Source organism: Lentinula edodes (assembly GCF_021015755.1).
Source record: "Lentinula edodes strain Le(Bin) 0899 ss11 chromosome Unknown C8R40scaffold_44, whole genome shotgun sequence".
In the NCBI taxonomy this organism is placed as follows: domain Eukaryota; kingdom Fungi; phylum Basidiomycota; class Agaricomycetes; order Agaricales; family Omphalotaceae; genus Lentinula; species Lentinula edodes.
Window position 1 is genome coordinate 300,088 of NW_025764350.1, and position 66,306 is coordinate 366,393.

The 66,306-nt window shown below is 47.0% G+C and overlaps 17 protein-coding genes and 1 non-coding gene across 18 annotated transcripts; 7 read left to right on the forward strand and 11 right to left on the reverse strand.

Moving 5' to 3' along the window:
* Nucleotides 1-4,235: 4,235 nt before the first annotated feature.
* C8R40DRAFT_1175574 (uncharacterized protein) lies at nt 4,236-5,096 on the reverse strand (the record flags this gene model as incomplete). The annotated part of the gene is made up of 1 exon (XM_046232352.1): nt 4,236-5,096. One exon carries the CDS (start codon nt 5,094-5,096, stop codon nt 4,236-4,238), a length of 861 nt encoding a protein of 286 aa, XP_046081631.1.
* Nucleotides 5,097-5,429: 333 nt separating this feature from the next.
* C8R40DRAFT_1001133 (uncharacterized protein) lies at nt 5,430-5,888 on the reverse strand (the record flags this gene model as incomplete). Its single annotated transcript, XM_046222756.1, has 1 exon — nt 5,430-5,888. A coding segment is annotated over one exon (459 nt), but the record flags the coding sequence as incomplete, so codon positions are not given.
* A 2,340-nt stretch (nt 5,889-8,228) lies between these two features.
* C8R40DRAFT_1056681 (uncharacterized protein) lies at nt 8,229-8,693 on the reverse strand (the record flags this gene model as incomplete). The annotated part of the gene is made up of 1 exon (XM_046225099.1): nt 8,229-8,693. A coding segment is annotated over one exon (465 nt), but the record flags the coding sequence as incomplete, so codon positions are not given.
* A 6,933-nt stretch (nt 8,694-15,626) lies between these two features.
* On the reverse strand, nt 15,627-17,906 carry C8R40DRAFT_1175578 (uncharacterized protein; the record flags this gene model as incomplete). Its single annotated transcript, XM_046232353.1, has 1 exon — nt 15,627-17,906. The coding sequence occupies one exon, from the start codon at nt 17,904-17,906 to the stop codon at nt 15,627-15,629; it is 2,280 nt and encodes a 759-aa protein (XP_046081634.1).
* A 6,873-nt stretch (nt 17,907-24,779) lies between these two features.
* On the forward strand, nt 24,780-25,649 carry C8R40DRAFT_1126204 (uncharacterized protein). Its single transcript, XM_046229014.1, has one exon. The coding sequence runs from the start codon at nt 24,944-24,946 to the stop codon at nt 25,517-25,519; it is 576 nt and encodes a 191-aa protein (XP_046081635.1). The 5' UTR covers nt 24,780-24,943; the 3' UTR covers nt 25,520-25,649.
* Nucleotides 25,650-26,502: 853 nt separating this feature from the next.
* On the forward strand, nt 26,503-27,005 carry C8R40DRAFT_1126206 (uncharacterized protein). The gene has a single exon (XM_046229015.1). It carries the CDS (start codon nt 26,675-26,677, stop codon nt 26,909-26,911), a length of 237 nt encoding a protein of 78 aa, XP_046081636.1. The 5' UTR covers nt 26,503-26,674; the 3' UTR covers nt 26,912-27,005.
* Nucleotides 27,006-36,398: 9,393 nt separating this feature from the next.
* On the reverse strand, nt 36,399-38,206 carry C8R40DRAFT_1126213 (uncharacterized protein). Its single transcript, XM_046229016.1, has 10 exons — nt 38,024-38,206; nt 37,788-37,981; nt 37,518-37,730; nt 37,288-37,446; nt 37,157-37,231; nt 37,016-37,111; nt 36,925-36,966; nt 36,759-36,878; nt 36,663-36,707; nt 36,399-36,609 (listed from the first exon to the last, which is right to left on the reverse strand). The coding sequence occupies exons 2-10, from the start codon at nt 37,834-37,836 to the stop codon at nt 36,509-36,511; spliced, it is 900 nt and encodes a 299-aa protein (XP_046081637.1). The 5' UTR covers nt 37,837-37,981; nt 38,024-38,206; the 3' UTR covers nt 36,399-36,508.
* A 147-nt stretch (nt 38,207-38,353) lies between these two features.
* On the forward strand, nt 38,354-41,713 carry C8R40DRAFT_642928 (uncharacterized protein). The gene is made up of 3 exons (XM_046235751.1): nt 38,354-38,689; nt 38,743-39,492; nt 39,549-41,713. The coding sequence occupies exons 2-3, from the start codon at nt 38,769-38,771 to the stop codon at nt 41,684-41,686; spliced, it is 2,862 nt and encodes a 953-aa protein (XP_046081638.1). The 5' UTR covers nt 38,354-38,689; nt 38,743-38,768; the 3' UTR covers nt 41,687-41,713.
* A 127-nt stretch (nt 41,714-41,840) lies between these two features.
* On the reverse strand, nt 41,841-43,313 carry C8R40DRAFT_1056804 (RTA1 like protein-domain-containing protein; the record flags this gene model as incomplete). Its single annotated transcript, XM_046225107.1, is given in 9 exon segments — nt 41,841-42,037; nt 42,093-42,163; nt 42,236-42,413; nt 42,480-42,519; nt 42,580-42,660; nt 42,728-42,809; nt 42,826-42,903; nt 42,959-43,127; nt 43,187-43,313. 9 exon segments carry the CDS (start codon nt 43,311-43,313, stop codon nt 41,841-41,843), a joined length of 1,023 nt encoding a protein of 340 aa, XP_046081639.1.
* A 58-nt stretch (nt 43,314-43,371) lies between these two features.
* On the reverse strand, nt 43,372-45,152 carry C8R40DRAFT_1126222 (uncharacterized protein). The gene is made up of 5 exons (XM_046229017.1): nt 44,975-45,152; nt 44,423-44,917; nt 44,200-44,357; nt 43,476-44,139; nt 43,372-43,419 (listed from the first exon to the last, which is right to left on the reverse strand). The coding sequence occupies exons 1-4, from the start codon at nt 45,029-45,031 to the stop codon at nt 43,866-43,868; spliced, it is 984 nt and encodes a 327-aa protein (XP_046081640.1). The 5' UTR covers nt 45,032-45,152; the 3' UTR covers nt 43,372-43,419; nt 43,476-43,865.
* Nucleotides 45,153-45,823: 671 nt separating this feature from the next.
* Nucleotides 45,824-46,739, forward strand: C8R40DRAFT_1126226 (uncharacterized protein). The gene is made up of 2 exons (XM_046229018.1): nt 45,824-46,215; nt 46,295-46,739. Exons 1-2 carry the CDS (start codon nt 45,979-45,981, stop codon nt 46,664-46,666), a joined length of 609 nt encoding a protein of 202 aa, XP_046081641.1. The 5' UTR covers nt 45,824-45,978; the 3' UTR covers nt 46,667-46,739.
* An 873-nt stretch (nt 46,740-47,612) lies between these two features.
* Nucleotides 47,613-47,693, forward strand: C8R40DRAFT_t224. Its single transcript has one exon. It is a non-coding gene; the product is annotated as a tRNA-Ala (tRNA).
* A 2,040-nt stretch (nt 47,694-49,733) lies between these two features.
* On the forward strand, nt 49,734-51,307 carry C8R40DRAFT_1056813 (uncharacterized protein; the record flags this gene model as incomplete). Its single annotated transcript, XM_046225108.1, has 8 exons — nt 49,734-49,773; nt 49,823-49,868; nt 49,928-50,087; nt 50,142-50,180; nt 50,239-50,557; nt 50,620-50,705; nt 50,761-51,006; nt 51,074-51,307. The coding sequence occupies 8 exons, from the start codon at nt 49,734-49,736 to the stop codon at nt 51,305-51,307; spliced, it is 1,170 nt and encodes a 389-aa protein (XP_046081642.1).
* A 167-nt stretch (nt 51,308-51,474) lies between these two features.
* On the reverse strand, nt 51,475-52,099 carry C8R40DRAFT_1056823 (uncharacterized protein; the record flags this gene model as incomplete). Its single annotated transcript, XM_046225110.1, has 3 exons — nt 51,475-51,531; nt 51,596-51,717; nt 51,775-52,099. The coding sequence occupies 3 exons, from the start codon at nt 52,097-52,099 to the stop codon at nt 51,475-51,477; spliced, it is 504 nt and encodes a 167-aa protein (XP_046081643.1).
* Nucleotides 52,100-53,082: 983 nt separating this feature from the next.
* C8R40DRAFT_1056877 (uncharacterized protein) lies at nt 53,083-53,544 on the reverse strand (the record flags this gene model as incomplete). The annotated part of the gene is made up of 2 exons (XM_046225113.1): nt 53,083-53,360; nt 53,418-53,544. Coding segments are annotated over 2 exons (405 nt in total), but the record flags the coding sequence as incomplete, so codon positions are not given.
* Nucleotides 53,545-55,321: 1,777 nt separating this feature from the next.
* On the reverse strand, nt 55,322-57,803 carry C8R40DRAFT_644414 (uncharacterized protein). The gene is made up of 15 exons (XM_046235752.1): nt 57,602-57,803; nt 57,447-57,550; nt 57,380-57,389; nt 57,166-57,321; nt 57,060-57,092; nt 56,943-56,960; nt 56,748-56,879; nt 56,592-56,693; nt 56,496-56,537; nt 56,388-56,435; nt 56,305-56,331; nt 56,201-56,241; nt 55,831-56,148; nt 55,499-55,763; nt 55,322-55,438 (listed from the first exon to the last, which is right to left on the reverse strand). Exons 1-14 carry the CDS (start codon nt 57,639-57,641, stop codon nt 55,719-55,721), a joined length of 1,116 nt encoding a protein of 371 aa, XP_046081645.1. The 5' UTR covers nt 57,642-57,803; the 3' UTR covers nt 55,322-55,438; nt 55,499-55,718.
* Nucleotides 57,804-61,658: 3,855 nt separating this feature from the next.
* On the forward strand, nt 61,659-63,366 carry C8R40DRAFT_1073256 (uncharacterized protein; the record flags this gene model as incomplete). The annotated part of the gene is made up of 8 exons (XM_046226540.1): nt 61,659-61,694; nt 61,744-61,754; nt 61,820-61,890; nt 61,945-62,243; nt 62,298-62,655; nt 62,716-62,934; nt 62,991-63,023; nt 63,077-63,366. The coding sequence occupies 8 exons, from the start codon at nt 61,659-61,661 to the stop codon at nt 63,364-63,366; spliced, it is 1,317 nt and encodes a 438-aa protein (XP_046081646.1).
* Nucleotides 63,367-64,253: 887 nt separating this feature from the next.
* C8R40DRAFT_1056644 (concanavalin A-like lectin/glucanase domain-containing protein) lies at nt 64,254-65,891 on the reverse strand (the record flags this gene model as incomplete). The annotated part of the gene is made up of 7 exons (XM_046225096.1): nt 64,254-64,583; nt 64,725-64,773; nt 64,843-65,006; nt 65,080-65,385; nt 65,432-65,512; nt 65,568-65,704; nt 65,753-65,891. The coding sequence occupies 7 exons, from the start codon at nt 65,889-65,891 to the stop codon at nt 64,254-64,256; spliced, it is 1,206 nt and encodes a 401-aa protein (XP_046081647.1).
* Nucleotides 65,892-66,306: the final 415 nt, after the last annotated feature.

A 66,306-nucleotide genomic window follows, 5' to 3' on the forward strand; every position in this document is an offset into this window, starting at 1 on the left:
AAAAGATCCTTCCAATGAACGTTGGAGCTTAGGTAGCGACAAGCTACTACGCCTTGACGACCGTATTTATGTTCCGAATCACGGCGATCTTCGCCTTCAAGTCCTTCGCTATTTCCATGATCATCCACTCTCAGGCCATTTCGGCCAGAACCGCACTCTAGAAGCTGTACGTCGTCAGTACACCTGGCCCAAGGTCAGAGACTTCGTACGTGACTACGTTACATCTTGCACTATCTGTGGTCGCAACAAACCTCGCCGTCACCGGCCTTACGGGTTGTTGAAGCCTCTGCCGGTTCCGGTCCGACCATGGGATTCTATCTCCATGGACTTCATTGAACAACTGCCAATGTCGAATGGTTATACAGCTATCCTAGTCGTCGTGGATCGATCTTCCAAACAAGCTATATTTATTCCAACTCACGACACCATTACTTCCGAACAACTAGCTGAGCTTTTTGTTATTCACGTCTTCTCTAAGCATGGTGTTCCTAATCATGTTACTTCCGATCGTGGTTCCGAATTTGTTTCGGCGTTCTTCCGGGCTCTCGGTAAAGCGCTCTCCATGGAACTTCACTATACCTCTGGATATCATCCGGAAGCCGATGGGCAAACTGAGCGTGTCAATCAGACTCTCGAACAGTACATCAGGATCTATTGTTCCTACCAACAAGATGACTGGTCGCCTCTACTTCCGATCGCCGAGTTCGCCTATAACAACGCTCCCAATGCTTCCACTGGTATTACTCCATTCTTCGCTAACAAAGGATACCACCCAAATATCACCGTTCGACCCGAGGTCGACATGAAGTCTGATCTAGCCAGAGACTTCGTCGTCAATCTCGATGAACTCCACGTCTTCCTTCGAGAGGAAATCCTTTTAGCTCAGTCTCGTTACAAGGAACAAGCTGACAGGAAAAGAATCTCGCACCCGGAGTTCCCGATCGGCTCCGAAGTTTTCGTTCTTGCTAAGCACATTCGTTCTACTCGTCCTACTGAAAAATTCTCAGAAAAATATCTTGGTCCTTTCAAGGTCATCAGTCGACCTGGTACTTTGTCTTACGAGCTCAAGCTCCCAGACTATCTTCGCCGCATTCATCCGGTTTTCCACGTCTCACAGCTGGAGCCGGTTACGCCGAATCCTTTCCCGAATCGTACTCAATCTCCTCCACCTCCAATTGAAGTTGATGGGGAAGAGGAGTACAACGTTGCCGAAATCCTCGACTCCAAGCTGGACAGAAGGTATAAACGTTGTCCTCTACGTTATTACATTCGGTGGGCCGGTTATGAAGGTACCGACGATGAGTTCTCTTGGGTTGCTGCTGATGAATTACATGCTGACGAACTTGTACCGGCGTTCCACGCCCGATACCCTCACAAACCTGGACCTTGATCACAAAAAATCATTTTATTCCATTTCCCTTTTTCGCCGCGCTCCGCCGAAGTTTACTTTGTGCGTTTAGAGGATAAACACGATGATAGCAAATTGAGTGTTTATCTCTTTCTCGTAATTGCTTACATTCTCCTTCAATCTACCATTGCACTTATATTTCATTTACACTTACAACTACTTACACTTCGAACTAATTACTTCTTACGCCGCTTCGCGGCCCATTCGCTTTCCGATTTCAAAAATCGAGTTGACATTTTATATATATACAAAGTCCAAAAAACCAAAAAGAAACAAAAACTATACGAGGGGGGCAGGATTACAAGAAGATTACAAGAAGAGGGCCGAAGGGCCGATGTCCGATGTCCGTAGGTACTCTACTCCGCCCTTTCCTTCCCCTTCTCCGACTGCGCCTTCGCCGGCGCCGGTTCCTCCTCTACCATCTCTTCCTCATCTCCTTCCCCATCTTCCTCCATTCCCTGTTCTTCCACCTCCTTCTCTCTCTCGCGATCTTCTTCTTCATCGCTGTCCATTACCCTTCTCCGCTTCTTCGGCAATTCCGACGGCCCAGCCTGCGGCATTTCCGGAGGTGTTCTCCTCCTCCTCGCGGCATCCGTTACTAGCCAATCCAGCTTCCGATTCATGTGTCGATGGTAGGTGTTGGCCTTCACCTGACCATCCCGGAGTTGTCGGTTATCCGCCAACAACTGCGCTACCTGGCTTTCCAGTACTGCCAGGCGCTCACCGGTCGGATTCGAGCCACCTTCTCGCTTCACCGTGGACGGCCGTCCGGAGTACGAACACCGTACTTTCGCATCATGGCAGGGTTTACAGATGATGGAACTTCTCTTGCCAGCCTGCATCTGGCAAGAGATCTTCTTTGTCCTGCATCGCTCGCAGGGTTCCTTTTCATCGTCGTCGTCGTCGCCATCGTCGCCGTCGTCCGGGTCTTCATCCACGGGCTAGCAGGGAGAGGTCAGACAATTACCGAGTTATAATAAGAGAAAAACGCACCTGGGCCTTAGCCTTGCCTTTTCCCTTACTCTTTTTCGTGATCTCAACCACGGGTCTCCGCGGCGAGACTGACACCTCACTGGGAGAGGTACCCCGTTGACTCCTAGCTGTCGCCGCTGCGGCCAACAGCCTCCTCCTCTCAGTCACCTCCTCCTGCTGTTGCTGCGCCCGGCGGGCCTGCTCTCGCGCCTCCTGCGCCTTCCTCTCTCTCTCCGCTGCCGCCCTTGCAGCCTCCTCCTCAGCTTTCTTCCTTGCGGCCTCCGCCGCCTTCCTCGCTCTCACCCGCTCCACTCGTGCATGCGCCCTCCTGATAATATCGTCCTCGTCTTCGTCCTCGAGGTCCTCCTCCTCTTGAGCGGCGGAGTCGGATGGTGGTGGTGGTGGTGGCGGTGGAACGGGGCGCGACCGCGAAGGGCCGGCAGTAGCAGTAACGGTGGTAGTGGTGGTGCGGCTAGCGGACATCTTTTGACTTAGAAGATTTTGGAAACTTGGGTCTTATCGGCGAAACTCGGGGCCTTTTATACGGCAAAACTGCGCACGGACCAGCGAAAATTTTCCTTCGAATTGTACTTGGTGTACGGTGAACCGAAAATTTTCACTGATGACTAACGCCATTTCCCGGTACTAACGGCTTTTGAAATTTTCCTGCTGACTGATGGGCCAAATCCCCGATCCTAACGGCCTTTAAAATTTTTCCTTGGTGACTAACCAACTACCGGTATTAATGGCTTTCGAGGGCTCAAGCCTAAGAGGGGGATACTGTCAAGTCCATGCCGCGGGCCTCCATTCCGCCGCTCGGTACTCCGAAGATCTGCTCTTATTGTAATCTCTCCCTATTGTTCTTTCTCGCTACACATATCCTTTCGTCCTAGTCTCTCATTATTGTCTTTTACTCTTTCGTTCTAGTCTCTCCTTATTGTCTTTTACTCTACCCTGCAGGTACTACTCGTATAGCTCCTAGTAGTTAGTCTGGCGCTCCGCACCGATGCGCCGTTCCGTAGATATAAATACTGTCTGTACGCTACTGTAGTTCCTCAGTTTAATTATCAACTTAGATCGACTTAGATTCCCTCTTTCACTCTGTGCTCCTCTAAGTCTTCAGGCTTACTGCCTTGAAGCTCTCTCTACTCTACCTTAGGACTTATACGTTCTCTGGTTCGCTCCTCGTCACCGGCGTTATCGCCGCTCCGACTTGGCTGCTACTCAGCTCCTCTCTTCTATACTCTCGACCTCCGGGGACTTACGGCGTAACGGCGGTGTTGTTAATAACTTCACTACTGTCCCATTCGTCTTCCGCACTTAGACACCCTGTGGCCTTGGCACGGTTACACGGTGTACATGATCTTAACACCTACCCAAACACTCCCTCCAATGATCCTGAATCCCGAGCTCGTTGGATAGAGTACCGCGTCGAATAATTGCCATAAATAAATATTGTTGGAACGGAGAGGAAGCAAAACCGAAAACCCGACCGTCGGATCGTGATAAGCTGAATGTGGCGCAGCGCTGCTGACATCGCGTCGAAAGGGAAGAGTGAGAAGTACGAGAGGAATGAGAAGAGGGACGAGAACGAGATGGTGGTGGTTGAAGAAGAAGAAGGAAGGGAATTATGTAATGGTCTGGAATGCAATACAAAGTGAAGTAAGTTTAAAAGTACAAGCAACCGCCGGGATGGCCGAAATAGGATGTATAAGTGAAAGTAGGTATTTTATAGTATATTCTTAAAGGCGTATATTGGGCATAGAAGTATATTGTTAATAAAGTATGTTTGAAAAGGTATAAGAGGTGTGTGGCTACCAACGAGGCAAGCCACACTCCCACAGAGGGGGGTACTTTAGATTCCGTCCTCGGAATCCATAATAGAATCCTCAGGAAGCACCGAAGGCGAAGACGAAAGGTGGACAGGGAATAATGAATGTGTAGAAACCGGAACATAAGCAGGGGGAGGAACAAAAACTGGGATTGGGAGGGGAAAAGTGGAAGTAGAGACAAGGGGAGAAGGAGAGACAGAGTTGAATTGATTAAGAATAGCTGACGCACGCTGATAAGAGTCTAAATGCCAGGCTTTGAGCTCGCTCCTAACCTCAGAAACCAACCGTTCGGCTGTATACAGTGCAAGATCCACTTCCTTTCGAGAAGGAAGCATAACTGTGGCTAACCATTCAAAATCCTCCCAAATTTGGCAAACCTCGAGTCCGTCCCGTAAGAGTTTACCTGTAGCCGAAACCGAAAACTGAGAAACCATATCAAGGAACCATTCACGTGTCATGGGACCGCGTGTCGAACCATCGCCTGCAACTTTGGGAACGTAACGAGCAGGCACCACACCTGAACGTGCACCAGCCAAGATTTCGGTCCATCTAAGCTCAGTGTCACGGCCATACAAAACCTTGATCTCTCCACTGTCGGGATCCCGAAACATCCAACGCAAGCAGAGATCCCGCGGAAATGAGGATACATGACCAGTGACATCTACAAGCGCATCGGTAATTCCAAGATTCAACGTGGAGGAGTGTGTGAAGGGAGTGAAATGAATGTCTTGAAGATGGTATTCGGTCCAGACATGGAAACCTTGAGCATCGGGGCAATTAGAACGTCGAAGGGGAGTCCCAATGCGAGATAAAGAATGATCTGGAACAGGAGATTTAGGAGTGCATGAAGCAAATAAATGAGAGTGAGAGTTGCCGGGACACATAACAAGGAAGTTAGGAAGTTAAAGATAGTGATTAACAAGGTGGAGAAGGGGAAAGAAAAGCGAAATAGGAACTGAAATATATAGTACATGGATAGGGGAATTAGAAATAATAATGAAACGAGGTACTCAGCTGTAATCTTGGCGCTGCTCCGCAGGATAGGAACAGAAATACTCCCTCGATCGTTCCAATGTTGCATCTAATCGGAACGATGTCACGTCCATAGCAATGGTGCTGATTGATTGTCGAGGTTGAGGAATTTTTGCCTTCAAGGTTTGGTGGTCCGGCCTGTAATAGAACAAGCGCAGTCGACGAATGTTAACATGACCAGGGAGAATCGCACCGCTGAGTTCCTTAAGTACAAAAGCATTGTGGTCGCGTTTCTCGTGGATAATATAAGGTCCAGAGTATGTCCACATCCCTTTACCACCCTTGATTTCGTCGATAGCGGACTCGCGCAACCACACATACATACCAACCTCGTAATCCTTGAAGTCCCACTGGAATCCAACTCGTTTAGCCATGTCCTCAATGGCACGACGACGACTCTCTCGCAGTTTTTCATTTGCCTCTTTGAGCTTGGAATCCTTGCGCACAAGTTGCAAAGCTCGTAACGCAATGAGCTCATCGTGAGTCCGAACCATATGCCAATCCAGAGTCTGCCAAGTAACCTCTGTCAGATCGAAAGAAAAAACTGGGTGCGTACCGTATAAAAGGTAGTATGGTGAAAAACCCGTCGCACGTGAAACCGTCACTCGTATTGCGAATAAGACAGCATGCATATAACGAGGCCAGTTCCCTTTTGCATCACCAGTGCACTTGAAGAGAGAATCAACCAGAGGTTGATGTGCACGCTCTACTGGAGCATTTCCTTGAGGATGATAAGGAGTGGAAAAGATCACAGTACATCGGTATTGTGTCTCGAGTAAGTCAGTAACCTCCTTCTTGAACTCTGGACCACCGTCAAATGTAAAGTAAGGAACGCACCCAAAACGACAGATAATATCCTCGTAAATGAACTTTGCCACATTCGCCGCAGTGTTTCCTTTGACTGCACGAGCCTCTGGCCACAAAATCGTCGGTTCAATAGCTTGGATGATATAGTCGCATCCACCAACACCAGTAGGCATCTTGATCGAATCTAAATTAAAATGACGCAGCAGAGGCGCTTGCCAAGATTCATTATACGGAAGAATAGGATTGGACTTAACAGATTTTTGGCACTCAATACATGACCGCACAAAGTAAGTGACCTCGTCGTACATGTTTGGCCAATAAAAACGATCTGCCAAATGTCGATATGTTGCATCTCGACCACGGTGACCACACTCGTTATGAGCACGTGCCATGAGATACTTGCGTTTCTCTGGAAGTTCAATGACAAGACGCGGTAGTCGATCTGACTTCAGCTTTGGGGCTAACCAGAGTCGATCATCTTGAAGAAAAAACCGTTGCGAGCGTTTTCTGAAACGAAGCCTACTCTTGTCGGTTGTCAAATGAACTGGAAACTCACCAGTTTTGAAGAATCTGCGCAATTCTTTCCAATATGGCACATCCTCCAAATCCTTTGTACCATTCTTGTGATCAGTAGTCTCAGCTAACTTCTCAACTGGCAATGGAGGAGTGGCATTCTTGCCAACATGCGCTATAAACTCGAGAGTGACTAGCTCATTACCCAACAAGAATTCAGAAGAACACTTAACTGGCATGGATCGGTAATAAAACTCCGACAAACGACAAGGTGGGTTGGTGTCCAAACTCCGACTAGCGGTAGCAGCAAAGAGAGAATAGGCATCCGATGGATGAACTGGAACAGGAGGTATAGTGCTTGAAAAGTCAGGTAGAACTTCGTTTTGCACAGAGGAGGACAAAAGAGGAACATATTGATGAAAGCCGTTCCATGACTGTACTCGGCGGTTAGAGTAATGAATGTAAAGTTGATCAAAAAGAAACTTAGCAGATTGTGCATGCGAAACAGATAACGCAGCATTCGAAGCATGAATTGAATCATTATACGCATCCAAGAATTCCTCAGAATCGATCTCGTCATAGGGTTGATCATTTGGAGAAGGTTTGCGACGTGAAAGACCATCCTCTAATTTGAAAGCAGTTGCTGGGACATGCTTCATTTCAAAATCGAAAAGTCGAATCCAGGAAATCCAGCGCAACACAGGCGCGTTTGGCACATCATCTACAGTTTTGAGCATTTGAGCGACAGATTGAGCATCATGTTCAAGACGGAAAAGTACTCCCCAAATGCGGTGGCGCAACTCTTTGAATGCACGAAATATCCCATAGACTTCTGTCTTTGGCTGCCCATAATTCTGTTCACGTTCATTGAATGTGCAAGAACCATATAGGGAAATTCGCTTTTGACGATCACGGATTTGATAAACTGCCCAACCTGCACCTAACCAGGCGGAATCAACTCCTACAACAAGCATGCCTTCATCAGAAACTCGGGGCAAAGGCATAATTAACTTAGCTTGTTCATAGTCAACCTTTATAAGTACTGGCGTCCGCGTAATCTTGTACTTGAGCAACTCGAAGGACTCTAAAGCTTCAGTTGACATTTCGAATGGTGCATCAGTAATACGCAAAAGCATAGTCAGAGGCTTAGCTATAAGTGCAAAACCTTTGATCCATCTTCGACCTCCGCCAGCTGTACCAAGGAAACCTCGAACATCTGTCAAATCCTCGGGAATCGGCCAGTCCAAAACTTTCTGAACGACACTCTGCTCGATAATCCAACCCTCTAATGAAACCACCGAACCAACAATCCTGAGCTTGGTTGCTGCCAATATAGCCTTCCTGCCAGAAGCAGTGATACCCACGAGAATCAAAGTACCTAGGAACACATCAAGTCTTTGAGCATACTCGAAAATATACCTCCTGATATTTGAATTTTTAGGAATCGGCTCGTCATTATACCGCGATTCCCCTCCTTTCAATCCACAATCATCAGCAAAGTTGTCAGCTATCTCTGGTGAGATGCGTCGGATACCATGCTTCACGCGTCGCTGGAATTCTTGCATACTATTGGTGAAGCCTTGAACCAGTGTTGTTTGTTGCTTAGGTCCATCCGGCGAATGGAATGCTTGAAGAGGACGTGACCGTTCGCCAACGTAACATGCATCAAAACCTGAATAAAGATCAAAGAGACCATACATAGAATGACCAAGGAAGGACTCAGCAAATTCATTGAGATTGGGAACAAGTGATGAATCCCGAATTGTAACCGCATTGAGAGGTTGCATATCAACGACCAAACGAACTGGCGGGTCAGATCCAGGCTTTTTAGCCACAGCGAAGAGTGAGGAACGATAACTTGAGGTTGTTGGTTCGAAACGTCCAGCCTCTTCATTGTCCTTAATCACAGATATCACATCACCCAGAATAGCCTTAGGAATAGGAATAGGTCGAGATTGCCATGGAATGTGCTCGATAGTCGGAATCTCATAATCAGGATAGTAATCCCTGGAGAAGAAACCTTTCTCAGCCCAATTCCACGCGAAAGCTTTGCCACGGTTGACTACAATAAACGCAATCAAATTAGTTTCATCCTCTGTCAACGTACCCAATGGAATCTTCCGCAACATGTCCTCCAAACGCTCAAGTGTAACGCGGCCGCTAAAATCCAGGTTATGATAGTCCACAGGTCTCACTGGTAGTTTCAATGGAACTGCCGCCGGTATTTCCTTGAACTCCTGTGCTCGAGGATCAGGAAAGTAAGTTGGAACCGGCCGGACTTTCCTGTCCACAGGCTTGTACTTACGCTTGGGAGCCTTCTTTGTGGCAGCTGTATATGAGTCTCTATAATAAAGATTAGTAATCGCACGATCAGTCCATGGTGAATGTAAAATGGTATCAGGGGAAATTCCCATAATAGAAGCATACTCATAAATAAGTGAATCATAATCAGGAGGAGGATTAATGTCCAAAAGAGAATCGAAATCAGAGTACTCAGCGTTACCCATTAACGCCTCGAAAGACCTTCCTAAAACAGGATAGGAAGTGCGGAAGGTCATTATTTCACTCCCTAGTACTGAAAACCCAAATCGGAATCTGAGTCGTAAGTCTCCTCAATATAAGAAGATGTCGGCTTGGCGTCGGAACCTAAGCGAATAGCTGAAGCATTGCGCGGGTCATTGGGATCTGTAACAGAAATCATAAGTGTGGGACGCGTATTGCGATCCCCATCTGCCCATAAGAAAAGTTTGCAATGGTTACCGCGTTCATAATCCAGACGGGCTGAGAACTCTTGAAGGAAAGGCTGTCCTAGAATAATGTCATGTCGCCCAATTGACTGACGAGAAATAAAGATATGATGGTTGAACTTGTGACCACCTGTCATAAAGTACGCAGCCCCTATCATTTTCCTTTTCTCACCGTCTCGACGCCTTTACTTGTACGATACATCATCCCATCACTGTCAAACCCCCATCGATTACTGATCCACCTGACCCATCTTCTCCTTCTATTGGCTTCCGCCACCTTCCTTGTTCCTAAACTGTACAGTATTACATCGTTGTTTCTCGCAGACCGGATTATGTATATATAGCCAACCCTCCACAGCCTGGTCCCTTATCTTGACCTCTCTGTCATTATCTGGGACCAGGTATGTGCTTACTTATTATTACCTATGACTACGATACTCAATATATCTCTGTCATTATCTGGGACCAGCCTGCCGCCGTTCTGCTTAGTCGCTCCGCCTTGTTGCCTTGTCCAGTCGCTCCGCCTCACCGTTCTGCTTAGTCGCTCCGCTTTCCCCGCTCCGTTAGTCACTCCGCCTCTGCCGCTTCGTGACATTAGGTCAAGATCCATTACTGCACTGACAGCCTACCGATAAGGTTGTCCTTGCAGGGTCTATAGACACCACGTCTTCCCCAGTTCCGCCCGACTCTGAAACACCTGTTGCCAGTATAGACTGCTCCGCACTCCCGCACGCACTTGACCCCAGAGACCAAGCTCACGCCCATAACAACGACGATACTTGGCGCGATTGCCAGTCTCAACCTTGCCCCAACGCCCTTTCGAACTCAATCCGAGAGCCACTCACTGTGAGCAATATAACCTTCCTGCCGATTCCCCAGCCCCGATTGCCTACTCCCATCATGTCGACTCCTATCCCGCCTGCCCCAAACACCTCTGCGGAGGATCTCATGGCTCAGCTCATCAGACAAGTAGCTAACCTTGCTACAGCTATGGAGGAACGCTCATCCTCTAAGTCAAGCATGAACAAACCCGAGGTTTTCAAGGGTAAAGATGGCGCTGAAGCCCGTCGCTTCATGGCTCAGTTCCAGAATTGGGCATCAGAACAACCGGATCTCGCCAAAAGCCAAGTAAAACTCATCAAGTCCGCCTTGGGCTTCTTCACAGAAAGTGCCGGAGATTGGGCAACTCCCCATCTGCTACATTTCAATGCGGAAAATCCCCCTTTCGGAGGAAATTGGGAGGCGTTTCTGAAGGAATTTAGCCAACGGTTTGAACCAATGGACCCAGGTATGGAAGCCCGTAGCGAGATCAAGAATCTCAGGCAAAGTAAAGGACAGACAGTTGCGGAATTCGCTCAGAAGTTCAAGGATATCGGAGATCGGACTGAAATGTCTGATATTGACTTGCGGGAACGTTTCTTCACTGCATTACTCCCAGAGATCCGACAACACCTTATCACCGTAAACATTGCCCAAGGAATTGCTCCGACTCTGAAGGAGGCAATCAAACGGGCCATATCGGTGGATGTCTACCTGCACGATCCCACCATGACTGGCCGGAACTCTGGATACCCTCCCACGCATACCGCTCATACTACCCCTGCTGACCCCCACGCTATGGACATTGATGCAACCCACACCAGGAATGGGAATACTAGGGAAGCATTCCTAGCTCGCATGCGAGGACGATGCTTCGGCTGCGGTGCCCAGGGTCATGTCAAGCAAAACTGCCCACACCGAGAAACCACCTGCCGCTACTGTGGACGTCGAGGACATCTGGAAGCAGTCTGCCAAGACAAATTCATGGGACTCGGACGAGACCGAGGCCGACGCCAGCAACCTCGACGCCAACAGATATCCGCTACGGGACCCGCGCCATTCTCCCTATTCCCAAACGAATCCGTCCAAATCGCGTCCTCGACCCCAACATCTGCTTCTGCACCCGTAGCTGCTACTCCGAGCCCCCCTAACCAGGACTTTTCCAATCAGATTGGTCAAATAAGGGAATTACTTGATCGTGCTAACGCTATGTCCTCCTCGTCCTCTGGCTTTCAACAGGGTTTTTAAAGAGGGTACCCGCTTCGGCTGCACCGAGAGTACCCCGTAATCAGTTTGTTATGTTCGCTACTTCCTCGTATGACTCGCACCCATCATGTACAATATCGTCGATCCGGGAATTAAACTCTACTTCCCCACATTTCCGAATTCATGCGAGACTAAGAGGAAGGAATCACAGTATAACAACTGCAGCCATGGTAGACTGTGGAGCTACCGCCCTGTTTTTAAACCAAGACTTTGTCACCCGGAACCATGTAAGATGTGCACCCCTCCATAAACCAATCGACGTTTTTAATATCGATGGAACACCTAACCGAGCTGGACGGATAACCCATTTTGCACGTCTAGCACTCACAGTGGATAATCAAGAGCGATGGATGGACTTTCTGATCACCAACCTAGGAGGTGAAGACATCATCCTTGGACTCCCCTGGCTACGGAAGGTAAATCCGGAGATTGATTGGGAGAAAGGACGACTTTCAGTAAAGCCTCCTCGAGTAACGATAGAAGAAGTCCCAGACGAGGAGATCTTGTACTCTCATCTAGCCGCCACTCACACAGAAACCCCGATCCTCGAACTCCCGGAACTGGAACCTCCCGCAGAAAACCCCCACATTGAGGTGCCACTAGAAGCGACCCTTGAACCGAGTGAATCAGCAGCGGTGGAAGAACCACCAATACACCGAATTCGAGCCAATCATAAAACTCGCCGGGCATGGGTAAAAGCAGGAATCCTAGAGGAACAGACGGAGGAAGTCTGGTGCGCCGCAGGATTCACTTACTCCCAGCAGCTAGCAGAGGAAGCCAACCGAGACAAACCCGTTAAAACCTTCGAAGAAATGGTCCCTGAGCAGTATCGTGATTTCAAGAAGGTTTTCTCAGAATCCGCCTCCGAACGATTACCTGCCCACCAACCTTGGGACCATGCGATTGATCTCGTACCTGGAGCACCGGCAACCATGCGTACCAAGATTTATCCCATGTCCCTAAACGAGCAGGAGGAGTTGGATCGTTTCCTAGAAGAAAACCTACGGAAAGGCTATATCGTCCCCTCAAAATCACCAATTTCATCACCGGTCTTCTTCGTAAAGAAGAAGGATGGGAAACTCCGTTTTGTACAAGACTACCGGAAACTGAACGAGTACACTGTGAAGAACCGATACCCTCTCCCATTAGTTGCTGACATCATTAGTCGACTTCAGGGAGCCAGATACTTCACGAAGTTTGATGTCCGCTGGGGTTACAATAACATACGGATTAAGAAGGGGCATGAATGGAAAGGCGCGTTCGCAACAACCCGAGGCTTGTTCGAGCCTAAGGTCATGTTCTTTGGTCTCACAAATTCCCCGGCCACGTTCCAAGCACTTATGAATGCTATATTTGCTGATCTCATTGCAGCCGGCAAGGTGGCAGTCTACCTAGATGACATCCTTATCTTCAGTAACGATCTCGAGGAACACCGACGAATGGTACGGGAAGTATTAACCCGGTTAGAAAAGCACGACCTCTACCTACGACCAGAAAAATGTGAATTTGAACAACAACAGATTGAATACCTCGGACTCATCATCTCAGAAGGGGAGGTGAGAATGGATCCGGTAAAAGTAGCGGCTGTTCGCGACTGGCCAGTCCCTACTAATCTTCGGGAACTACGAGGGTTCTTGGGATTTGCAAACTTCTACCGACGCTTTATCCGGAATTTTGCCAAAATAGCACGACCTCTGAATGACCTGACGAAGAAAGACACCAGCTTTACCTGGACCGACACTCGACAGAAAGCATTTGATACCCTTCGAGAAGCCTTCATCTCCGCACCGATCCTTGCCCTATGGACACCAGACAGGCCTACTCGAATCGAGGTAGACGCATCAGGCTTTGCCACGGGAGGCGCCCTTATGCAGAAGCAAGACGATGGCCAATGGCATCCGGTAGCCTTCAGATCGGCATCCATGCAGCCAGCGGAACGGAACTACGAAATCTACGATCGAGAAATGCTTGCTATCATTGAAGCACTGAAGGATTGGAGGAACTTTCTAGAAGGACTCCCTCAACCATTCGACATCATTACGGACCATTCGAACCTCGAATTCTGGCGCACTGCACAAGACCTCACCCGCCGACAAGCCCGATGGGCCCTCTATCTGTCACGGTTTGACTTTCATATGATCCACCGCCCTGGTAGAGTAAACACCCAAGCTGATGCTCTCTCCCGCATGGCAGTTCATCATGTATCGGACAGCGATGATAACCGACAACAGACAGTCCTTAAACCTGGCCACTTCGTAAAAATTGCAGCTTCGATCCTACAGAACCCCTTAGAGGATCGTATCCGGAAAGCCTCAGAACGGGAGGCACAGGTATTGGAGGGTCTCAAAACAGTCAAAGAGCACGGACTACAGCGCTTGGCCAATGGGATAGCCGAATGGGAAGAAGACAATGGGTTGGTCTACTACCGAGGTCGAGTATACGTACCAGCAAATGACGACCTACGCACTGAGGTACTCCGTCAATGCCACGACCATCCAACTGCAGGACACCCCGGACTACACGGGACACTCGACTTGGTCAGTACCCATTTCTGGTGGCCTACGTTGCGCTCTTTTGTGGAAAAATACGTTGAGGGATGCGAGGTTTGTGCCCGTAAGAAGATCCAGCGACACCCACGGGCCGTAACTCAACCATTAGATGTACCATCCGGTCTATGGGAAGAGGTAGGGGTTGACCTGATAACACAGCTACCTAACTCCCAAGGCTACGATGCTGTCTTGGTTTGCACAGACCTGTATGGAAAACAAATTCACGCCATTCCTTGCACCAGCTCCATCACAGCCGAAGGCGTTGCCGATATTTACTACCGAGAGATCTTCCGTCTCCATGGTCTTCCTCTTCACTTTAAATCCGACCGTGGACCCCAGTTTGCAGCTAAGCTCATGCGATCCCTTCTCGCTAGGCTAGGAATTAAATCAGATCTAACCTCCGGATACCGTCCTCAGTCTAATGGCCAAACCGAACGAGCAAATCAGGAAGTAGAGAAATACATCCGCCTCTATGTAGGACGACGACAAGACGACTGGGCAGAGCACCTTCCCATGGCGGAGTTTGTGATTAACTCACGGACTCATTCTGCGCTAGGCATGTCCCCGTTCGAGCTAACCTACGGCTATCTTCCCCTGTTCAATATCCCAGTGGGCCAACGCAGCGGTATTCCAGCTGTGGATGACCGTATACGGATTCTCCGAGAAGCGCGACAAGATGCCGGAGCTGCCTTACACCTAGGAAAGAAACAACAGAAGGAGGGATACGAACGCGGGAAGCGGAAAGCTCATCAATTTAAAGTTGGAGACCTAGTCTGGCTCAGTGCAGAGGACATTAACCTTCAACTTTCCAGTGAAAAGTTAGGAGATCGACAGCTTGGCCCTTATCGCATTCTGGAGAAAATTGGCCCTTTAGACTACCGCCTTGACCTTCCCCTATCCCTAGATCGCCTCCATCCCGTCTTCCATGTCGATAAACTATACCCCTGGAAAGGTAACTCCATTAATGGCGAAATACCAACACCACCAGAGCCGGTATACTTAGAGGATGAAGACGAACCGGAATACGAAGTAGAGGAGATCTTAGACAGCCGGGTTCGATGGAAGAAGTTGGAATATTTGGTTAAGTGGAAAGGTTACGACACAGGGCACAACTCTTGGGAACCCGCAGCCAACCTCAGTCGAGCACCAAAAATTGTTCGGGCCTTTCATAAAAAACACCCAACAGCGGCAAAGCCTTGACCATCGAGGGCAATGGTCATAAGGAGGGGGGTAATGTCATAAAGTACGCAGCCCCTATCATTTTCCTTTTCTCACCGTCTCGACGCCTTTACTTGTACGATACATCATCCCATCACTGTCAAACCCCCATCGATTACTGATCCATCGATTACTGATCCACCTGACCCATCTTCTCCTTCTATTGGCTTCCGCCACCTTCCTTGTTCCTAAACTGTACAGTATTACATCGTTGTTTCTCGCAGACCGGATTATGTATATATAGCCAACCCTCCACAGCCTGGTCCCTTATCTTGACCTCTCTGTCATTATCTGGGACCAGGTATGTGCTTACTTATTATTACCTATGACTACGATACTCAATATATCTCTGTCATTATCTGGGACCAGCCTGCCGCCGTTCTGCTTAGTCGCTCCGCCTTGTTGCCTTGTCCAGTCGCTCCGCCTCACCGTTCTGCTTAGTCGCTCCGCTTTCCCCGCTCCGTTAGTCACTCCGCCTCTGCCGCTTCGTGACACCACCGATTACCATTGGTGCATCCACAGCACATCCTCGAAGACGCTCATAATCGCCATTGATGCCTTTGAGAGACCAACGCATCCCATCAAAATCCATAGGAAGACTAGCAGCCTCAGGGAGATGTTTCCCCGCAACATTCATTTCCGAACCGGAATCAATCATTGCTACAAATTCAGAACCGTTAATAGAAACTCGCACGTCTCCAACAGTCATAGCAAAGAAACGGTTTGTAGGGATTTGCGCTACCCCACTTGAACACCGAAATACAAAGTCTTCGAGGACCTCGTCATCCTTGTCCACAAAAACTCGTCGCACGTACGACTCGGGACCACGAGTACCTTCAACAGCAGAGAGAGCTGCACGCTCTTGTTCTCTCGCCTCGTATGGATCATAAGGAGGAATATAAGGAGAAGACTCAGCTTTTCTAGTGTTTCCCTCCTTGGGAACACCATATTCACACTTTGTTCGTGTATTCTCTGACATAAGCTTTGAGAGTTGGGGACTAAGCCCAAGCAACTGGAAGAGCGGTACTTCAACTCGCATGTCACCTATTCTAGAAATCATAGACTGGGGGTCAGCAAAATCTTGAACTTTAGAAGTGAAATGGTACTGGGGATTGTTCGAAGATTTATTCTTGTCCACTTCCTGCATCTCTACATCTCGGTTACCTCCACGCGGAACTCCTGGTCGTGATCCCTTCCATCCTTGGTTCGTATTTATAGGATTTTGCGGAGGAGGAAAGGTTGTCCTCGGATTCGGATTTGGCAGTGCTGGCATAATAGTCGGATTTGGTGCAAACCGTACCTGCTGAGTAGGCTGTTGCATTGGAGGCTGAGGGACTGGAACTGGATTAGTAGGCGGAACAACTTTTGGAGACTCGGCAGGTGTTTGATCGGAACGTTTGTAGCGCTCCGGGCGATTAACCTGTGTCCTAGGATCAAGACGTTTCGAGGTGTCCAGTCCAGAACGTGTAGAGGGGTTAGAAATATACTCATAAGGAAAGGAATCAAGACTGAATCCGTTACCGGATAACACTTCTGAATCATCATACATCAATCCAACCGAGTGAGTAGAACGCATATGCGGAGGCTCATCCCGGCCAGATGATCCAGATGGCGCCGCCGGACCAACTGAAGTACGGAGGTGTCGAAGGTAGGCAGCTACTCCTCCAGACCATCCCTTTGGAACTTGAGGAAGATCACTTCCATCCAGCTGGATATAACGAGATCTCTGCGCATCAAACGTAATAAGGTGGTCAGTAATCAGACTATTCGTTTCAGGACAGAACCTTGGGCCAATAGGATGAACACCATCCTGGCCACAAGGATTACCACAGATGAAACAACGCCTTGTCATATTGCCTTGGCTGTTCCTGCGACTACCTCCATCGCGTTCCTGCATCGTATTAACAGCTAGCGTAAGCGCTTCCAACTTCTTCGCAAGCTCGTCAATATGCGAAGCAGGAACCTGCTTGGGAGGCATTGCACCAGGGGCTTTGTATCCGACTGCCTCGTTGAGGACATTGACCTGAGAAGGGACAGCAACAGTAACTCGATTTCCAAGCTCATCGAAAGTGGACTTAACTTGGTCTGTCTTGTCTATATTCCATTCTTCATAGATGAGGGAATGCTTGTCAAACCTCATCCTCAAGATCTTGAGAGATTCCGCAATACTCGGGGGGTCATCTCGAGTGCGCTTTTGCTCAGGCGCCGAGCTCAAGAACCAGTCCTTCATCGAATGAGGAAGACCTAAAACAAAATAATAGTCATAACGCTTCTCAGTGATAAGTCCGCGTTTCTTGAGCGAAGAAGCAATGGCTACAAAATCACGAAGGTAGCTTTCGACTTCAGACAATTTGACGAAATTAGACTTAGCTGAGCTCTGCTTGCAGAATTCTTTAAGTTCCTCCTCCGAATACTCCTTCGGCTTGTCTGTCGAGCCATAGAGGTTGTACAGAGCAGCTTTCGCATTTATCCACTTGAGGGTCTGGGCTTTGTCCACGTCGAATTCGTCCATGTAAATAATGGTATCCTTTACTTTGTCAGAAGAATAATCGAGGATATACTTGACCATACTATCCAGGTCGGTTTCTCCAGCTTGATTCGCATGTTGAACAATCCGATTGAGGAAATCGTCGATGTACCGCCCATTGAAGAATGGAGCGTTGGCCGTTCGGGGAATCGGCATAGGAACCCGAAGGTTATACATTGTAGCGGCTGTAGTAGTGGCGGGTGTAGTTGTTGACATTGTTTAAAATGCCTATAAAAGTGTGGTGAGAAGTTTACAATTGGGAAGAGGATACTTAGCTTTATGAGCCAAAGGACCTCGGAAAACTGAAACCCTCGCGGTGGGCTCCACTAAAGAAAGGTTAATCGGTCCAAGCGAGGACCTGCGAAGGAATCAGTCGGGTCCAGGTATCAGTTTGGGGGAGAACAGCCTTCGTAGACTTGTAGTGTCTTGAGAATAGCTTAGAGAGGAGAGTAGTTAGTAGTAATAGAAAATAAACACTTAGCTTGGACACGAATCGTTCACACAACGATTTCACAATTCACGATACACACTGGGAGTTACCAAAAAGGGGGATAAGATTCTGTTTTGTAAGTACACCTTGATATTTGACTCGGGCGGCCACGCGTTCTCTTGCGTCGCCCGACGTCGTACATGCCAATCAGAAACATATATATTTGATAAAGAAAAGAGTCCGTCGAAGGTGAAGTAACACTAGCTTCCCAAAGCTTCTAGCGCGTCCGAATGCGACCCGGGTTTACACACAAGACTAGTTGACCGTACCGCTCGCCTACGACCATCAGCGAGGACAACTGGGTGGCTCAAGCCCAATGCCTGGTACGGGTGTGCTCCGAGGAAGCAATTCGGCGGCCTTGGCATTTGGTAGGCGTCGTGATGCGAGAGGGGGAGGAATGATCAAACAAAGTTGAGAGAAAAAAAAAGAAAGTGAAAGCATAAGTATAGTAACGTACTGCAACCCAATGATCCTACCCAAACACTCCCTCCAATGATCCTGAATCCCGAGCTCGTTGGATAGAGTACCGCGTCGAATAATTGCCATAAATAAATATTGTTGGAACGGAGAGGAAGCAAAACCGAAAACCCGACCGTCGGATCGTGATAAGCTGAATGTGGCGCAGCGCTGCTGACATCGCGTCGAAAGGGAAGAGTGAGAAGTACGAGAGGAATGAGAAGAGGGACGAGAACGAGATGGTGGTGGTTGAAGAAGAAGAAGGAAGGGAATTATGTAATGGTCTGGAATGCAATACAAAGTGAAGTAAGTTTAAAAGTACAAGCAACCGCCGGGATGGCCGAAATAGGATGTATAAGTGAAAGTAGGTATTTTATAGTATATTCTTAAAGGCGTATATTGGGCATAGAAGTATATTGTTAATAAAGTATGTTTGAAAAGGTATAAGAGGTGTGTGGCTACCAACGAGGCAAGCCACACTCCCACACCGAGGAAGGTTAAGGACATTCAGTCCTTCTTGGGTTTCGCAAATTTCTATCGTCGTTTTATTTATAATTATAGCGATATCGTTGTGCCGATGACTCGGCTTACCCGAAAAGGCGCTCCCTGGATCTGGGACAGCAGCTGTCAAGAGGCCTTCGAAAACCTCAAAATCGCTTTTACTTCTGCGCCGATACTGGCCCATTGGGAGCCGAATCGCCCACTTATCGTGGAGACCGACGCTTCCGATTACGCCATTGCGGCTATTCTTTCCATCCAATATGCTGACGGTGAAATTCATCCTCTAGCCTTCCTTTCCAGAACGCTTCATGCGGCGGAACTCAACTACGATACACACGACAAAGAGCTACTGGCCATCTTCGAGGCCTTTAAAGCTTGGCGTCATTATCTGGAAGGTTCGGGTGATCCGGTGGACGTCGTCACCGATCACAAGAATCTTGAGTATTTCTCTACTACCAAGGTTCTTACACGCCGACAGGTCCGATGGTCTGAATTTTTACATCAATTTAATATGGTCATTCGCTTCCGACCGGGGAAACTCGGCGAGAAACCTGATTCGATAACTAGACGCTGGGACGTCTACCCTAAAGAGGGGGATATCGGCTACGCCCAAGTGAACCCTCACAACTTTCGTCCTATCTTTACTAACAAACAACTCACTGCGTCTCTTCGAGCTACCTTCCTGGAAGGCCCCGTCTTACGAGCCTCGATTATCATGGATATCGAAGCCCTACACCAAGCAATCATTCTCGCCCTTCCCGCCAATCCGAGCTCCGTCGCTGGTTTGGAACTTGCAAAAGATCCTTCCAATGAACGTTGGAGCTTAGGTAGCGACAAGCTACTACGCCTTGACGACCGTATTTATGTCCCTAATCACGGCGATCTTCGCCTTCAAGTTCTTCGCTATTTTCATGATCATCCACTCTCCGGCCATTTCGGCCAGAACCGCACTCTGGAAGCTGTACGTCGTCAATACACCTGGCCCAAGGTCAGAGACTTTGTTCGTGACTACGTTACCTCCTGCACTATCTGTGGTCGCAATAAGCCCCGCCGTCACCGGCCTTACGGCTTGTTGAAACCTCTGCCGGTTCCGGTCCGACCATGGGATTCCATCTCCATGGACTTCATTGAGCAACTGCCAATGTCGAATGGTTACACAGCTATCCTAGTCGTTGTGGATCGATCTTCCAAACAAGCTATATTTATTCCAACTCACGACACCATTACTTCCGAACAATTAGCTGAGCTTTTTGTTATTCACGTCTTCTCTAAGCATGGTGTTCCTAATCATGTTACTTCCGATCGTGGTTCCGAATTTGTTTCGGCGTTCTTCCGGGCTCTCGGTAAAGCGCTCTCTATGGAACTTCACTATACCTCTGGATACCATCCGGAAGCCAATGGGCAAACTGAGCGTGTCAATCAGACTCTCGAGCAGTACATCAGGATCTACTGTTCCTACCAACAAGATGACTGGTCGCCTCTACTTCCGATCGCCGAGTTCGCCTATAACAACGCTCCCAATGCTTCCACTGGTATTACTCCATTCTTCGCTAACAAAGGATACCACCCAAATATCACCGTTCGGCCCGAGGTCGATATGAAGTCTGATCTAGCTAGAGACTTCGTCGTCAATCTCGATGAACTCCACGTCTTCCTTCGAGAGGAAATCCTTTTAGCTCAGTCTCGTTATAAGGAACAAGCTGACAGGAAAAGAATCTCGCACCCGGAGTTCCCGATCGGCTCCGAAGTATTCGTTCTTGCTAAGCATATTCGCTCCACTCGTCCTACTGAAAAATTCTCTGAAAAATATCTTGGTCCTTTCAAGGTCATCAGTCGACCTGGTACCTTATCTTACGAGCTCAAGCTCCCGGACTACCTTCGCTGAATTCACCCGGTTTTCCACGTCTCACAGCTGGAGCCAGTTACACCGAATCCATTTCCGAATCGTACTCAATCTCCTCCACCTCCAATTGAAGTTGATGGTGAAGAGGAGTACAACATTGCCGAAATCCTGGACTCCAAGCTGGACAGAAGGTATAAACGTTGCCCTCTACGTTATTACATTCGGTGGGCCGGTTACGAAGGTACCGACGATGAGTTTTCTTGGGTTGCTGCTGATGAACTACATGCTGACGAACTTGTACCGGCATTCCACGCCCGATACCCTCACAAGCCTGGACCTTGATCACAAAAACATCCTATTCCTTTTCCCCGTTTTCGCCATGCTCCGCCGAAGTTTACTTCGTGTGTTTAGAGGGTAAACACGATGATAGCAAATTGAGTGTTTACCTCTCTTTCTTAAATTGCTTACTTTGTTTTTTAGTTACTATTTTACTTATTCTTCAATCACACTTAAGCTACTTATACTTCAAAAACTAATTACTTCTTACGCCGCTTCGCGGCCCATTCGCTTTCCGATTTCAAAATCGAGTTAACATTTTTTTTTTATATATACAAAGTCCAAAAAACAAAATTATATAACGAAGGCAGGGCAACAAGAAGAGTACAAGAAGATGGCCGAAGGCCGATGTTCGATGTCCGATGTTACTCTACTCCGCTCTCTCCTTCCCTTTCTCCGACCGGGCCTTCTTCGGCGCCGGTTCTCCCTCTTCCTCTACCTCCTCCTCTCCTTCTCCATCCTCTTCTTCTCCCATCCTCCTATCCTCTTCTTCCTCCTCACTATCCACGACCCTTCTCCTCTTCTTCGGCAGCCGCGAAGGTCCTGGTTCCGGCATCTCCGGTGGCGTTTTCCTCCTTCTCGCGGCGTCCGTCATCAACCAGTCCAACTTGCGGTTGATATGGCGGTTGTAGGTGTTGTCCTTCAACTGGCCCTCTCGAAGCTGCCGGTTGTCTGCCAGCAGCTGAGCCATCTGGCTCTCCAAGATCGCCAGGCGCTCGCCGATCGGTTGTCCTCCCCCCTCTCGCTTCACCGTCGAAGGCCGCCCGGAGTACGAGCATCTGACCTTAGCGTCGTGACAGGGTTTACAAATAATTGAACTCCTCTTGCCAGCCTGCATCTGGCAAGGGATCTTCTTGTTCCTGCATCGTTCGCAGGGAACTCGCTCATCGTCGTCTTCATCGTCATCATCTCCGCCATCGTCCGGATCTCCGCCGCTAGCCTAAAAAACTTAGAGTTAGTAAGTCGGTGAGGATATGGCAGAAATCACTCACCTCCATCCTCTGTTTGCCCTTGGCTTTCCTAACCACCCGAGGAACTTCTACTTCCACTCGACGAGCGGAAGTAGATGCTTCCCCTGGGGAAGGGCCCCGGCGGTTTCGCGCTGCCGCGGCTGCCGCAATCCTCCTTCTCTTCTCCGCTGCCTCTTCCTCCAATCTTCTGGCATTGGCGGCCTGCTCGGCGACCTCTTGCCTCTGCCTCTCCTCCTCTGCTTTCTGTCTAGCTTCTTCCTCCGCCTTCCTTTTTTCCTCCTTCCTCTTCCGGTTCTTCTCCCTGGTGAGTTGCAATTGGAGCTCGAGCTCCCGTTCCTCGTCAGAAGGATCCGGCGTTGAAGGGCGAGTTGGGGCCGGGGGCGAAGTTGGATGGGCGCCGGTGACCGAAATCGAGCCGACGGTAGTGGTGGTTCGGGTGGTGGTGCGACTAGAGGACATGTGTACTTGGAGTTTTGGGAACTTGGCCATAGCGGCAAAACCTGGCCCTTTTTTATAGGGTCAAAACTACGCACGGACCAGCAAGAAATTTTCTTCGAGTTGTACTCAGTTTACGGTGTACCGAAAATTTTCTTGGATGACTAATGATAATCCCCGGTACCAACGGCTTTTGAAAATTTTCCTGCTGACTGACAGGCCAAATTCCCGATGCTGACGGCCTTTAAAATTTTTCCTTGTTGACCAATCAACTCCCGGTATTAATGGCTTTCGAGGGCTCAAGCCTAAGAGGGGGATACTGTCAAGTCCATGCCGCGGGCCTCCATTCCGCCGCTCGGTATTCCGAAGATCTGCTTTTATTGTAATCTCTTCCTATTGTTCTTTCTCGCTACACATATCCTTTCGTCCTAGTCTCTCATTATTGTCTTTTACTCTTTCGTTCTAGTCTCTCCTTATTGTCTTTTACTCTACCCTGCAGGTACTACTCGTATAGCTCCTAGTAGTTAGTCTGGCGCTCCGCACCGATGCGCCGCTCCGTAGATATAAATACTGCCTGTACGCTACTGTAGTTCCTTAGTTTAATTATCAACTTAGATCAACTTAGATCTCCCTTCTCAACTTAGCTCCTCTCTAAGTCTTCAGGCTCAACGCCTTGAAGTACTCTCTCTACAGCCTTTGGACTTATAAGTTCTTTGGCCCGCTCCTCGTCACCGGCAATACCGCCGCTCCGACTTGGCTGCTTCTCAGTTCCTCCCTTCTCTACTCTCGATCTCCGGGGACTAACGGCGTAACGGCGGTGTTGTTAATAACTTCACTACTGTCCCACTCGTCTTCCGCACTTAGACACCCTGTGGCTCTGGCACGGTTACACAGTGTACATGATCTTAACACTTAGCCATGAGAAAATATATTAATTCAGCTCCCCCTTCCCGACATAGTCTGATCAGGGTATTAGCTTCGTCACCGGGAGTGACAGAGGGTTGTTCTCCATTTTCAGGAGTAGGATGCTCAGTACTAGGTCCGGGAACCTGTTCTGGCTCAGGACGTTCTTGCTCAGCCGAGGAGCTACCTGGCTGTGGTGCGCGTCTCTGAATATCCCTCTTTGGTCTCTCTACCTGTTGTTCCGTAGGAAGCTTAGTGCTGCTTCTAGGATCACCGGTAAGACGAGTAGGTGGTCTCCGCACACGACCTGAACGTCTCAACTGTTCTTGAGCAGGAGGTTGTTCATTCCGGGGTTGTGGCGGCGGACTAGGATCTCGTGCTGGCTGTTCAGCTGGCACAGGCGGTGCAACGTCTTGCTCCGGATCCTGTCTCATTTGGGGAGTGGTAGGTTGATGAAAGATGGGAACATCATCATCACCAGGTGGAGGAATAGGATCTTTAGGATCTGGGTTGCGATCTGGTAGTCGCGTAGAGCGATGACGCTCTGAGGATTTACAACGAGGAAATAATTTCTCGTCAAACACAGCGTGCGTAGCAGTGAACATGGCATTGTTCGACCGCATGTAGATATTTCCGTGTCCACCGTCAGAAACTCCGAGATATGTCATTAGTTCTGACCTAGGCGATTGTTTGTTTGTCCGTATTTCTTCATGAAGATAGACATACGCGCCACAGCCAAAGACACGCAAGTGATCTATGCGCGGAACTTTGTTGTACAAAATCTCATATGTGTCATATGCATGCAATTCACCCATACGCTTCCCGGCCCGGCCCGGAGCGGCCGGACTTCGGAGTAATTACCTTGTGACTTATTTATTATTCCGAGCTTTCATCGAGGTCTTATGACTACTGTATTTGGGATGTATATAAGCTAGAATACTTTGTACGTTGTAGTCAAGCTTGAAATCAAGTGTACCATCTTATCCCAGTCTTTAATATCTCCTTTACCCTTTGCTTCCGGACTCCCGGATCATCAGGAACCCCATTTAGGCTGCTCATCCCAATCTTGCACTCTTGCCATAATTCCCGGGGACACCAACAGTGTGTGAAGGGTGTTGCTAATAGCTTCACCGACGTCCCACTCCCAGTGTGTACTACAGGCCAATACTCAGTTCCGGACCTCGGAATTATCCCGGGCCATTCCCGGGCCAGATCCGGCCTCAGAACCTCTATAGCTATTGACCTGTAGGCACGGTCTTGTCAGTATTTCAAGCTTACACTTCATTACACTGTTCCTTCACCAAAATACCCCTCCATTATGTCCTTTGGCTCTGATTCAGGATCCTTCCTCGAGTATGCCTTATCTTTACCTGATCCGGTCGGCCCGGACCCGGAAACTTCGGATTCGTCGGACCAATCTAGCCCATCTGACCACAATTCTGAACAAGAATCAGTTCAGTCCGGTACTATTTCCGATCCTGACCAGTCAAGTTATGACTCGGAATTTCCTGGCCCATTTGATTATGATTATCTTCATGAATCCTCTGACTTCGACTCGGATCACCCCGGCCCTTATGATCTCCGTTACCTACATTCCTATCCTTCATCCTCAGCCTCAGACTCGGTTGAGTCTTTCCACTCGTTTGCCTCTGATAACTCCGAAGCGCCGGAACTCCGGCCCGGTGATGACAGATCTGGTCATCCTCACCTCGGACCCGATGGCAGGCTTTTGGACTCTGAGAGGGAAAGGCGCAGGGTGCTCGGGTTGTGCTTTTATTGTGGAGGAGAACATATGAAGGTAGATTGTCTCAAACTGCAGGCCCGTACAGGACAGAACTACGATGCAGATAACTCTGAATCAGATGTTCCGGGCTCCGATGATGGTTCTGAGTAATTCCTAATTTTTTCTACATTTTAATTCCGAATTTTCCGCCCATTTCTGAGTCTTAGACCGAGTTTTCCTTTCCTTTCATGATTTTCACTTATTTGACCTTACAAATTCCGCTTTTTCCGAATTTCGGCCCGAGATTTTGCACCTTTCCATGATCAATTTTTGTTGACAGTATAATTTACTTTGTTTCTAAGCTTCGGACCGCTTTTTTTTTTCCATATGTTCCACTTCTGTTTCGAGTTTTTGAATATTCAGGTAATGTTTCATTGTAATAACTATTATTGCTTCATTCCGGCCCGATTTGGCCGATGTTTTTGCTTATTATTGATTACTAATTATTCCATTCATGTTTCCGACCTTGCTCCGATTTTCCCATCATTTTATTGGCATTATCTCAAGCTTGCTCATTAGCACTTCCATTCACTTACCTGTTATCATTTCTATTTATGTTGATTCCTTTGCTTCACCCACAAGCTGCTCCTCTGTTTAGTAGGATTTCATTGATTATTTGTTAGGATACAGTTTCTACTCCCACTTAGATCCGTTGATCTGCCGGGTAGACCGAAACACTTTTTTCCAACTCATTTTTTATGATTATCCTTATAGCGCTTTCCGGCTTTGCTTCCCTTGGAACTTCCGGTCTCGGGATGGTTCTACCATCACTCTGGACACTTTGTGTCAATTTTGGCCTTTTAGGCATCGCTCTTGTGTGGATATCAGCTCAGGTTATCATTTTTGGCAACACTTTGTGTTGATTGGTATGCCGGACTTTTCCGCAGTTTCCGACGATTTTTCCGGCCCAATCCCGCCCCTCGGCTCGGATTTTATTCCGAAATTTTCCCTACTCCATTACCCTATCCTCCTACATCACCATTTACTCCAACTTCGGCTCTTGATTCATGGCTTTCGAGGGCTCAAGCGTACTTGGGGGATACTGCTGTATTCCAGTCCTGTATTTCAATTTTCGGACCGGCTGCTCCCGATTATTCCGAATTTCGGAACTTGTTTTAGTCTTTTGAGACTTCAGAACACTTTCCGGCCGGCCCGGACTTCGGAAGTTACGTGGTCATCCATTCTTTTGTTGATTATTTGGTTACGAGTTTACTTTGTTTTAATCTGGTTTTTCTTTGCTTTATTATGTTCTTTTGACCCCCTACAATGGCAGGCCGATCCTTTCCAATTTCTCCGAGACTTCCACTTTTAATTTATTCTTCACTACTGGATCTAATCCAATCCCTTTGCTTTACTATACTTTACTATTTCACTGCACACATATTCACAGAGGCCTTCGTGGGCTCAGGCCTAACGGGGGGATACTGTCATATGCATGCAATTCACCCATACGCTTCCCGGCCCGGCCCGGAGCGGCCGGACTTCGGAGTAATTACCTTGTGACTTATTTATTATTCCGAGCTTTCATCGAGGTCTTATGACTACTGTATTTGGGATGTATATAAGCTAGAATACTTTGTACGTTGTAGTCAAGCTTGAAATCAAGTGTACCATCTTATCCCAGTCTTTAATATCTCCTTTACCCTTTGCTTCCGGACTCCCGGATCATCAGGAACCCCATTTAGGCTGCTCATCCCAATCTTGCACTCTTGCCATAATTCCCGGGGACACCAACAGTGTGTGAAGGGTGTTGCTAATAGCTTCACCGACGTCCCACTCCCAGTGTGTACTACAGGCCAATACTCAGTTCCGGACCTCGGAATTATCCCGGGCCATTCCCGGGCCAGATCCGGCCTCAGAACCTCTATAGCTATTGACCTGTAGGCACGGTCTTGTCAATATGGTGTCTTCCATTTGTGACGACGCATAGGAGTGCGGTTATACACATGCACAGCGTGTGCAACAGAGAATTCCCACCAGGAATCAGGAATACAGGCTTGAAAGCGCTGTGGTTCACTTTTCTCAATAATAGTCCGGATAAACCTTTCGGCTCTTCCATTCTGCTGGTGGATATGAGGAGATGACCATTGTGCTTTGATACCTTCGTTCTTAAAGAACTCATCAAGTGCATTGGATCTAAATTCTCTGCCACCATCAGACATCCATTCCTTGACGTTAGTCTCGTATAGATTTTTGACTGTGGCAATGAATTGCTTTATCACCGGAAGAGCTCCGCTCTTCTTTTTTAAGTGGCAGTAGAACCCATGCGAAGTATAGTCATCTATGAAGAAGATCGTATACTTGTACTTGTGGTACGAAATGGTAGGCCATTCTTTGAGGTCTGAGTGAATAATCTCGAAGGGACGTGATGCCCGACGATTAGTTGGCGGAAATGGACGTAAAGTCATCTTTCCCTTGGCACAACCTTCACAGAGTTCTTCCTCATGGGGAATGCTAAAGGTGGGAACACCTTCTGCATGTTTCCTCAGTTGAGTGAGTGCTTCGCGCGATGGATGACCCATGCGACGATGCATGGTAGTGTAGTCCACTGAGTGGATCACTAGGTTTACAGCCATAGGCTGTGGCGAATAATCTTTGAGAATGTAGATTGTATCGCTGTGAGTTCGTGGTTCAAATGACAGGAATAAACCGTCTTTGTCCCAGAAGTCAACTTTGTCTGCGTTGCCGCGAACAGTTTTGCCATCTTGTAGGAAGCGTCCTTGTGCTATAAGGCGATGACTCAACTCCTTCATATAGAATACTGGAGCGATTCGTGCCGAATGCATGCGACCTCTAACATCCTTGAAATTTATCAAGACAGTCCCAACGCCAGTAATGTAGGCAGTTGTGGTTGCAGTTGCTATGAGCACTTTTTCCTCAAGGTCTTCATACTCAATGAAGTCACTCAAGTCAAAGGTAGTGTGTTCAGAACAACCAGAGTCGTTCATCCACCATTTAGGTTGATTTCTCTGTTTACCCTTACACTTCTTGCACACAGAGTATGAAACGTCATGTACACAAAAATGTTCATTGGATATATACTTGGCATCGATACGGTAATTATACAAACGGGACAAGAGATCAGGCTCAAAGGCTGACTTGCATGTCTTCGCCACTGCAACCGATGAAGGTGCGTTAGTATATCCCATATGGTCAAGATCAGAGGAGGGTACTGACCCCATGGTGTCCATGAATCCAGTGATTGCCAAAATTTCACGATTCAAGTCGAAGTTCATCAACTCATCAGGGTCGAAAGAGGCAGTTCCTGGGACCTCAAAGTCCATAGGAGGAGATGGAGGAGGCGGCGTAGGAGCCTTACTGCCATTCTCAACATCATCCACAGGAGACATTGCACGAGTGCGCTTTGTTGGAGGATCAAGTTCATCATCACTGTCCAACTCCGAAATATGCCCAGCTGGCTCAAGGGTGCGAATGACTTCGGCAGTCGCACGGACGCCAATGTCACGGGCACGTTTGATGGCCATCCTTGTCTTCTTATGAAGATGAAGGGACGTAGCATTAGGAGGAGGGTTGTAAGGAGGATGGATGGAGTGCTTGCGCACATCTTGAACAGAAGGAGTAAGATCAGTACGTACCGGACCAAAGTCAACAGTACTGCCAATCGGACTGAAGTCCATAGAGTCTGCATCAGCTTGGGCAGCGTTTGCATTCTTCTTAGCCTTCTTGTTCTTTCCACTGCCACGCTTACGCTTCTTCTTGTTGTCATCGTTCCCATTCTGTCCCTTCTGCTGCTGGTTACTACCGTTACCATGCTGCTGTTGGGAGAACTTGGGATCATTTCCCTTGCGATGAACGTTCGAAAACTTGTTCGCGTTCTGCGGTTGGGAGTTGCCAATGGTGTCTCCGCTGAAAGTGTTCATAACTGCGATACGAACTTTAGCAAAGGTCAATTTCTTGAGCTCTGCAGTTTCAAGCTGAGACATGGTTTGGATAACGACAGAGTAACGTGATGGGAGCTTAGATAAAAGAATCAAAGCTTCGAGGTGGTCAGCAAGACCAATGCCAGCTTCATCCATACGGGTGAAGTACATGCCAATCTCCATCATAGAGGACAGCGGATTTTGCTTGTATGGAATTTTAATAGCCATAGCGGCAGCAAAGTCATTAAAGACTGCGCCCAGACTCTTGACATTGTAAGTCTTGGCTAGATAGTTCCAAAGCTTCTTAGCTGTGTCGCTGTATTCCTTGGCAAGGATGCGGATGGAGGGAGAGATACGGAGGCGAATGTTACCAATAGCCTTGGTGTCGATCTCCTTCCAGGCTTTGAAAACAACCTCATAGTTCTTCCAGGCTTCAACACTGGCGGCGTTTGCAGCAACAAGTGGAGATGGTTCACTGGGTTGGTCAGTCGTAATTGCTGATTCAAGCCCTGTAGCCTGAAGGAAGGCTTCCATTTCGGAGGCCCAGGTGTCGTAGTTATCACCTTTGAGGGTGGTGGTAACAGCGGTAAACAGTGCAGAGGACATTGCGATCTGGATAAAATCAACAGAAAATGTCAGCATGCAATTCATAAACGCTCAATGACAACAGATGGAAACAAAATGTCATAAATGTTATTGCCAGTAGTGACAAGCTGCGACATATGTCTAGCAAGCTGTCATCTACAGTGGCAAGCACTCTTGGGTGATGTCATAATCAGCACTGTTAAGTGCGATATTGACTTCAGCACCAGAGGCGACGTTCCAGGTAAAGGTCTGTGTCAGAGACAGCAATCAAATAGATGCGTCAATGACAACAGTAGACCAGAGAGCGCTGCAAGCTTAGAGCTCAGCAAAGCGTTCATCCGGGGCCCATAACCTGTTGAGCAGGCAGGTGGTGCATAGTGGAACACTCTCCAGCACCTTACCTGGGTAGTGTCACGAAGCGGCAGAGGCGGAGTGACTAAGCAAGACGGTGAGGCGGAGCGACTAAGCAGGTCAGCGAGGCGGAGCAACTAAGCGGAGCGGAGGCAAACTGGTCCCAGATAATGACAGAGAGGTCAAGATAAGGGATCAGGCTGTGGAGGGTTGGCTATATATACATAATCCGGTCTGCGAGAAACAACGATGTAATACTGTACAGTTTAGGAACAAGGAAGGTGGCGGAAGCCAGTAGAAAGAGAAGATGGGTCAGGTGGATCAGTAATCGATGGATCAGTAATCGATGGGGGTTTGACAGTGATGGGATGATGTATCGTACAAGTAAAGGCGTCAAGACGGTGAGAAAAGGAAAATGATAGGGGCTGCGTACTTTATGACATTACCCCCCTCCTTATGACCATTGTCCTCGATGGTCAAGGCTTTGCCGCTGTTGGGTGTTTTTTATGAAAGGCCCGAACAATTTTTGGTGCTCGACTGAGGTTGGCTGCGGGTTCCCAGGAGTTGTGCCCTGCATCGTAACCTTTCCACTTAACCAAATATTCCAACTTCTTCCATCGAACCCGGCTGTCTAAGATCTCCTCTACTTCGTATTCCGGTTCATCTTCATCCTCTAAGTATACCGGCTCTGGTGGTGTTGGTATTTCACCATTAATGGAGTTACCTTTCCAGGGGTATAGTTTGTCAACATGGAAGACGGGATGGAGGCGATCTAGGGATAGGGGGAGGTCAAGGCGGTAGTCTAAAGGGCCAATTTTATCCAGAATGCGATAAGGGCCAAGCTGACGATCTCCTAACTTTTCACTGGAAAGCTGAAGATTAATGTCCTCTGCACTGAGCCAGACTAGGTCTCCAACTTTAAATTGATGAGCTTTCCGCTTCCCGCGTTCGTATCCTTCCTTCTGTTGTTTCTTTCCTAGGTGTAAGGCAGCCCCGGCATCTTGTCGCGCTTCTCGGAGAATCCGTATACGGTCATCCACAGCTGGAATACCGCTGCGTTGGCCCACTGGGATATTGAACAAGGGAAGATAGCCATAGGTTAGCTCGAACGGGGACATGCCTAGAGCAGAATGAGTTCGTGAGTTAATCACAAACTCCGCCATGGGGAGGTGCTCTGCCCAGTCGTCTTGTCGTCGTCCCACATAGAGGCGGATGTATTTCTCTACTTCCTGATTTGCTCGTTCGGTTTGGCCATTGGACTGAGGACGGTATCCGGAGGTTAGATCTGATTTAATTCCTAGCCTAGCGAGAAGGGATCGCATGAGTTTAGCTGCAAACTGGGGTCCGCGGTCGGATTTAAAGTGAAGAGGAAGACCATGGAGACGGAAGATCTCTCGGTAGTAGATATCGGCAACGCCTTCGGCTGTGATGGAGCTGGTGCAAGGAATAGCGTGAATTTGTTTTCCATACAGGTCTGTGCAGACCAAGACGGCATCGTAGCCTTGGGAGTTAGGTAGCTGTGTTATCAGGTCAACCCCTACCTCTTCCCATAGACCGGATGGTACATCTAATGGTTGAGTTACGGCCCGTGGGTGTCGCTGGATCTTCTTACGGGCACAAACCTCGCATCCCTCAACGTATTTTTCCACGAAAGAGCGCAGCGTGGGCCACCAGAAATGGGTACTGACCAAGTCGAGTGTCCCGTGTAGTCCGGGGTGTCCTGCAGTTGGATGGTCATGGCATTGACGGAGTACCTCAGTGCGTAGGTCGTCGTTTGCTGGTACATATACCCGACCTCGGTAGTAGACCAACCCATTGTCCTCTTCCCATTCGGCTATCCCATTGGCCAAGCGCTGTAGTCCGTGCTCTTTGACTGTTTTGAGACCCTCCAATACCTGTGCTTCCCGTTCTGAGGCTTTCCGGATACGATCCTCTAAGGGGTTCTGTAGGATCGAAGCTGCAATTTTTACGAAGTGGCCGGGTTTAAGGACTGTCTGTTGCCGGTTATCATCGCTGTCCGATACATGATGAACTGCCATGCGAGAGAGAGCATCAGCTTGGGTGTTTACTCTGCCAGGGCGGTGGATCATATGAAAGTCAAACCGTGACAGATAGAGGGCCCATCGGGCTTGTCGGCGGGTGAGGTCTTGTGCAGTGCGCCAGAATTCGAGGTTCGAATGGTCCGTAATGATGTCGAATGGTTGAGGGAGTCCTTCTAGAAAGTTCCTCCAATCCTTCAGTGCTTCAATGATAGCAAGCATCTCTCGATCGTAGATTTCGTAGTTCCGTTCCGCTGGCTGCATGGATGCCGATCTGAAGGCTACTGGATGCCATTGGCCGTCGTCTTGCTTCTGCATAAGGGCGCCTCCCGTGGCAAAGCCTGATGCGTCTACCTCGATTCGAGTAGGCCTGTCTGGTGTCCATAGAGCAAGGATCGGTGCGGAGATGAAGGCTTCTCGAAGGGTGTCAAATGCTTTCTGTCGAGTGTCAGTCCAGGTAAAGCTGGTGTCTTTCTTCGTCAGGTCATTCAGAGGTCGTGCTATTTTGGCAAAATTCCGGATGAAGCGTCGGTAGAAGTTTGCAAATCCCAAGAACCCTCGTAGTTCCCGAAGGTTAGTAGGGACTGGCCAGTCACGAACAGCCGCTACTTTTACCGGATCCATTCTCACCTCCCCTTCTGAGATGATGAGTCCGAGGTATTCAATCTGTTGTTGTTCAAATTCGCATTTTTCGGGTCGTAGGTAGAGGTCGTGCTTTTCTAACCGAGTTAATACTTCCCGTACCATTTGTCGGTGTTCCTCGAGATCGTTACTGAAGATAAGGATGTCATCTAGGTAGACTGCCACCTTGCCGGCTGCAATGAGATCAGCAAATATAGCATTCATAAGTGCTTGGAACGTGGCAGGGGAATTTGTGAGGCCAAAGAACATGACCTTAGGCTCGAACAAGCCTCGGGTTGTTGCGAACGCGCCTTTCCATTCATGCCCCTTCTTAATCCGTATGTTATTGTAACCCCAGCGGACATCAAACTTCGTGAAGTATCTTGCTCCCTGAAGTCGGCTAATGATGTCAGCAACTAATGGGAGAGGGTATCGGTTCTTCACAGTGTACTCGTTCAGTTTCCGGTAGTCTTGTACAAAACGGAGTTTCCCATCCTTCTTCTTTACGAAGAAGACCGGTGATGAGATTGGTGATTTTGAGGGTACGATATAGCCTTTCCGCAGGTTTTCTTCTAGGAAACGATCCAACTCCTCCTGCTCGTTTAGGGACATGGGATAAATCTTGGTACGCATGGTTGCCGGTGCTCCAGGTACGAGATCAATTGCATGGTCCCAAGGTTGGTGGGCAGGTAATCGTTCGGAGGCGGATTCTGAGAAAACCTTCTTGAAATCACGATACTGCTCAGGGACCATTTCTTCGAAGGTTTTAACGGGTTTGTCTCGGTTGGCTTCCTCTGCTAGCTGCTGGGAGTAAGTGAATCCTGCGGCGCACCAGACTTCCTCCGTCTGTTCCTCTAGAATTCCTGCTTTTACCCATGCCCGGCGAGTTTTATGATTGGCTCGAATTCGGTGTATTGGTGGTTCTTCCACCGCTACTGATTCACTCTGTTCAAGGGTCGCTTCTAGTGGCACCTCAATGTGGGGGTTTTCTGCGGGAGGTTCCAGTTCTGGGAGTTCGAGGATTGGGGTTTCTGTGTGAGTGGCGGCTAGATGAGAGTACAAGATCTCCTCGTCTGGGACTTCTTCTATCGTTACTCGAGGAGGCTTTACTGAAAGTCGTCCTTTCTCCCAATCAATCTCCGGATTTACCTTCCGTAGCCAGGGAAGTCCAAGGATGATGTCTTCACCTCCTAGGTTGGTGATCAGAAAGTCCATCCATCGCTCTTGATTATCCACTGTGAGTGCTAGACGTGCAAAATGGGTTATCCGTCCAGCTCGGTTAGGTGTTCCATCGATATTAAAGACGTCGATCGGTTTATGGAGGGGTGCACATCTTACATGGTTCCGGGTGACAAAGTCTTGGTTTAAAAACAGGGCGGTAGCTCCACAGTCTACCATGGCTGCAGTTGTTATACTGTGATTCCTTCCTCTTAGTCTCGCATGAATTCGGAAATGTGGGGAAGTAGAGTTTAATTCCCGGATCGACGATATTGTACATGATGGATGCGAGTCATACGAGGAAGTAGCGAACATAACAAACTGATTACGGGGTACTCTCGGTGCAGCCGAAGCGGGTACCCTCTTTAAAAACCCTGTTGAAAGCCAGAGGACGAGGAGGACATAGCATTAGCACGATCAAGTAATTCCCTTATTTGACCAATCTGGTTGGAAAAGTCCTGGTTAGGGGGGCTCGGAGTAGCAGCTACGGGTGCAGGAGCAGATGTTGGGGTCGAGGACGCGATCTGGACGGATTCATTTGGGAACAGGGAGAATGGCGCGGGTACCGTACCGGATATCTGTTGGCGTCGAGGTTGCTGGCGTCGGCCTCGGTCTCGTCCAAGTCCCATGAACTTGTCTTGGCAGACTGCTTCCAGATGTCCTCGGCGTCCACAGTAACGGCAGGTGGTTTCTCGGTGTGGGCAGTTTTGCTTGACATGACCTTGGGCACCGCAACCGAAGCATCGTCCTCGCATGCGAGCTAGGAATGCCTCCCTAGTATTCCCATTACTGGTGTGGGTTGCATCAATGTCCATAGCGTGGGGATCAGCAGGAGTAGTGTGAGCGGTATGTGTGGGGGAATATCCAGAATTCCGGCCGGTCATGGTGGGATCGTGCAGGTAGACATCCACCGATATGGCCCGTTTGATTGCCTCCTTCAGAGTCGGAGCAATTCCTTGGGCAATGTTTACGGTGATAAGGTGTTGTCGGATCTCTGGGAGTAATGCAGTGAAGAAGCGTTCCCGCAAGTCAATATCAGACATTTCAGTCCGATCTCCGATGTCCTTGAACTTCTGAGCGAATTCCGCAACTGTCTGTCCTTTACTTTGCCTGAGATTCTTGATCTCGCTACGGGCTTCCATACCTGGGTCCATTGGTTCAAACCGTTGGCTAAATTCCTTCAGAAACGCCTCCCAATTTCCTCCGAAAGGGGGATTTTCCGCATTGAAATGTAGCAGATGGGGGGTTGCCCAATCTCCGGCACTTTCTGTGAAGAAGCCCAAGGCGGACTTGATGAGTTTGACTTGGCTTTTGGCGAGATCAGGTTGTTCTGACGCCCAATTCTGGAACTGAGCCATGAAGCGACGGGCTTCAGCGCCATCTTTACCCTTGAAGACCTCGGGTTTGTTCATGCTTGACTTAGAGGATGAGCGTTCCTCCATAGCTGTAGCAAGGTTGGCTACTTGTCTGATGAGCTGAGCCATGAGATCCTCCGCAGAGGTATTTGGAGCAGGTGGGACAGGAGTCGACATGATGGGAGTAGGCAATCGGGGCTGAGGAATCGGCAGGAAGGTTATATTGCTCACAGTGAGTGGCTCTCGGATTGAGTTCGAAAGGGCGTTGGGGCAGGGTTGAGACTGGCAATCGCGCCAAGTATCGTCGTTGTTATGGGCGTGAGCTTGGTCTCTGGGGTCAAGTGCGTGCGGGAGTGCGGAGCAGTCTATACTGGCAACAGGTGTTTCAGAATCGGGCGGAACTGGGGAAGACGTGGTGTCTATAGATCCTGCAAGGACAACCTTATGGGTAGGCTGTCAGTGCAGTAATGGATCTTGACCTAATGTCACGAAGCGGCAGAGGCGGAGTGACTAAGCAAGACGGTGAGGCGGAGCGACTAAGCAGGTCAGCGAGGCGGAGCAACTAAGCGGAGCGGAGGCAAACTGGTCCCAGATAATGACAGAGAGGTCAAGATAAGGGATCAGGCTGTGGAGGGTTGGCTATATATACATAATCCGGTCTGCGAGAAACAACGATGTAATACTGTACAGTTTAGGAACAAGGAAGGTGGCGGAAGCCAGTAGAAAGAGAAGATGGGTCAGGTGGATCAGTAATCGATGGATCAGTAATCGATGGGGGTTTGACAGTGATGGGATGATGTATCGTACAAGTAAAGGCGTCGAGACGGTGAGAAAAGGAAAATGATAGGGGCTGCGTACTTTATGACAGGTAGCAGAGTTTAGTGTCTCAGTGAGGCAATAAAAGTAAGAGAGAAGCGAGTTGGATTCCAGTACAGGATATGGCCTGTTTATATACATAACTGTATGACAGTATTACATAAGGAAGTACTGAGGAATCCGCATATAGTAAATAACTAGATATGACTACATATGACATATTATAACACATGATCATAATAGTGGCATGTGAACAGCATAGCCGCGTTCAACATATCCACGTTCTTCAATGTGCCATGCCGCATCAAGGTAATATCCACACATGCAACAAACTTCTAGAGACCGGAAGAACAGTTAGTGCTAGTTTTAAACATGAACCTAAACGTACCTTTATCATTGTCTCCAGTCAAGTCAATAACATCTTTGGAAATACCTATAATTGCTTATTTAAACCCCAAACTCAATAGAACTTCGTTAGACATACGAGACGGCCCTGCGATGGCATTCTTTGGATTCTTCTCATGCCATGGTTGTGATTTCTGAATGATCTTGTTCCCTTTGCCAATAATCACGCCCAAGTATCCTCGAAATTTGTGGACAAAGTCTATACTTAGTGAGTATTGACAGAAAGGAATACAAAAACAACTGACCGTCATGGTCCTGATCTTCCTTCTGTGTTTCTTTTGTTCCATCTATGTATATCAGCCTGGGGATACGGCAAATCTATTGGTAGATACTTACTTGCAAGTGCGGAGAAGGGAAAAATACGCTGCCAGATGCATTGAATGATATACGGAAGGTGAGCATTTGAATATGAAAAAGTTCCATGCGATGAATCTAGAAGAAATTGATTAGTAGATACTGTCTGAGGTAATAACTTACTTTCAATGTCAAACAAAATACGTCCGTCATCGCCGATGACTACATCAGGTAAGTCTGTGAAGAACCCCACTAGTACTATGATGTCCCTTCACTTAGTCATTTTGATACTCCACCTAAAAACAAAACCTCACCATCATCTGAAGCATTAGGGTATAGTGGACCTGCACGTTTCCATGGTGAAGAAGTAAAAAATGGAGCACCGGGTTCTGAACCAGTACCGCCATCAGTGATTTTTGAAGGGGCTTTAAAATCAAGGCTGGGTTGTTTGTGTGTGAATTGCAGAGGAGAAACTGGAGATGGATCATGGGTTTCAATATCTTGTTGAATGAAATATTGATTTTTTGACGTAGGGAATTCCTACCATTGAAAGACATCGGTTTGAGTGTACCTTCAGAGATTCCACCCATAGGGAACGACTTGGAGTGCCGGGAGGGGGTTACAGGTAAATGAGCAAGCTGGGAGAGCATGCAATGAGGCTTTCCGTCATGTCCAGTTGTTGGTGGGGATGGATATGGGGTATATCTTGCACTTGATTTTGCAGTTTGAGCTTGTCGGTGCCAGTCATTAACGCATTCTTGGGGCCAGGAAAGGTTTAGTTATGTTTTAGAATACAAGAATTGTTCAGACAGACCATAATAGCTACACTGTTCTTCGTCGCGAGGACACTGTGCAAATACCATTCCTCGGTACTGACTGATGCTATTGGGGTCAAGAGCCCACACATTTGCAAGGTCTCCATGTGCGCATCAAACTGCAACGCAGCCTTCTTCCTGGAGCTGTGGGTATTGCGATGGCGGAACTGGAGAGCCACTATTGTCGAGGAAGCTGCACAGGTTAAAAAACAACATAATGAGTGAATGCACGTACTATGCTTGGTCAATAGGTGCCCCGACTTGAGAGTAGGTTCCAAAAACCCCAGGTGGCTTCTTGTTTGTCTTCCAGGAAATTCTATCCTTGCCCATATCTTACATCTGCAAAACCTGGATGTTCGCGAGAGCAAGGGTACTAGAGGGTACTAGCTGGAGAGTGCTGTCCAGCGCTGAAAGCACTCCCAGCAGTTTTTCAATACTGCTGGGAGCGCTTTCCCAGCTGGACAGTGCTGTCAGCTGCTTTCGAGCTCTTAGCCGAAAATACAGGTTTTACAGATGTATTGTGAACAAAGAATAAAGCTCAGGAGGGGTAAATCGACACACATTTTGCTGATGCTAAATAATCTCAAAGAATCATGAAATTTGAAGTAAAACCTTAGACGAGGAGGAGCATGGTATGTACTGGATCAACAACTATCAAGTGAATGTGCCCGTTAAAAGATTGCTGAAGCAAAGAGAAATCAGAGTATTGCCAGCGCAACAGTCGGAAATTGCCGGTGTAAACTTGTCTGGTCTTCGACGCCGAACCACCATCAACCAAGAGATTTCTTTTCCTGTGTCTTCAATAGTTTCCACTCGCTACCCCCACCATCCCGTGAAGAGGAGTTTAAGCCGTCGAAATTTTAGAGCAGAGAGATCTGTGTTTTGACTTGTCAATCTCTTGGTGAGTTGGTTTTTTTTAGTAATCACAGACAAACTGTCTCACATTCTAGTTAGTTCTTTTTCCGTCCCCGATCCCAGCAATGACCATTATACTCGGCTGGTACCCCGAAGGCAGTAGCGGCGCAAAACGAGACGAAGCACCCGCTACGCATTCTGCATCCATTCCCTGCTCGACTTCACCATCTCCTCAACCACAATCAATTGTTAAAATCGAGCCATCGACTCCACCGCCTATATTGCAAATCCTTCACTCACCAGACGTGGAACCAGAACCTTTACCTTCTTACGGATGGAAACATCCCGCGGAACTACAATATTTTACGCCAGAAGATTGGTTACCAACTAAACTCATTTTCTATCTTATCGCCAACGCTTTCAGTGTCCCTCCCCGCGCAGCAGTTCGGGGAACCCCATTCTTTCTTCTCACTAGGATGAACGGCGAAACAGTTACACTTCCAGTAGGCTACCGCATCCCTCTCTTATTCCTGGCCCGCTTCCAATGGCTTTCCCTCAAACTCGTCCTCACCGCCTCCTCTCGCGAAACCGAATGGAATGAATACAAATTCAGTATTCTCCATGTCTCCAGACTGTGCACCGCCCTCTTGGATGCCGCACAGGAATATGTCAGGGTGTCAAGTGAAGAGGGGATATCGAAGGGTATGGATAGGAAATGGAGATGCGCAACGTTTGATAGGGCTTTGGCCAGGTATCGGTTAAAGTGGTTCATTTCCGGCCCTGAACAAGTAGAGGAGTTTTATCAGACAGTCGGGGAGGATGAATATTCGAAGGATGCGGTTAAATTTGGTACGTTTTATTTACCTATCTTATTTCTATCAATTAGTATTGAAGTTTCTTCATAGACTGGCGACGCTGGGCAATCAAAGGCCATCGAGGATTCACTCTCACTGACGACGAAATCACAATCGGTATCACGGCAGAACAATTCCTCGTCGGGCTTAAACAAAAAAATGTGGACTGGTATTGGGACACCGAGGATCATCCTATTCTAAATGGAATTGATGCTTGGTCACTAAGAGCACTAGCTTCATCTGTGTCTCCGTCAGCGAGTGAGCTGCCATCTACATATTCCCAGACCCCACCTGGATCGAAGCCTGTAGAACCTGTTACTGTTGCCACGACTGCTGTCGAATCAGTCCCCACCGGAAACACTCCAAGTTCAGCCCGTTCGCTTGCCTACATTGCAAGTGACTTCAAACTAACCAACAGTATAGTGTCGTCGTCATCCTCCAGCCCTTTCTCGTCTCAAGAACACAAAAACGTGTCAAATTCGAACTTCGTTCCAGTTCCAAATTCCAACGGCCCGGTCGGCAATTCCCGATCTTCTCACTCAGCTAATAAACAAATCCCAAGTCGTCAACCTACGTCCTCAGCACCTGTAAAAACGAATTCTTCTCAGAAAATCACCTCGCGTAAACGTCCAGGCTCACCTCTGGAGAAAGAAATGAAGACCGCGTCGAAGCGAGTAACCTCGAAGGATAAAACGCCGAGTTCGACTTCCACTCTCGCAAATGGCAAACGAGCAAAAGGTGCCTTGGGCGAAAAATTGTCTCGATGTGGTTCTCATAGTATCAATGGAGAAAGTGGGAATAATGATCCAATTAAGACCTCCATTCCATCTACTACACCAAATAAATCGAATAACATGACCGTCGACGAACCTAGTCCAAGAGTCATCATACCTCGAATATCCGGCCACCAAGGTTCGCATCAGAACGGCACGACGAATGGAGGAGTAGATATAACATCCGAGAACGCCGTTCCAGTACCGCCTCCTTCCAGTCCCGCTTGCAGTTCCGCACAAAATGTCTTCCTTCCTCCAACACCTATAACGGCCTCCTCTTCCTCTTCTCTATCATATCCCTTACCAGGGCCTTCTGGATATCCCTTTGTTCCCTATTCTTCCCTGCTCACTCATTCATCAGCCTCTCCTCCAATCCCAGTCTTGATCTCCATCCCTACGCAAATCCCTCTTGCTTCCGATGATCCTCCTCCTCCCGACACTACTCTTCCTTCCAAAGCTCCTCCTGCTTCCGAAAGTCTCTCCTCCTCTACAGTAATCCAGATCATCGACTCGATCTTCAGTTCTTTTGCTGATTCCCTTTCGAGGTTTTCCGACGAAATCAAGCAGGCGAAAGCGGAGGGCGTTGCAGAAATCAGGGAGCACTTGACAAGTACGATCTTGGGCGATGGGAATAAGAGTGAGAGTGCTCTGGTACGGGATCCGGACTTAGAAGATGCTGTCAGGAATATCGTTCAAGCGAACGTTCGGGATATCGTTGGGAATGCCGTCGAAAATGTGGTCCAGAAGAATCTTCAAGACATGGTCACCAACGAAATACAAACGGTCCTACAACAGGAACCCTCTCCTGCTTTCCTAAACACACTAACGAAGGATATTCAGACAATGAAGGACGATATACTAGCTGCTACACAAATAGAAGTGAGAGACGGGGTACGGATATTAGTTGCGACGATCAGGACAGAGGTGGTCGGAAGCTCTAACGACGTTAGGATAAAGGGGGAGACGGTTTCGAGGAACGGCAGACAAAAAAGACGAGCTCCCGCCGCTCAAAGAGATCACACAATGAACAGAAGGCCTGTTGATATGATGGATGTGGACAAGGACGCTTACAAGGTGGTATCGCTCCACCGAATCGAACATCCGCTGCAGCATCTTCTTGGAGAGCCTGCAGAAAACAAGGAAGATGGTTTAACCGAAGGGTTATCTAATCCCGACGAGTACGACGAGGATCATGAAGAAGCTGGTCTTAATGCGGATCCGCACATACGCGAAGACATGGATGACTTGTATGGTGGTGGTGGTGATAGTGGTCAGGGTGTTGGTGGTAGGGTATTTTCGCGCACTTCTTTAAACCGACATGATAACAAGAATGGTAACGAGAGCGGAAACGAGAGCCCAGCTCGTGTAGCAGATGATGGGTTACCATTTAAGTCGAGGAGAAAATTCGGGTTGTAATGTTTCGAAGGTTGGAAATGTCTAGTATACACTACTGATATTAATTTGTGTAGGTCAAAGTGTTGTTGGTGTATCGATGTAGGCGCATTTGAAAATGAAACAGTCTCTAATTTCTTCTTGTTTTACTTTAACTACCCTCCTAAAAAGAAAGGACTCAGACAGTCCGAAAATCCTGTATTTTCTCCCCTGGAAGCTGCTGAAGGGTACCAGTACTACCGCCGTTACCAACGCCCAAAACACTGCCAGTGCTGGTGTACATGACGGTCTCCTTATCCTCAACAAGTAGTCGGCCAGGGTGAGCAACATTGAACGCATACATGGCAAGAACTATCATCGCTCCATCGAAGATGTCTGATTGATTAGGGAAATTCAGTCAACAAAGGGATGATAGATGGATAACACGTACTGAATAACCACTGAGTCTCGATGATTTTTCCGTGAAATCCGTCTGTTAGTTCGATGGTTCGATAGATAGCTCTATTTTAGGGGGTCACCATTCATCAAATAGAGCAAATATGACGAAGAGGGAGGAGTACGAAGCACACATACCGAATAAACAAGCAGGAAGTATACAATATCAAAGCATAGATCATCAGTCTGTCATGCTTATCAACAGCGAATTTTGTGCTGGGCTTGGAAACGACACCGCTTCCGGAGCAAACAGGTCGACCGCGAGAGTACCTCCAGAAGAACTCGATTGCTAGAACCACGTAACATATTATTACCACTGTCAAACGAAAGAAGCAAGATAAGTCATATTTTGCATAATGAAGGACAGATTCACTACGCGCACCAAGTTGGAAGACTATGCCGCTAAGCATTATGTGCGAGCCCTGTTTATTGAGAGTTGACTAAATGAACTGAAGGATACGTAACCGGTGAGGGCCACGTACGAGGTTGACAGTATCCGCCGTATCTTTTGCTGCAGAGGCAATACCGCCTCCGCCGCCCTGAACTGCAAGTGCAATAAAGTCCTATGAAAAATTTGCATGATCAGGGATTGACCACTTTTGGCGAAGGGTATACGAAGACCTCTTACACATGAGAGGAATATGATTGAGTCTTAAAGTTGGATATCGTCAATGGATCAGTCAGTGCTGAATACCAATGTCCTGGATAGTACCTACAAAGTCGAGGACTCAACTGTTATGACCCCAGCCAAGATTATAAAATTTGCAGCAAGTAAAGGCGTGGGCCCCATAATTGTACAAGTGATCCTGAAACTATTCAATGGGCAATGATCAGTGTCATGTTAAGTCGAGGCGTAGTCACTGCACAGTAAAGACAGTGCTGTTGGGAAGATTTTGGTTGGACCATAGACGTCCTGACCATCCTAAAATTTCAACCAAGCCCGCAAGGACCGCGGTGTATAAAAGGAACCACTTCCGATAAAATAGAGCTTGAGAAAAGTGAATGACTGTGGATAAAGCAAAAGTTAGTCCTTGCATGAATTCAAGCATACACTGCTACTAGTAGTGCATAGCCAATGATAAAACTCACGAGAGGAATCCCCAAACAGACAAAGAAATAGTATACAGATTGAGAGCGTGGGCTTGTACCCGTGAGGATCTAGATCTACTTCATTATTTCGGGGGATAACGATCAAAGAGATGGAATTCGCGTTCATCATACTTGAGACAAAAGAACAAGTTGGGTAAATTGGGGATATGAAGATGTAGTAATGTAGTACTTATACTAGCCAGCGGAACTTCTCGATCCAGAGCTGTAAGTCTCTGGAATCGCACAATTTCGCTGTGAAGCCAAATACCAAAGGCATAATCTTCCTCACTTCCTTGCTTCCATCCGACATCGTAATACCCATTAGTAAGACGGGTGAAACTTGTCAAGGCATGTGCCCTATACGGAAACTTAGCGCTGGAGCTGTGCGTGGAATGAAATTGAACGTTGTGCACGGGACCCGGAAAGGACACATGCGTATCCTACGTTGGAATTTGCGAAAACAACATTTGTCTCGGAAGAAGTTGAAGGAAACTTCATGGGGCGGACGGTGTAGTAGTGGAACAGCTAGCAGACCTCGAAATGACATTAGAAGAGGGAAAAGATTGATATCATTTGTCAGCACTGGTCGAATTAACGCCCTGTTCTTTTTGTAACCACATTGCGGATGATAACTTCTTTACATTCCAGACACTCTACTGCCTTATTGCTAATGCACTGATCAGAAACTAAATATACCGAACTCTGCAATCCTGTAGCGAGGATATAATGCTTGGAAGACCACGAAACCTTCAAGGGCACGAGTATAGCACGACACTAGATTTCCTGATGGATCGGATGCAGCAAGTACGTGGACTACTCGTCGGTGACTCTGTGTCATTGTCTTGACTAGGTCTTCGAGCACGTCTGATCCTCGCGAGCCTTGCATCTGCGCCACTTGCTCTATTCTGGTGAATTCCCCGTTGATTGCCTCTTTGTAGTACGACATGATGTCTCTAAAAAGCATAAGAAGGGGTCAATGATAATAGGTATTCTCAAGAGGTGAGAATGCGTACGATGTGATATCGTGAACCCAGACTCCATCAACGAGGGCCTGAATGTAACTCGTGGCAGGTAAGTTACAGGGGAAGGAGAGTAATAAGGCCAGTGTTGCGCATGAGGTCAAAGTTTTCATAATGGTAGGAAAGAACGGGGCATCTTTGTTCACCTCCCACTGAGGAAAATCAATTGTCAGGTCAGTTGTGTTGGAATCAATTATATCGGGCTGAGCTCACTGACCTTAGATTGTTTCCCACTCCCTTCGAGTTCTCGCTCGAGCTGATTGCTCGTGACATACGACTGGATTGTCAAGCGTAAAAAATCACCTGTAATAGGCGGGTACATGTCGGCTAATTCTGCAGTAGCAGCTACGATGTCGTCGAGCCCTTTTTCGAGCTGAGGGCGTCCAGAAGCCAGGCGGGATCCGTACTCTGCGATTGATTGTTGTTGAAATCCGTTATCGTCGATGAAGTAGATAAAAGCCATCAACAACGAAGAAAGCACAGGGACGTTGTGACTTTCCGTTCCTTCATGGAAAAGGTATGCATGATGTGCAGCTGCGGCGCCAATAACGACGTGTTTGTCTTGGAAAGTATTGCTGATATAGTTGCGTTGATGAGCTGCTTCGATACACCTAGCAACGAACGGATTGAAAGTAGGATTTTCCTCGAATGGAATAATAGCGAGGGGATCAATGTTTAAAACACCCAGGGTGTCAAGGACGGCTTTCTTGCACTAATTTCATTAAATTAGCTATTCAAATGAACTTGGAGAGTGGATTCGCAATAGTACCTGTTCCATGATTTTAGTGTCGATCTTATTAGTGTCTTTTTCGATGGCCATGATCATGGGGAGGCTGTAGGATGTCGACCTCAAGGGAACTCACCACCCTTAAATAACTTTCGTACCGGAATGAAAAAGGGTCCGATATTTCGAGTTCTTCGCATATCATGCATATGGTGAAGCATCTTCACCGGCCCCCGGAAACAAGATCGGGATGGTTGACCGAGGATCTTCTACCTATACCAGGGCTCGGATAGAATTGACACATAGAACTTTTGAACTAAGATCGGTTACATATTCCTTGACATTTCAAGTGCTGATTTTACAACGAAAATCTGATTTTGTGAATGGCAATAGCCTGAGGTGCTAATAATCTTTATGCCGGATACAAACTTTTCAAATGATCAAGGTAGAATTTAGCTATCTGGAGTCTCTATGTTTCAAAAAATAGAACTTGAATGGCAATGTACCGCATGCTTTCTTTCTTTGTGTTCATTGATATTCCGAATTCTTGAAGCAACCTAAGACTTCGTACTGGCATCAAGCTGGCAAGTGCTAATCAATGATCTTAAATTCGGAAGAAGAGGTGATTTGATTTGTTGTCCTTTAGGAGTCAGTGGGCGCTAATTTTTCTTAGGACAAACGGGTGTCAGTTTCGGTTTTCAAAGAGACTGTAACTTGAGAAAATGGTCCCTATGCTTGCCATGGGCCTTTCAAGTCGTTCAATAATGTCAGTCAGAGAACATTTTCTATTATAGATAGTCCCTAAGTGTAGACGAGAGCCAAAAATCAGAAATGTGTGTATGTCTTGATCAGCGCCTATCTCGAAGAGTATTCCGACCATCCCGTGCCCGGGTCCTGCCTTCTCGCTGTCATCATGCGTTGGCTGTCGATTCTGTTCCAATACCAGAATCCAGAGTTCAAAGGACATTCCATACGTGTTCCAATATTGTAAAGGAATAGATGACCCTTGTGCTCGGAAATTAAATCTAGATATCCCGGAATTTCTCCCAATGGACAAAAGAGAGAATCATATCAAGGAAGAAAGGTCATTTGTTATTCTTCCATTGCCAATGGCAGTTTTGACATGGGGTGTGCATTTCAGAAGTTATGGACGTCCTACAGCTCTCGTGCAGAGAAATTCTGTGCCTAAGTATGAGCCCCGTGGTAGCAGTAAAGAATCAAATCAAAATTTTCAAGTGAAGGTCAAATATGAACTACACACCCCGAACTGGACGGGAAGAGCTGGAGTAAGTGAAGCACGGTTCTAGGTAATCCAGAGAATAAGAATAAATTTTACTGACCACAGGGTCTTTTCAATCTTTGCAGATAGAGAGAACCTCAGACGCCAAAAATGCTTGGTCTTCGATGACCAAAGGGGTAGAACTCGATGGTGATTCTGCTCTTCCCTTGAGCTGTTCCCTAGAAGGACAAATCATTGAAAAGCATGAGTGGTGGATGACAGACATGATGATTACCAGCATACCAAACTACCCAATGCCACTTTGCACGCAACAGCGTCAAGCTGTAATAACCAAATCGAAGCAAGTCAACGCGAAAGTGTTGCAGGAGCTTCACAGTATGTGTGGATCGTGTTTGATAGAGGGTCGCTCATGGATATCTGCCGACTTGTACATCGGGATTCAGAGGGAGACCATCAGTCTCTTGCTCAAAAATGGCAGTAGATTTTCCAATTCCTAAGGTAACCAATTAGTACCGAATGATAAGATTGTGGTGGACGTACTCGGAACAGGATAACTAGCCTAGGTAGTACAGCGAATAAAAAATTTGACACGTCACTACGTACAATATGCGATCCTATAAACCAAAAGAATAACGTATCGCGAAACTTTTTGGGATTCATATGTTCATCTTTCAAGTTAAGGAAGCTACAGCATTAATTACCTCTGCATAAGCATTATTGCCATTTTGTATTACTACCAATTTCCTGCATCCATTCTTGTCTCTGCATCAAACACAGGAAGTAACGCCGTCATCAGCCGCGGAGTTTTCAGCACGCTGGACGGAAGTCGGGAGTCGGAAATACTCACCCACCGAATTTGTACTCAACATGTCCATATAACAAGCCATTGCTCGCGTTGCGCCGTAGCTTAGACTACAACAAAGATACCGGGGTGATTTGATAACTCTTCTGACGTTAAGCCTCCCACTGCATAGTCTGTAATTGATGATTAGACGTTGGCGGTTCTTTACTTATTGGATGCCTGTGAGATCCGAAGCCTCTGATTGCAAAGGTTGCACTGTTGGCGCATAGAGAGTCCACGACGGTTTGTTGTAGAGTGTATAATCTAAACTGAGGCAGATAGAAGGATAAGGGGCAAAATGACTGGGAACGAAAGGATAAGCTATATTACTAGCTTCCTCCCCTGATTCCACATGATTTTTCGCTTCTTCTTCTACTGCCTCTATTCTTCTTTATAACGCGCGAGTTCCGTTAAGGAGGTGTTGGTCCAAACGGTACGAATGTCTGAGGAGAAGGTGGGAAGGATGAATGACCGGGATAAGCCAGCAGGTTCCATGATTGAACTTCTGAGGACGAGATAGAGATTGACGGGAACAGACGGGAACTTGAAAAGTTCTTACATACCTATGTGATTAAGATACGCTTACATTAAATGTCCTTCACGGGCATATGGTGTAGGGGTTATCACGTTCGCTTTGCATTCAGAGATGCGAAAGGTCTCCGGTTCAAATCCGGATTTGTCCAAATCATTTTTTGCACTATGACATACTTACTCTTGTTGATGACTCAGGCTCTATCAAAGCCCACTGTTCTCAACGACTCATCTCGCGGTCTCCAATCTTTTTTCGTCTATTCTAAAAGAGATGTCCTCTCCATCCCAAGCCAGTCTCAGTTTTGACTTGAGGTACGTCGAATTTACACTCATGGTGTAATTGCTTATACAACATAGGCCGTATTGTTCGTACTCCGTTTTTTTTTAGCTATGATTAACCTTGGGTTCCGGCATTCGCGATATCCCTCTCAGCTTTTACGAAATAAAACTGTACGATGCAGGCTCTTTGGGACCTTCAATTCTCCGGGATCTTGCTGTTCTTCGTCTTTGTCCTGGTTCAAGCTTCAACCGCCATATATAAACAAGTGGAGGTGTTGAATGGTGTAATGCGAAAATTATTCGGGTGAGATGGAGAGCGAGGGGTCATGGACCGAAGACGGAGATAGCCAAGAGGATGAGGTAGCGAGAAGATGGAAAAGCGCAGTGGCGAGTAGATTCCGGGTCCGTTTCCGAACTTCACGAACCTGAGTACTCAAGCATGATGGACTTACGCGTACGTATTCTCCATCGCTGGATTTAGCCTCATGTTTTTCGTGTGTTAATAATATAATCCAGGATATAAGACGTTGCCTGAATCGACTCTTCCCGCTTCAAATATCTTCATCGTCCTGTCACGCCAGTGCGTCAATCTCTCTTGGTTTACTCAACTCCTCTCATTCATTTGTTATCCCCAGATGCTATCCAAATTTCCTCTGCTATTTCACGTCATCTTACTACCACTTCTCCTAACGTTCTGTACAACTGCAGCTGCGCGAGGTTCAGATATCGGTCCAAGTCTCGACGTTCCGCAACAACAACACCATCCACTCTCTATCATCAGCGGTTCCACAACACATGAACCTTCTGCTCGTCATTATCAAAATCATCGCATACCAGGCAGGATTCGGCGTAGGATACATCCTTGAAGGTCCACGTTCGCGGTGCGATCCTTCGTATAATTTCCCTCACTTCGACTCACCCGCGTACAGATTATTCGATTCATGACCACGAGGAAGCCCTGCAATAAGACCACATAGATGCATGGGTGATCCATAGAGCAAAAGGACTAGAAACTTGGAAATCATAAGTACCCCGCTGCTGACTTGTACGGGTCTTGTATTACATTGAATGCTAAGATTTTGTATTCTATTCTGCAAACCTCAGCTGGGAGTCGCAAAACACTATTCGAACGCATTGTTTGGCGCTCTCGAGCCCTCGTTCTCGTTATGAGGAAGACCGTCCTCAGAAATCAACGACTTAGATCGATGATTACAACCACTCCGGGAGCGCTTCTCCCGGTAATATCTAGGCCACGCTGAGGTGATCCCTTGCACGTCTGCAGTTATCCCGGGGAGCGACGGAGAAATAACAATGCTTAATCTCCATAGAAGCTGTGCAACTGAGAACATGTATGTCATATTCAATCACATATAGTCTGATATAGAGCGTGTACTTTGTGCATCTAAACGATATTGCCTCGATACAGGATTCATGATTACAATCCGTTGAATTCCTGTGGAGTGTCGTTTTGAGTATGCGTGTCGGGAATACCGTTTTTGGTTATATCTCGGCGCTGAGGGTACGAGTCCGAATAGTGATCTCCGACAGCTTGAGTCGCTTCGTATAAAATCGATTGCTACCTCACCTACCTCTCCCTATTCTTCAAGTCTACCTCACCCTTACACCACAATGAATTTACTTCTTTCTTTTTTTCTCTCATCTACGATTCTTTGTTCACTCGCAACAGCAAGGATACCGAAATATGTGGGCCGTGTTTACTCTTCGAATGAATTTATAAACTCATGTAATACACTAGGACCAGGGTTTATGGTCTCGTCAGGCGCTGGGAACGAACGATACTGCGGGAAAGAAAGGGGATTCGCACTGCTCGACGGTACGGTCATTCGTTGACTTTGATCATGGATGAATAAAGGTTTCCTTTCGATACTGATGCTTTGTTCTTTATTTAGTACATGTGCGTTACTGCGATCGTGCAAAACTCGACGACACAATGTAGGTTCAAGACCTCTACGTGTTCAAATCGTTATCCTCATCATTACAGATACGCTCTCCGGAACAGGGAAAACGACACCTGGGTGGATGGGGGTGTGCGTAATCTCTCCTCAACATACTCGTTTATCTTCTCAACTTCGACTTTTGTTCTCAGTGGCTTTGGATCACACATGGCGAACAGCCCTATGGTCATCTTATGGTCAAACTCAGACGGTTTAGTCACTCTATCGCAGCGTCAAGCCCCAGCGGAAGTTATGCCTACCGTTGTGTCGAGTCCCCCTAGAACTGCGACGTTGTTGATGAATGCTAGCACAGTGTGTTTATCCCTCATCGTGAATTCCTGATTACTGACCGTTTGCCCCGAATAGACCTCAGGGAACAGTCCTCAATTTGTATTCTCCATCCCAGTGAGTAGTGGTAATACTAGTAATACCATGGCTCCTTGTTAAGCATTACTTACCGTAGTCTGCGAATACAACCACCATCCCCACAATTTGGGCTTTTGGGCCGCAGAACCCCGGATCTTCATCCCCAAGTGCGCCTCTGCAAATTCACGAAGAGACAGGCACCGCAAGCTTCGACTTGTCAAAGGACTTCACTGGAGTCGCCACAGCGTCACGGTCCTCAGCTCTTTTGCCTTTTCAACGCCTGGTTATCGGCCATGCTAGCATGTTAACGATTGGTTTCTTGTTTTTACTACCGATCGGAGCTTTATTGGCGAGATACATGAGGACCTTCACGCCGATTTGGTTCAAGGGACATTGGATTGTACAGTTCGCCATTTGTAAGTCGCGTTCGATGCGGTTTCTGTTGATCATATTACTCACGAGTCCTTCTCGCTGGCAGCTGGACCAATAATTGTCATTGGTGTCGCCCTTGGAATACAGGCCGTTATTGAATCCGGGGGTCAACATCTCAACGATGAGCACAAAGTTCGTTTCTCTCTTCTTTATCGTCATCCATATCAATTTTCACCACTGCAAGTAGAATTGGGGAGTCGCATTGTTTGTCCTCTATTTCTTCCAATGTTCGCTTGGAGCTTTCATCCACTGGGTGAAGTTTAAAAATATCCTCGGTCGGCCCCCGCAGAACTACATACATGCTTTACTTGGTCTGTTCATTATAGGAGCGGCGCTATATCAAGTCCGTACGGGATATAAAACCGAGTGGCCTAAGATCGGACGAGGTCCGCTCATGGCGGGTGCGGATTATGTTTGGTACATCTGGGTTGTGGTGAGCTGCTATTTGTTTGATTTTTCAGATGTCAACATCATTCATGCCACGAACCTTGATATGGTAGTTGCTTCCGTTGCTTTATGCCATTGGTCTAGCTTACCTTCCAAAACAATTCAATCAGGAGAATAAGAATAACTTAAAGCAGGAGACGTATGGGGAGTTCTTTGAGGCGACGGCTTTCAACGATCATAAGAGAGGGGAGGAACGTGCGATGGGCAGCCCATCTTTTGAAATGGCTGAAGAGCATCATGCGATGATGGTGGAGGAAGCAAAACCGACAGAGCTTTATAACGACTAGGCTTCACCGAGTTTCGTGTATCTATTTACCCTTTTGAACTATGTTATTGCCACTGTTCTCATAACTTTGCGGGAAGGCTTTACAACAAGATCATTTATCCCTGACAATGTAGTCCCCTTCTATTTCATTCTAGCGATACACTGTGCCTTGAGGTTACGGATGACTGTCTATCCAACTATAATAGAGGTTTCTGTCAGCTCGTACTGAGGGGGAATGTGGAGGCCCTGTCGGATTAGTAAAATATTCAGCTGAATGTAATTGGTACTTGTGTTAAGGAGTTAGACATACCGGTGGGCAACTGGTGCCCGTCTCGACAACGGCAAGGTAAACCTCATCTCCAGTAGAGAGATTCAATCCTGGGAGTGGAAGGCTCGACGGAGGGGGCGTACTTCCCGAGAGAACAGGTAATCCTATAATGTCATCAATAAGCACAGGTACTATTCCCAAGTCCGGAGAAAAATATTGACCGAAATTCGGTATCAAGTACGACCCGAAATAATAACTATATTCGCCTTCGGAAAATTGACCTGTCGAGTTGACGTTCAAATATGTCGGAGCGTAATTAGTGAGCCAGACTGAAATGGAGCTGTATCCGTCTTCACACCAGTTGGAATCTTGGAATTCGAAAGGGAACGATGAGCCTTGGGAAACTACTACCCCGCTGGAGGGTGCAGAGAGGATTCCATGACTGGTTTCGAGAACCTGCCGGGTACTGGGAGCAGCGGATGCATGAAAAGCGCTGTATAAGATTGCAGCAGTGGTAAACAATCTGGAGGTGAATGAGGGAGCCATGGCTGATGAGGCTTCAGTTCTCAAAGTTCAACCTCATTTTATACAAACTGGAAGCTGCCGCTGATACTAGCGTTCCTTTAAATTTGATAAGGAGGGACTCGGAGGAACTGTTACGGTTGGAATGTATGCATTTTACTCCTTTCGAGTCCCGCTCCTGACGTTGGAGGGCATATCATTTTGCCTCTGGTGTTGTTTCATTCAGATTGTCAAGGGCTACGGTCCCTCGAAAGGGGGGTGTTCCATTCAATGAAGTATGGGCGCGACTTAGTGAGTTCATTGCAACTGCAGTGCATTCATCGAGATTGAATGCGTTTAGGCACCATAGAGGTAGAAGCGTCATCCAGTGTCCTTAGAGGGGAAAAAGTCCGATGAAGTACGCGGCCAGGACACGGCTCTGTCAATTAGTCGTTCGTCTTATGCAACGGCGGTAGAACTCTGTTAGAATCTCGACCATTTGTCAATCTTGAAAACGTCTTGTAATCGAGTTGCCTTGAAGTTGCCTTGTAAGGCCCAAGGGACGAAATAGGAGTAAGGAATGATGAACAACAAGAATCGAAGTAATGAAAAGAGTTTGACAGTGAGGGCCGTTGAGGGGGACAAGATAAGTCGAGTGATAAATGAAAATTTTCACCTTCTTCTCCAGACAGTTACAACCCGAATTCCATGAGCTTCTTCAAGCTTCTCAGTCCTTCCGTGTTACTCCTGAAGAAAATTTCCAGACGAAGGAGAACCATGTAGAGAACCTAGTCCGGGGCTTCCCCAATGTTCATCAATACCTAGGAACCTCCCTCACATTATACATATTTCAGCGGATAGTCGACTTACTATACTTAGACATCTATAATGGATGAAGCCTCGGTCCCAGGGAATCACTTTACGTGGGAAACTTCTCAACAGAACATTATAGTTTTAGGGTGTTATCAATATTTCAAGGCAGGCAGGCAGAAAAAAAGTCCAAATGCTACAATACACCCCAACACATCTTACACTATCATCAAACCGCCGACTAGCACTCCCCCCGCAGCTACTGCAAAGCTTGCTATCCACCCTGGACCAGCAACGCCCAACAAGGAAGAAGCACTATTACTTGAGCCCGTCGATGTAGCAGTGGCAGAAGTCGTAGCACTACCAATGACCGCATTGCTCGCAACAGTGAATTCATGCCCAGCAAATGAAGTAGCTTGGCCTCCTGCACTCTCAGCTAGAGTTATGGCATCTCCGCCTTCGCTGGTAACGATTGTGAAAATAGATCCGGCCTCAGCTGGATCAAAAGTATGTCAATGTCAATTTTAAGTGAGAGATGGAGTAGTAGACAGACAAGTGACAGTTTCGAATACCCCTGGAGCAATGGATGTAGCATCTCCGAATAGTGATGTAGCGTCTCCTAGGACGGAACCGGCACCAGCTGTAATATCACTCAATACTGATTGGAGGAAGGATGTAAGAAAAGCTGTCGGACTAGGGGCCAGTAGGAACGATCAGACTCACTGTTGTCCCGATGTTCGATAGCAAGGCCGCAAGCCATTGACACGAGGAATGAACTTGAGAACAAAGCAACGAAGAGCTGGTGAAACATGGTTATGATGAAGTGGATTGTTGTTTTCTCAAGAGGTTTGGTAATAAAAGAAGACGTTGCTTAAAGGAAGAAAAAGGATTAAAAAAGGATTTGAACGGAGAAAGTTGAACGAAAAAAGTTGACAGCGATAGGTAAGATGAAAGAAACGAAACTTGAAGATGCAGTAGAGAACGACGAGGGGCTGTCAATATGGGTTTTTATACCTATCAAAAAGTAATCCGTAGTTCCAAGGCAATGTAAGAAGGTTGCACAGCCTTGAGTTTCGGGAATGATTTCAACAGCTTTCTTGTCTTTGATTGCGGTTTCTTAGAATGTAAAACACGGAGTATCAGAAATCCATAATCTCGTAGTCCATGGCGATGCGGTCCCAGAAAGAAATATAGAGAAAGCATATGGTCGGCCGGCCGCATGATATTCAGATACATAGTCCGAGTGTAGATCGCGACGACGAAGTAGTTTTAGACGATTTACTTCGAACCGACTTGATAACGCTTTCACGCGCAGAGCATCTAGCGAGAATTCGGGATGAATTCAATAGGAACATTTTCAAAAACATGAACCTCGCACGATGCGGGTCTATACTATCAGCTCAAATGGAATACATGCAGGAGAGAAGAAGGCGGAACCTCGCAAACGAACAATTACGAGTTCCACAAAACAAAAAAACGGTCTAGACATGTGGTATTGAGTTTCACGTTCAAATGTAATGAGCTCGACAATCTGACGTACAGTTCACCCAATGTGGAGCATAGTCCCAGCTAATGACATCCAGCGTTCTTCTATAGCCCACCGCTTCGCAAAGCACGCACTAGCAACAGCGATTAGGGAATATCAGCAAAAGGTTGCGAAGGGAACTATGAAAGGCCTGCAAAATCGTTGGCGGGGCTCTTGCCGGTAGAGCCTCCAATTACGGCGGCAGCGTTAAGGCTCACATGTTGGAGGACAGAGGTACCGAAATCAGATCCAACATCCGAGGTGTAGAAGGAGCGTCGTATGATGCTGTCGAATTGTTGTCCCTCTGGTTTGGAGACAAAACAAACAAGCGCTCGACTGAGCTGTCAAAGTTTCGGCCGATATCGTGCGAGTGAGCCGATATGAGTATACCAGACCTGGGAGCAAGCGAAGTGGATCCAAGGAGGGAAAGAAAATCAGGGTACATTTCAGGGTGGAGATGACGGATGAAGCTGGAAGGGCAAAGGATACACCTGAAATCTTGTATGAGGTGTATTGGTGTCAGATTGACAGTGGATTGGGAGAATAGGGGAGAATATGTAATGTCTGTGTTGGCAAAACATCCATTTCCAGTCCATTCTTGATTCTTACAGTACTGGAAGCACAACCACGTGACTTCCTACCATTACCACCGACACGTCCTCTACGTCATGGGTCTCATCCTAGAGTATATATAGCTATACTCTCGGTAGTGTAACTCTCTCTGGTACCATCACCATCGTTACTTACACATATCCTCCTCGTCCTCTCAATCCAAGACTTTCGCCTGTTTACTCGTCGACCTCAGTGAGTCTTCTCCTTAGTGTTGCTTGCCAGTGTACCTGGCAGGCTTCCAAGTACGCATATTGAGTAGTAATCTATGAAGAGAAATAGATAAATACATGGCTCTCTCCTGACTCCGTCTGAGGCAAAGTATTGCAGTTCACCAACTGGTCCATGAATGTCCAATATTTAACAAATAAACTATGGGACAGGTTATACACTTTAGCTACATATCAGAAGTGATTCAAGAGGACCTGTAACTTGGAGGTGTGTCTGTAGTAAATACTGACAGCTGACGTGAAACTCCGTTCCCATCTCGATTTACGGATTGCTGGGGAAGCGGGGGTAGACTTCGATTGAGGGGAATATAAGAGAAGAAGCGAGAGCTTGACCTTCGTAGTCCTGAAACACGACTATGATAACTGGGTAGTGTCTCATAAGAGGAGCTTGTTTGCATAGTGTCACGGCTGGAACCCATTTCCCCTGCTTGATCGCCTCCTGAGGGGCCGTCAACATTATCCGAAATTTCTGATGGTGCAAGGGAGGGAGTCAAAATACTGAGGGAGCGGCGGATGATTTCTGATTCCCTAGAAGGTGAGGGAGAGAATAGCCTTGGATTTCCATCCTCTATGAGTTCCGAATACAGGCTTCCCATTTCCATGTTATTCTGCGAGGGTGTGTCTAGGGAAGGACTTCCGTTGACGAAGTTTGTATCGTGAGGGTCTTCCAAATTAATTAAAGGTTCTTCCAGCGAATAGCGGCTTGTTGAACCAGATCTGCGAAAAGATGAAGGGTGTGGGGGGATTGATGCCGATTCATTGCTGGGTTCAAAGACCTCGGCGAAAGATGTGCCAGTGAGATCAAGAGCTGTAGTTATTTGTGATTTCTGTGACTGCCTTTTCCAGTGAATGATAGCTCTGCTGGTAAGGACAGTCTCCATCACATGTTGAAATGGAATAAGAAGCCCCTGCAAATTGGTCTTGTTGAAATCAGGTTACCGTGAGGCCATCGACAAAAAGGAAGCAGCTCACAGGGAGACGGAGCGCCCCAGCTAGATTCAATGAAGACAATGCTTATAGAGAGACATACTTAGGTATACCAAGCAAACAAAAGTTTTGGACTGGTTTGAACTCACCAAGTAAATAGATAGAATATACAATGCCTTAATGAGGATCATATTTCAGACTCAAAACACCTCTATCGAGTTGTTATACTAACCAATGTCATTGATAAGGTTTATCAAGTCTGACCACCTTTGCATACGCACTTCTCGACTGTAATTAGCAAAGACTGCCCTAGACAGCGATAAATCTCAGATATACACACGGAGAGAGTAACCTTGAGGTATAAGCATTAGTAACAAGATACCTAAAAGGCTCGAATCATCAGTAGTAGTACCCAGATGATAGTTGCATTCCATACCTGCATGGTGCACTATCAAGAGTACCCAAAAAATGAAGAAGAGTGGCTGCACATAACGTTGAGAGGCACAGTGAACTACCGAAGTGACACTTGGACCAGGATCTAGATACTCATGAGTATTTCAAGGAAATATGTTCTTTTGTACAATATGCCTACAGCTTTCTGCAGTACGGGTGCTGATGAATATCACGAGGTTAAACACTGAGCCACATAGAAATAAGCCAGTGAACACAAATGTTATTTTTGCGCTATAATTCCACAGAGTCCACACACGCCATATAAGGACCACTAATCAGATGAGAGTCTAGTGTCAGATCCAAAGAACAGGGAGTTCAGATCTGGGTGCCTCACCTTGAGACCCACAAATTCCTATGGCAAATGTGACTACATTGATGTGAGTGAGGTAAATTGCAAAAGGCTGAAAGAACGTACGTCCAGACATGATATACAATGTCATGCAACTATTACTGTTGAAAGACATTGGAGGTGAAACCACTCCATCTAGAGAAAACAAAAACAAAAACTCAAAGGTGAGAATATAAAGAGCACGATAGGGGGATGAGTAATATTTCACCGAAGAACAGTAGAAGAATCAATGAACCAAATGGCATATACCGCTGAAGGAAATACAACACATTGAACATTCCAAAGATGTCCGGGGACCACACAAATTCCAGCTCTGCTGGAAAAATGAGGATTAAATCATAGATGAAAAGTGCAATGTTCGAAACTAGTGCAAGATCGGAGGTGTGAGTGGAGATTATCTACAAATCATTGGTTCACCGCACCCAGAAAATACTGATTCGAAAATCAGATCGAAGGCCAAACTTTTAAACCGCGCAAGAGATTCCTCACCGATATCAATGATCCATCATGGATGAAATTCTCTACTTCTGCCACAATCTTATACGAAGAGACAGTCTGCGCCATGGGGAAGATAGATTGCGAAAATAGAGCCTGTAGGTTTATCAGTAACAGCTATAAGTATCTTTGAAGAAAGATATAATCATTTCCGTCGTTGACATAGCACAATGCCGCCAGCCCAACCATCAATCAAGCCACTTATATCAATTGTTATGTGCTAAATTCATTCCTTTTTTAGCCCTTTCTACTTATGGTTGTCACTGAACTTGATTGTAGAGAATAATTGAGGCATATAGTGGAAGTGTTAATATAACTAATCTCGCTTGAAGTCAAAAACAATTCGATTACTTACGATTCCCAGGCCTCAATCAAAGACAACAATACATTCTCGAGGCTAGAGAAAATTAGGCAGTCCTTGCCAGTAGTAAGGAGGCAGTACATTGAGTTTCTCATGATGGTCTGTGCGGACTGGATCAGTATCTGATCATGATGCAGATCGGTAGCAAGAGAGGAAAGGAAAAACGGAGTACGCTGGTGACAATGGCTAAATTGAACAGCCTGTAATCTTCAAGAGAAGCACGAACTGATTATGGACACTTACCTTTACAGCCTCCGTCACTTTCGTTGTTGGAATGATGTCACTAAAAGGGAGCTAGAGATAAACAAATCAGTTTGAATGTTGTCCGAGTCGGTGACCAGCGACTGCAACAAAAATTAACATACAAGTTTAAGGCTGGTTAATCAACTTCGCCAGCTTTACTCAGAGTGAAACTTCCCGATTGTAGTCTCCCCGCATCTATAACTACAGCGGTTGACAGCTTGTTACCTTTTCCTAAAACATAACATTTCAAAGATGGAGCGATACACATCAATATATGATTGAGACTCACTGCTTGTTCATCCACGTAACCAAGCATTCCTGATAAAAAGCCAAAACCAGTGAAAAACTAATGTAACGATACTACGAAAATATAGGATACCGGGTCTATGAAACTTTCGAGAAGCTAGGTGATGCCTGGGAACCTCAGGAGCGATGACAAAGACGAAAACGGAAGAAAAGAGGGAAAGGTTTGAACTGGTTTGAGGATTCAGAAAAACACAAGTTGTAGGCTACATATACAAAAACGCACTCACGATATGTTAAAAAGCGCGATATTACTATTTCGTATGGGTTTTCAAGTACTAGGGAGTCATATACGTAGTCAGCCAATCATGTGTGGGTTATTGTTTTCGGAAGCTGCCAATTTTGAAATGGAAACCACAACCATTCATTTTTTGAGCCTCAGAGGCACCGTCCATGTCGAGCTGCAACTGTACTTGCCGGGTCAATTAGCTGGAAAGGGAGGTAGCGAGGTCATGGAGCCTGGAAGATGAAATTATTACGAAACGCCCATATAGCGAGCGATTCTGAACATTATTCTCACAGATTTATTAATATTTACCGCCCAGTCAATACTTTGTTCATCTCTGCTCATCTTCAACATGACGGTCGCGACTAAGTCTTGGAATGAGTAACATCAACATCACTAGATTGTGGAAAGATAAAACGAACATGAGTACATTGCTTGGAGACATAGAGGATGGCAATGGTGAGTGTGTCGAGCTATCTATATATTCTACCAAGGTCCAGCAACTGCTCATCACAGTCATTCTATGTACACTTCTGCGATCTGTCTTCCCAGACGGGCAACCTCTATTTCATTTTACAAGCTACTTGACAAGATCGAAGATGGAGGCCACTAGACGACCTCCTCACCGGCACCCTCAAAGCGGACGTCACAGACAACCTTACGCTAGAGCGTGGTTGAGGAAGGAAGAATAGTCCACAAAGTCCCTCGAAACTGAGGACGGGATGGAATCTGAGGATCATTAGATCCTTCCGCCACCAAAGCCCTCCTGATTCTTAGCCTGGTCCTTGCACCGTCTCTCAATCATCCCGTCTTGAAAGAAGGCAGTGCCAAGTTCATATCTGATCTCCACGACGACAGCAAGTTCCTCCCACTTCCGCCTGTTTCTGGGATAAACCGACGACGACGAAATCTCGGGCATGTCGCATTCACTCAATATCATGGAATGGCCGTCTGAGCTGCGAGAACGCCACGGACGGTGACCTTGGATGGTTTGGCAGATTCCTTTGTTGGTCTGCTCGAGCCATGACGGATGATAAATTGGGGGAGGTTCTTCTGCTTCTCGCCTGTGCAATGTCGACGAGCCCAATGGCTACACACTTCCTGGCCCTTTGCACTCTCTCCTCATTTTCCCGAATTCTAGGAATGCATACCTTCAGCCAGCTCCATTTACGAACGTCTTGCTCGATACAAGAACCTCAGTATACGGTATATTATTGTCTGTCCTCAAAATAAGGAATTCATCATTAAAAGCAGACTTCCTCCAGCGACTGCTTACTCACGGCTTTCCTCTGCCTGAGTTGCTTCATCAGATGGATTTAGAGGGCTCTGAGAACGTCAATCACATTCAAATATTGGTCGATTCATCGCGGCACACTCAGATCACGAATCATATCATCATCGCGAATCATTCGTCCGCGAGGATCCATACTGGGTGCATTGGCTAAGACTGTGAAAAGCGGTATGGAATAGAGCTACCAGGTGGTTGTTGAAGGATTAGTAAGGAGGCCGAAGAAATCATATGAACGAGAGATTTTAGATAACCTGAGTTTTCTGGGGATACAACGCATGGTACGTGTTCTGGGTTTGAAAGAGTTCACAGCGAACGCTGAAGATGATAATATAGCCCATAGTTGTCACAGCTGTAGTCAGAAGTGAACCTCTTTTGGAAAAACGGATCGATCTCATTTGTCCAGTTAAATCTCGCACAACCGAGACCGAGCGTTTTCATTCCATTAGTACGACCGGTCCACGTTCAGTACTCAGTCCCGGGCTCCGCGATCTCTCCGACACTTCCTTAACAATCCAGATTTACAGGGTACGCTGCGCTTCTTAGAAGGAGCTACCTGGCTCAACTCAGTTCGAACGTTGACTCAGGACAGCAACGCGGTGACGTTGGCCAGCTCGACGATCCATTCCTCTCCTCCCACACCCTCTCTACCGAATCTCCTTTCGCGAAACTTTGCAATTTATTCTCGATCAAGTTGGAAAACGACTACAGGTCTCAGTGGAATAGCTAAAGGATCTTTGTTTCTTATCGATATAGTTGTGTTCAGTGTAGTTCGTGCAGCTCACAGGACTACATACGACGTCATCTGCCTTCGCTTCGCGCAACAAGGAAGGCAGGTTTTCTATATCCGACAGGCCCAAGCCTATACCAATCAATAATAAATTCTGGGCGTCTCGATTTTGCTAGGTTTCACTCCAAAATTCTAGTCCGAGTCAGTCGTCTACCTTCCTGCCCAGCATACACCGGTTCCTACATGATTGCTGTTCCATGCGTGACAACAGCAAGACATATTCCAGGACTTCGAAACTATGTCCCAAGCTGAAATAGGTGGAGGACTTGAAAAATGCAACCATTTTATTCCGTGCTCAAAGACTTGTATATTGTAATCGCGGTCGACGACGTAAAACCTTTTTTGGACTCGAATTACTGATCAGCGCCTGCTTCGTTCTTGACAGATTTTTTTATTTGAACCATTCCTTTCACCTACGTTAAGACTCTATATACCCATCTATGCCTCTTCAAGCTTCAAGCTTCAGGCCTAGATGAGGCGAAACCAAAAAAGATCATTCTACCACCAGAGCTCGCCCTCAACGATCTCGGAGTTCTACGCTAAGTGGTGACTGGTAACCCGGTACTATTTTGTCGGATCCGACTCGACGTCAACATGTCAACTTGAACTTGAAGCTTCTCGGTTTCACCTTTGCTTCCATGATCAGTAATACACTGACACTTCCGTTCTCTTTAAGAGAGCCACTGGCCGAGATAGAATTTTATTTCTTTCTTTCCCCCGAATCACCCTCAGGTCAAGAGGCTCAGCAAGGCCATTAAGATCAAGAACGCCAACGACGCTGGTACGATATTTTCCTCCACGGAAGGATCGAACAAAGTATTTCTCTTTCACAACTGACATAAATGTTTCAAAGGTAGAGTGTTCCGTTCTCTCGCCTTCAATATCCACTTTCAACAATGTGTCGATGGATTGTATATATTGGCGAGTGCGTCTGTTCTCCTCCTCAAATCCTTATAACTTCTTGTCTTATCAGACCACTTTAAAGGCAGGGTCTTATGCTTGAAGATCTGCTCATCAAGCCAGATCATTCAGTACGTTTCTAGCTCATAGTTTTGAGCCACATATAACATCGACCTACAGATCGTCAAACAGTATGTTGACATTTCTTGTCAACAATGGGTATATTGCAGTTTTTGCTGATGCTTGACATTTTCAGAGTTCATGAACGTTTTCTGCCTGGATTATGCTATGGACTGGAAGATAACGACAAAGAAGAGCTTGAGACAGGTTAGTTAACTTTCTGAGTTCCATTTTTTTGCTTTTTCTTATCGTACGACTCAGAGGCAACGTGGGTCAATGTCCATGGCTTTGGAGTAGGATGGTACACCGACACATTCAAGGAGTTCTCGCCGGATCCCACCACTGTCAAAGGCATGCTGCCCGCCCATTTCAGGACCATTGCGCCGATTTCCACCGATCTTGCGTTTGAACAGCTTTGCGCGCATACCGCATCCAAGTGCATTTTGGCACACATCAGAAATGCCAGTTTCCCTCCCTCTGTGGAAGTGAACAATCATCCATTCATCTTCGGGAAATATACGTTCATGCACAACGGGAAAGTTGCTGACTTTCCTCTCTTCGTACGCCTCTTTTTGTTCCTCCGTAACTCGAGCTAAAAGGATCATGCTCGGTAGCGATCTGACATTATAAGCAGAATATCCGAATTACAAATGGTAGTGCAAGCCCTTGAGTTACCCTCGTCTGTACTGAACTCCAACTATGTGTTTAATATACGAGGCAACACTGACACCGAACATCTGGCAACCCTCTACTTCGCTCACCTCGATCTCGTCAAGGCAGGAATCTGGTTTCAGCGCCGACAGTTCCCGGCCAGCAACTTGCAAATTCCCTTCGACGCTGATTCGACTGACGCACTGCTGTGTGCTCTTATCAGAACCATTGACGATATCCACTGGATTCAGCATCAACGCAAAGTTGGGGCCTTCGAACCTGGAAAGGACCGTGCTGGAAACAAATTCAACCTCTGCATTAGTTTGTCTTCCAACGTCCTCTTCCGCTGACATACCCAAGCTTATCGCTGCATGATTATAGCGGACAGCGGAATCCAGATGCTTGCGTGTCGCTGGAGGGACTCAAAGAACGGTTTTCCTCCCAGCCTTTACCTTTCGCTCACCGCTGGCGAGAAGCTGAATAGGAAATATCCTGATTCCAAATTCCGGAAGGCTGAAAAGAATATTTGCGATTCTGATGTCAAGATTAATTCAATCAGCCAACTTATACAGAAAAATGATATGGGCCCCACCGACCAAGGTATCTATGATATCTCAATCAACAACAAGCAAAAGTTCATAATGATCTTCTTTTAGGGCGCCATGTCATTGTTAGCTCCGAGCCTTGCAGTAAGCTTCCAGAAATCTTGAGTTCTGTAGTCATTGCCGACTGACTGCTATAGCTGAAAACGTTAACGATTGGGGTCTGTTTGACCCCAACCAGTGTGTCACCGTCGATGAGACTCACAAGTTGAGAATTATCGATATGACGAAATTCTTCCAAGCGGGACGTGAGCATGAGCTCGAGAAATACCGATTTAGCGATGTCTTCAACCAAATCTCCAGCCAAATCTCCAGTTACAAGGGTGATACTCCTTTACCGATGATTGGTATGCCTGTGCAAGCTATCAATCTCCCTGCGCCCAAGACCAAAGTCTTCGAAACTGAACTGTACTTGAAGAAGAAAGATTGATAAGATTGTTGTGGGCCGCGTCGATATTGTACGTTTAATCGTTTCCTTTGTCACTCTAGACAGTCTAAACTTCGCACTTTCGACATCGAAGACCTCGAGACAACGTATTCGATCCACTACCCAAGTTCGTAACGCTTCCAGCAAGCATCTTGAGGGTTGGACAACGTGTATGGGTCTCTGGGCAAGCGGTTGTCTGGTGCTTAGTTTTTGACCCTTCTCTGCTTCGTACTGTCTTTCTGTTCCGTAGAAACTGTCATTGTCTTTGTGAAAGCCTGGAAATATCCAAATTATCATGTACCATTCCGAAAAATACGTCGAGATTCATCTCCATAACCTCACAAAATCACAAAACGGCTTGGGTTTTGAACTCGAGTAGATGATGATGCGTATGTGGAACACCGAACTAATGTCATTCTGCGTCACCATGAAGATATATTCCGAAATGTCGGTTGAGCTTGATCTCGGATGAGCGAAAATGGTTTGAGAGATGTTCTCCGTACGCCCACGAATCGCCATCATAGAGTTCAAGCCCACGGCCAACCCACAGCTCGTTGAGCTAAATACAACAAAAGTGTAACGGATATTGATGTGTAAGCATATACCCGCAGCATTGCAATGATGATCGCAAGGTTTAGAAAGAGAATAAAGGCGAGCCCAAAGTCCCTGCTCAAAGGAAAGGATTAATTAGCATTATCTTGGGGAGGCGAAAGACCTCAACCTAAAGCTTGAATAAGGTAATCAGCATTCGCTGGGAACGTCTGAATCGAGCCCTTGTCTTTTTCATTTACTAATGACCTCCGTTGATAAGATATATATACATTATAGTTTGAGCGTACCAAACAATGTTCGTCATGACATAAACGTGAGGACATGTACCAACATGAGGATCATAAACAAAGAATCCAAGCACCAAACCACAAGAAGATCGGAACGGTTGACCAAGGTATCCACGTCAAGCGACCAGTAAAGGCGAAGACCGCCGCCACTGAATTAGCACTAACGGTGTTTGTACCGGACCCAGCGGTGCTACTTACACTCGGCGAGAACGTCAAAGCCGATGTGGAAACAGATGATAACGACGATGAAAAAGGAGATGATGTCGAGTTTCCCGCAGTATCGGTGGTAGTAGTCGTGGTGGCGAGGTACGTTCGAATATAGGTAATATCCCAATATGCCTCGTTGTAGATTGGGTTTCCGGTTCCAATGACGTTGTCGATCTGGATATACGGTCGGAAAACAAGGGTCATTAGTAATTGGAGGATGCATGAATTCGGAATGCAAAAGGAACTGGGATATGAGGGATGACAGACAGAACTTCCGGGGCAATAACAAGAACGGACAAAAGAGGGCATTCTTACACATTGACCTGAACATCCTGTTGAGTTGTAGATAGACGGCACGCCTGCCCTGTAATCGTCAACACAAACTGTCGTCAACAGATGATCTGGAAAAGAGATAAAAATACGAAGAACCCACCATACGCCACAAAGAGTTATATCAAGCACGAGCTGTTGGGGTTGGAAGTACTGCGTGATATTACACGCGCTAGCGGGATACGACGCGGTAGGTGTGCCCCAATCCGTCAGGTTCATGGTTGAAGCGCTGTCAGCTTGTAATATTGATACAGGAAGACTCGAGCGCTGAGAACGTTAGCAAACGTCGGGGCTAATTAGTTCAATCTGGAGTATTATAAGATAAAGGTACGATGCTCACCGGCCAAAACCACATATATATCCCACTAACATCTAGCTGCGTAGCGAAAACACCACCACCCGCTTGTGCGAACCCGCTTCCGAAGCTGTTTGGTTTCGTTTCTTGTACCAAGCATCCTTGACCTGTCGAGCAATCCGTTTCGATGGTATTCCCAGTTTGGACCGAGTTTGCCGCCAAGTAACATCCGGGAGTAGTATGGAGGGCGTATTGGTTTGAACCGAGGTTGTTGATAGCCTCGATGATGTCAATTTCACCGGCGAGGGGCCAGAGAAGGTCGGTGCCGAGCATCCAGAACGAAGGCCAGACCTGGGTATCCTTAGAAAGAATGATAGAAGGGTAGGTGAGAACTTACTGAGCAACCATACGGAATGTGCGACACGTCAATTACGACGAGACTACCAATGGGATAGGCGTCCTTTGAGGTGATTTTGACCTGCAAGAACCAGAATGAGTACTGATATGAAGGATTGATAAAATGATTTACGTACTGAATTCCTGTTAACCGTTGGAGCAGCAGCAATGTTCGTCGTATTATCTACCTTGATTATCGCATGTCCGGTGTTTGGATCAATATACGTCAGTCCCTGCGACGTTCCAGTGCTTTCATCGACGTATGTAACGTTCCCTGAGTGGAAATTGGTATTCTAAACAACCACAGCGCACTGCGGCTCACCCCAGGTCGTGTTGTCAATGTACCCATAGTAGTCCCACTCTGAGAAGAAATCCGTCCCAGAATATTCACGTATTGGTGTGTATACGGCAGCGGAAAACCAGAAAAGTCCGGGGAGAAGCAGAGCGTAAGGTAGGAGCATTCTACGGCTGGATCTTGCCATGGGACGGAGTGGCTATAAAGAAAGAAAGTAAAAAGTAAGTAAATCAACCATGCGGGTTTTTATCCAGAACAGATGCGTCACAAACACGTTATTATTCCGGAGCCCTGATCCCATCTTTGTGAATGTCCGAAGGATATGTAGAAAACGCCGATTATGGTTTATGTATTCAGGTAAAATATTCTACCAATGCGAAGCTTTCTTATAAGTTTGAGGAGAAGAGATACACCGAGCTGAGATCAGCCTCAAACACCGAGGAACTTGCCGAAAGAATTCGGATCCGTTCCGATCTGCCGAGGTTTCCTTCTCCTCACCAGCTCATTCATGAATTTCGTCTGCGCAAATCATTCCCGGTCGATGAGAAGCCTCTCTATTGTTTATTTGCGATGCAGGAAAA

Excerpts from the sequence above, each read along its gene's own strand:
- C8R40DRAFT_1126204 (XM_046229014.1), top strand. The coding sequence starts at position 24,944 with ATGTCCTTTGGCTCTGATTCAGGATCCTTCCTCGAGTATGCCTTATCT.
- C8R40DRAFT_1126206 (XM_046229015.1), top strand. The coding sequence starts at position 26,675 with ATGGCAGGCCGATCCTTTCCAATTTCTCCGAGACTTCCACTTTTAATT.
- C8R40DRAFT_1126213 (XM_046229016.1), bottom strand. The coding sequence starts at position 37,836 with ATGGTATTTGCACAGTGTCCTCGCGACGAAGAACAGTGTAGCTATTAT. Across the intron at positions 36,967-37,015 it reads TCCCTTCTCCGCACTTGCAA|ATGGAACAAAAGAAACACAG; the intron begins GTAAGTATCTAC and ends TGATATACATAG. Across the intron at positions 36,879-36,924 it reads GGAAGATCAGGACCATGACG|ACTTTGTCCACAAATTTCGA; the intron begins GTCAGTTGTTTT and ends CACTAAGTATAG.
- C8R40DRAFT_642928 (XM_046235751.1), top strand. The coding sequence starts at position 38,769 with ATGACCATTATACTCGGCTGGTACCCCGAAGGCAGTAGCGGCGCAAAA. Across the intron at positions 39,493-39,548 it reads GAAGGATGCGGTTAAATTTG|ACTGGCGACGCTGGGCAATC; the intron begins GTACGTTTTATT and ends GTTTCTTCATAG.
- C8R40DRAFT_1126222 (XM_046229017.1), bottom strand. The coding sequence starts at position 45,031 with ATGATCATGGCCATCGAAAAAGACACTAATAAGATCGACACTAAAATC. Across the intron at positions 44,918-44,974 it reads ACACTAAAATCATGGAACAG|TGCAAGAAAGCCGTCCTTGA; the intron begins GTACTATTGCGA and ends TAATGAAATTAG. Across the intron at positions 44,358-44,422 it reads GGAGTGGGAAACAATCTAAG|TGGGAGGTGAACAAAGATGC; the intron begins GTCAGTGAGCTC and ends GATTTTCCTCAG.
- C8R40DRAFT_1126226 (XM_046229018.1), top strand. The coding sequence starts at position 45,979 with ATGGACAAAAGAGAGAATCATATCAAGGAAGAAAGGTCATTTGTTATT. Across the intron at positions 46,216-46,294 it reads ACTGGACGGGAAGAGCTGGA|ATAGAGAGAACCTCAGACGC; the intron begins GTAAGTGAAGCA and ends CAATCTTTGCAG.
- C8R40DRAFT_644414 (XM_046235752.1), bottom strand. The coding sequence starts at position 57,641 with ATGGTTGGGCTGGCGGCATTGTGCTATGTCAACGACGGAA. Across the intron at positions 57,093-57,165 it reads GATTCTTCTACTGTTCTTCG|ATGGAGTGGTTTCACCTCCA; the intron begins GTGAAATATTAC and ends TGTTTTCTCTAG. Across the intron at positions 56,694-56,747 it reads CACCCGTACTGCAGAAAGCT|ATCCTGGTCCAAGTGTCACT; the intron begins GTAGGCATATTG and ends ATGAGTATCTAG.